This window comes from Rattus norvegicus, chromosome 6 (genome assembly GCF_036323735.1).
Source record: "Rattus norvegicus strain BN/NHsdMcwi chromosome 6, GRCr8, whole genome shotgun sequence".
NCBI classification, from domain to species: Eukaryota; Metazoa; Chordata; class Mammalia; order Rodentia; family Muridae; genus Rattus; species Rattus norvegicus.
In genome coordinates this window covers 102,135,748-102,207,836 of record NC_086024.1, presented here as the reverse complement: position 1 = coordinate 102,207,836, position 72,089 = coordinate 102,135,748, and positions in this window count along the sequence as shown.

The window sequence follows — 72,089 nt, the reverse complement described above, 5'->3', positions numbered from 1 at the left end:
GGGGATTTAGCTCAGTGGTAGAGCGCTTACCTAGGAAGCGCAAGGCCCTGGGTTCAGTCCCCAGCTCCGGAAAAAAAAAAAAAAAAAAAAGAAAAAAAAAAAAAGAAAAATCCTGCTGGAGGGACAGGGTATAGGTGGGTTGGGAGAGTTTGTGACCAGTATGTTTGATCCTTGGCATTGGACTCCACCCCACCCTGAACCCCCAAAAACCACCTGCCACGGATATACATTTTCTACCATTCTCTGCCGTTGGTTTCTCAGAGTCCCTTCCCCCAGGCTTACAGAAATGTCTCATTTGCTGTAAATATTCTCCGATTCTGTCATAAACTTTGAAGGCAAGAACCTGGAAGCTCAAAGGATCAGAGGACCCAATTTGGAAGCCCACAGTAGTCTGACTGATTCATTAAGGGAAGGTTGTAGACAGTTGCCCGAGACATAAATTGCATTTATATGCTGCCCTCCCCTTCAGGGAGGGGATTGCTGTCCTGTAAGCTAAACAGGCAATAAACTGCCACTCTAAGTAGCTAAAGCCATTTAGTTCTCATCTCTCCAGCAGACATACATGACTAAGTGAGCTGCCCCTCCAGCCTCCTCCTCCTCACCTTCCACCTGCTAAGTGCAAGCAACGAAACCCAGAAACAGTGACAGGGGAGACCCCAATCTAAACATAGGGCGACCCCAATAACTGAGAGCTTTTAGACACCTCCTTTAATTAAACCCTGGGCCCTTTTTGTCCCTGAAGATCGAATCCAGACCCTGAGTGTGCATCCACTGGGCTATATCCATGGCTCTTTTTAAACTTTATTTTGAGACAAAGTCTCGCTATGTAACCCAAGCTGGCCTCAAACTTGAAGCCTTCCTGCCTCAGTCTCTCTACTGACTGAGGTCATAGCCCTGTGCCGCAATATCCAACGGCTGAGTCTTGCTCCCACAGATTGCCCTAGATTTTGTTACCTCTCCTTCCTGGCTATTCCTCTTAGTCTAGTGGACTCCTGTCCAGGCCACTTTCCACCTTGTTTTCAGCCCTTATGTACTGACATGAAAAGCCCTGACACCTCCCTGTCCCCTGATCATATACATTCTAGGACTGTTAACATCTCTGTGTCTGCATTCTGTTGCCCACTTCTGTCCAGAACTTGCTTCAAGCCCCCTGGGCCACCACCGTGCCTTCACAATGTGTTGATATTCCTGCCATCAGTGTGGCCTTCAAACCAGTGTGGCCCAGTTCTCCCACCACTTCTGTGTCGTCTGCCCTTTGGGTTTCTTGCTTTCTACTTCTAGTCTAGTGGTTCTCAAGCCTCCCAGTGCTGTGACCCTTAATACAGTTCCTCATGCTGTGGTCACCCTAATCATAAAATTATTTTCATTGCTACTTCACAACTGTCATTTGCTACCGCTATGAATTATAATGTAAATATCTGTGTTTTCTAGGTGTCTTGGGTGACCCCTGTGAAAGGGTTTTTCTACCCCAAAAGGGGTCATGACCCACAGATACCAGTCCTTAAATGCACCATCTTCTATCTCCAACCGCATCTTTCTTTTGCCTATGAAATACTCTTAAACAGGAATACCTGCTTCTACCTGGATAATTCCAAAGCGTCTCTCCGAACTCCAACAAAAACTAACTCTTTCTTCATAGGGCCCATTCCCTATCTGAGACTAGGCCATGTATCCCATTACACACTCTCCTAAGGTGGCCAGAGGTTGTAATTACACATTCAACCAAGAACCCACTAACATCTCTTTCCCTAGAATATATACTGTGTGGGGTTGGGAGTAGTGTCTGCTTTTGTGTGCCAGGCTCTGAGCCTGGCATATTTGACAACCTCAACCAAGGCCTGTGACTAAATGAACACTGTCATGCTCTTCCTGTTGAGGTACATGGACATTGATGGTGCCACCACATGAAGAAATCAAGGCTCTTGTTCTGCAAGGAAGGAGCCTTAATATTATTCAGAGTAGTCAGTGACAGGCAGAGGTTCTGTGATTTGGGATAATCTACTCTTTCTGTGGACACCTCTCCCTCCTCTAGTTCTATCTTGTGCCAGTGATGTATACATCTTCACTCCTAACACGACCTTTGACCTGGAAGAACAACCCGTCTTCCTCTAGGCTTCCTGCCCTGCTGACTCTTGGGGCAATAAGCTGGGAAATCGGGCTTCTGTTCCCAGCTGTGCCTCTGGCCAGATGCAGCCACAGAGCTTGAATGCTAGCAGTCTCCTGGGACTTCTTTCTCTCTGTTAATTATTGGCAATGCAAATGAAGCATTAAATTACAGAGAAGAAGAGATTTTATTCAGAAGCTTGAGTTTTAAGAACCATTCTATAGGAAATCAAATGGAAAAGAGAAAGCCAACCACATGGGTCTTTCTTCCACTCTATCAGGTCCTGGCCAAGGTTGCAGCTTCTGTGCTGTGGAGCCAGGGCCTGTGGAGGTTTAGTGATCAACATGGGGCTTTCCCAACCTTCCCAGGATGCAGGTCACTGTGGGGATTCTTCAGCACAGGTGTCCTAGCTCACCCGGGTCTCTTATTCCTGCTCATTTCCCAGATGCTGCTGGTCTCTGGGAGGATCTTTAGACCCTCTACTTCAGGACTCTTCGATTTCTAATGCATATTTTCTCCCTGGGGATCTTGTTAGTGCACATGGAAGGGGAGCTGGGGTCCCACATAAGCAGTTCTCTGGTGATGGGGAAGACTGACTGCTGGGAAGCCAGATGGCCAGTCAGCCATGGAGTGTGGAGTCTTGCTTTCCTCTGACCTCCTCACATCCTTTCTTTCTGCCTTCCCAGGAGGTCAGATCTTTTGGAAAACCTCTAAAAGAGGTGAGTCACTGGGAATGTTAATCAAATATATGTGTTCCAGAACCTGACTGCCTGCCTAATAGGAAGCCAGAAATCTAGCAGGGTCTCTTTTTTTTTTTTCTGTTTTGTATTATTTTTCTTCTTGAGCCAGGGTCTTATATAGCCTAAGATGGTTCCAAACTTTCTTTGTAGCCAAGAATAACCTTGAACTTCTGATCCTCCTGCCTCCCCCTCCCAAAAGCTGGGATTATAAGCATGTGTTACCACGCCCAATTTATGTGTCTTACCAAACCTAGGCCCTTGTGTACTAGACAAGCAGCTCAGCAATTCAGCTACATCCCTACTCTTTCGTCAGAGAGCGAGTTTTTCCTCGGAGCTACAGCAGGAGACTAGGCTTCCCTTTATTCTTTGCTGGGAAGCCCTTGGCCCCGGAGGCTGACCATGGTGAAGCAGATGTTCAGAGATGGTTTGGCTTTACTGGGACAATCAGAGATGCAAAGTGTCTCTCCTGGGTGCCCAGCTTCATGGAGGCTGGAGGAAGGAATTCTGTGAAAAAAAGCAAAGCTCCCCCGCCCCTTATGAAATAGCCACTGGCCTGTGGTATAGGGCTTGAGAGAATAAAGTCTGGGATTAAGAAACGAGAAATCCAAGCCTCAGGTGAAAGCGCAGAACAGTTTGCCACCACAGCATGCCAGTGTGAGCTTAGTGAGCGACAACAGTTGTCATTTTTTAGAGGAGGAAGTTATTAGTTATAGTAGAATTCACATGAAAATAAAGTGGCTCCTTGACAGACTAGAAAATGGATTAAAATTTCAACATCGGGCTTTCTTATATCCCTTAGCTAAGCGGCTGGCTCGTAAGTTGGATCGGTGGAATACGTACTGAACAAGGCCCGGAAGCTTGGCAAATGAGGGACATTATGAGTTTATGGAAATTTTCCAGAGGAAAAGGCTTGTGGAACCGCTGACTTCTTAAACTTCTTAAAACTCAGAGCCGGTGTAATTTTGCTTACTTCGTTTATTAAACTGGCAACTACTATTCTCTGTGGAAATGTTGTGCCGTGTGCCCCAGCCTACTTGGTCCACTGTATTACTCAAGTCAATGTTGTTCGTTTTAGCAAAGTTGAATGGTTACCTGTTGTTGGTTGGACTATGTCAACCTCAGGGATGAACCTGAGCATGAAAACTCTTGGGTTATACAATGGATTTATCTTGTAGCCCTGATGAGACAGGCTGACTCATGACAGCCATGACAGGCTTCAGATTGGCAGTTTAGGAGACGAGGCCTAAAATCCCAGGCTTCAGGCAGCTAGTCAGAAACTACCCTGCCACCTGGCCTGAAGCAAGAGCAATGGTCAGCAGTTTCCAGCCAGCCCCATGCCTCAGTAATGGAATGTCCTCAGAGATAGGGTAAGGCAGAGCCCGCCCACCCTGGGATTCCCCTAAGGTGCTTTAAGTCGGGCCTGCAAGCTCATTTCTGGGTCTCTTTACCTTGGTAATGGGAGACCCCAGCATGCTGGACTTCTGCAGAATAAAAACCTCTGCATTTACATACCGTTTGAGTCCGGGTGTGATGCTTCTGCGAATCATGGACCATTTGTCTGCTAAAGAGTCTCTGGGATTTTAAGTATTATTTGACAAATGGGATCTAGGCCTCATCAGAAAGCTGAGTACAGAGGGAGCCCAAGTAGAGCCTCCTGAGGAGGACTCACCTTGGCTGGCCAGACAGGGAGCCTGTGAGCTTGGCTGAAAGAGAACAAGACTCCCATCTCCCTCCCAATCTGCTCCTCCGTCTAATGCACCTCATTTATTGTTAATGCTGTTTCTGCTGGCTCATTTGCAAATAGCGTGAATAAAACATCAGAGGCGAGAGGGAGGGGTCCTCACTGCCTTCCATTACTGCCTCTGCCACATTCCTGTGCTCCACTCCCTGCTTTGCGCTGGTCCCTTCTTCCTTCATTACTCTGATTTACAGTCTTTATCTACTTGGCTCCTCTTGAAACAGAAAGGTAGGACTCCTGGGCTCTCCCAGGGATGGTGAGGAAGCAGCTCCAGTCGGCCTCACTTTTGTTCCTGTGCTTTTGTTTATATGGACAAAGGCAGGGGAAAGCAAGGGCTGACTTTGCCACTGATCTAGAGAGTAGATTCATCTCAGTAACAGGCCTCCTCCCATGGGCGGTACAGTGGGTTAGAAGAAAACCATTCAGTTCAACTGATGTTAAACCAGCTAGGAAGCAAACCTGTGCATAATCCTAAATAAAGCACCCACTCTGGGCTTAGCAAAGTGCTCTCTATGCGAGCATGAGGACCTGAGTTCAATCCCCACTAGCTGTAGAAAAATTAGACCATGGGAGCAGGCACTTATAACCCCAGCACTGGGGAGGCAGAAACAGGATCCCTGGGGCTCACTGGTCACTCTGCCGCTAACCAATAAGCTGCAAGTTCCGCTGAGGGACCCTGTCTCAAAGAAGCAAGGTGGGCAGCTCCTGAGAAACAACTCCTGAAGTTACCTTTGGCCTTACATGTGCATGCATGCACACATATGCAGCTGCACACACACATGCACACACACAACTAAAACGAAGAAAAAGCATTGCTGTAAACTCATGTGAAGAACATGCCTCTCAATTCATGTGCACCACTGCACAGGACATACAGGGTTTTTAATTCTTATCCATTTAGTGCTATTCTTGAGGTCTGATTCTTAAGCCAGTCATCGTTTTATTTCTTTCTTTGTAGATTTAATAAGTGAAGGGGTCCCAAAGACACTATGATCTAACCTTTTAAAAAAAATCTTTAAACTTTCCTAATCTACAAGTTCCATCTAGATTGCCTGTTGTCGGTTTTCTATTTGAAGAACATAGGTTCTGAACTCATGACGTTTCCTACAGTTTAGATTTTGCTGATTGCTTATTTAAAGAACAGTTTGATACTTCCCTTGGAGCCTGTATTTCCTGCAGATGGATACCTAGATTCACAGCCTTGATTAGGTTTAAATTTGATCCCTTTGGCAAGATTGTAAATGGTGTGGTATTTCATGAGGAGGAGACTCTTGCCTGCTTGTCTCCCTTTCGGTAACGTTAGCAGCTACTGATGTTCAATGCACACATTCGTTAATTCGCTGAGGGTGTTGGGCAATGGTGATACTCTGCCTCAGTCACTTATTCATTAGTGGGAACCCTTCCATAAAGAGCTGTCACCCGGCTGTGATTCTGTTATTAGGGGCTGCATCCCACCAGGGGAAGGCAGGGTAAACAGTTTTACCAGTTTTCAAAATAACAAATATGAGCTATTCATCCTTCAAAAGTGGCCAGTTGTTTTTCCACCAAATATCATTGGGAACCTGTGGATTTAAACATATTTGGATGGATTTTTTTTCTTTTACCTCTTCTAAGGATTGTAGCTAGGGCACCACACATACCAGACAAACTCTCTACCACTAAGCGATATCCCATCCACCTCTGTACTTTATATTTTGGGATTGGGTCTCACTAAATCTCCTGGCGTGGTCTTTGGCTCACTCTGTGATGCACATAGGACTTAAACTTTCAGTTTTCCGGCCTCAGCTTCCTGGGATTACAGACCTGCACTACCAAGCCCAGCCTGGATGGATTTAAAATAATTATATGCAGTTATAGAATATTGTTGGGAGGCTTGAGGAAGCCCCGAGTGTGTGAAGTGCTCGTGGATGAATGTGTGTCATTGACATAGGCATGGCCATGTTAGACACTTCAGAGTCCCAGACCTGTGGAGAGGTGACAGAACTTTCCTCCTGGGGTGAGGGTCAGAGACATGAAAAGGGGACTGAGTCTAAGATGTTTAGAGGATGTCTACCATAACTTTGTCTCCCCCTAGATATTTACAACCTGGAGACTGCTCCCCCACATAGACCACTCCTACCACCGTCTCCTCCATCCAGCTGTATACCATAAACCCTGCTTTGTGTAGTAACATGCCTCCTTGTCCAATGGGGTACAATGACTCTGCCACTCTGTTCTGTATAATAAACTTCTCCAGCAGAGAATTGAGTCGAGACCTCCTAATCCCTGAGGTTCAATGTCTCTGTTTCTATCTTTCCTTCATTCCTTCATTGTCTCTCTCAGGTCCACATCCCAGAGCCACGAAAAGGGACAGCAATGCCGACCCCACTTTTAGTACTGGGAGCATCCTTCTATTAGCCCTGCCATCTTGTCTTTTGATGCTAGCAATCTGTGATAGATTTCCTACTACCTGGAATAAGGCTACCCCTGAAAGTAGCCATGGAGACTTCATTTCTATTACTAGACTCTTGTCTTTCAGGAACTATGTTTACTACCATCCACATGTGTGGGTCCACTGCTATCAGGGTCGTTACTGCTCTCTGTTGGACACAGCTAAGGTGGGACAGGAGTCTGAACACATCCTGTTCTGTCAGAGTGCAGATTTCCAAAGTTCCAATTTGTTCAAACACAACTGACATATGAGGGAGCGAGTGTGGAACATAACACAAAGTTTTCATTTGGCTACGTACAGGATTCTGTGCAGGAGAAAGACTGGGTGTATGAGGAAGTTGGATCCAGTCAAACCAAGCCACACAAGAAGAGTGGTGGGAAAACAATATTTTTCTCAAAGCCAAAGAGGAAGCTCAGACTACTTGTAAAGTCTTTAACAGAGATGGCCAAATCCTGCAGAAATGGCACCTTTTAAAGGGCAGGGTGACTAGTTTGGTGACTTTAAACATTTGCTCAATTTCCAGAGTTTACCGGCAGGTGAGGCTTAAAGAGCAGCGGCAAAAGCAGCAGAAATTTACTGAGAGAAAAGCCTGGATGGTAGATCAGACATGGGAATCGGATGGAACAGGTCATTTGCCAAATGCATGCTTCAAAAGACTCCATCTTTCAAACTGTGACCCAGGACCCAAAACTCTTGTAAGCAAACACATTCACCCATCCATTGGTACATTACAGCTTAGAACATTGAGGACTTCAGGATGACCACGTCTATTCTCCTTCTGCATGTCTAGACCGGAGGCTCCAGGCTTGGAGGAGTGAAAGGACCCTCTCAGCAAGCTTGTCTGCAGATGATCATGACACTCTTGCGTTTAGTGTGGATGCCCAACAGATAGTAAACGACACCCATCCAGTTTCTTAAGGGTGTGTGTCTGTCGTCCATTCAATTTGTTGAGGCTCTACTCAAATCTAGCAAAAGCATTTTATGGATGGGATCAATGCTATTTCTCTTCTTGAGCTCAACCATTCCCTTTCTGTTACCTTGAAGACCAGAGCTGCCAGCATCTAGGCCTTCAGACTCTGATTTATGCTAATGTAAATGCTATGCACTACTGCTGGTTGGCTGCTTGGCATTGCCGCTGTGACATCAGGCCACGGGGACAGAACTAATAGGATTGCATGGATTACAAGTCCACGGGCTTGATCTCTCAAGGTTTCTGAAGCCAACTGCAATCACAGTCCTAAATTGGTGGTAGCAACATAATACATTTACATCCTGAATTGTTTATCTTCAAATGGCTTTCAGCCCTGACCTTGTCTAGCCCTTCCAAGACAAAACCAAAACCAATTAACATGCCCAATAAGTGGGACAGAAATACATCCTTCTTACAAATGAACTTGGAAATAATCTGGAATACCTCATAAATGGTTAGCCTCATTTGATAGTCAACAGATTTTATTTTATGTGCAGCCTGTTGTATGGGGATAAGAGTCAAATAGTAAAACCCAGCCTTCAGGAAGATGCAGCGACACTAAACGGAAGCAGTCAGCTTGTGTCTGCTGGCAGTGAATCCTCCAGGGAGCCTGGCCCATTCATCTTTCCGTGTGTGTGTGTGTGTGTGTGTGTGTGTGTGTGTGTGTGTGTGTGTGTGTGTTTAAATCAGGACCTTCAAAACTCCTTTAAGCAAACACGCTCACTGGTCCATCAGTGGATTACAGTTAAGAGCATTGAGGACTTCAGGATGACCACTTCTAGCCTTCTGTCTAGACTGGAGGCTCCAGGCTTGGAGGGGTGAAAGGACCCTCTCGGCAAACTTGTCTGCATAAAAGAATCAGAACCTTCTGGGTCATTGCTGTAAATCAGCAGCTGTGTGCAACGGGCTTCACAAACTTCTCCTTTTACAGAGGAGCCAAAAGAAGCAAATGCAGGGAGATTGTCTCGTCGAATCACAAAGGGGGGTTCTGGGAGGTCCACTAGTAGGAAAAGCGTTAAGACCAGGGAGACAGCTCAGTGGCTGAAGTGCATACCTGTTGTGGGAAGATGAGATCCTGAGTCCAGATGGCCAGCACTCATGTGAAAATAAAGCAGGGTGTGGTGGTGCCGGTGTGTGGCTGTAATCTGTGCCCAGAGGTGGATACAAGAAGATCCCAAGGGCTTCTAGCCAATCAGCAAGCTGGATTCAGTGAAAGACCCTGTCTCAAAAAATAATGGAGTTGAAACAAGGAAGAAGACATCAACCTCTGGCCTCCCATACATGCATCACATGGACATATGATCCCTCACACAAACTTGCACGTGAACACATACACATACCACACACATATACATATGGACATATGATCCCTCAAACACACTTGAACACACAACATGCATGCATACATGTGCACACACAGAGAGACACACAGAGACACATGACACACAGATACATGCATGCATGAGCGTGCGCGCATGCGCATATACACACACACAGAGAGAGAGAGAGAGAGAGAGAGAGAGAGAGAGAGAGAGATGCCATAGGCAGAAAAGAAAAAATGTAAAAAAAAAAAAAGTTGTATGGACCAGAGCTAGCATGTGGCTGCTTTTGCATAAATTACTTGCTGTGATCTCAGAGGATGCAATCCTCCAAACAGACACAATGGAACAAGTAAACGGCGTGTCTTAATTACCTAAAGAACACAACGAGGAACGATTTTAAGCTAGGAGGGCTGCCACAACACCACAAGAAAAGTCAATATCTTGCTTAATACACAAATTAATTAGTATTTAAATAATAGAAATGACTATCAATTATAAAGTGCTGCCACAAATTACTTGCTACACTCAGCTTCTCTTACTCTTATTAATAATTCCAGACACAATCTTCCTGTGGATGAAAAGTCAGGGAAGTTTACAATTCAAAGTCCTGTTCCCACCAACAGGAGTAAAGGGGTCTGGAACCCCTTTCTCTTCTGCTGTCTCTTCAGAGCTGGCTGTTCCCAGCCTCTGTTCTCTGCTGTCAGGGAAACCTGAGAGAATCAATCACTTCGTATTTGCCCATTATGGGTAGAACTAACCTTAATATTAAATTCAAACACCCAAGAAAATGCCTGAAGCGACATTTTCTGTTTCTACGCATGGCTTGCTCCAATGAAATTATTCTGCCTTGTACAACCAGCTTAGTGAAGGTGGGAGGCAGGTTGCTGGGTAGTGCATGACAGGAGTGAGGTAAGGTAATTTATTAGGACGCCTGGGCCCATGGTTTAGGTTCTAGTCTTCGGTGATCTCAATATGGGATTGTGGACAAGTCATTTAATTAACTTGAGACATTTCACAAACCAATACACAGGGGCTGCAGGGGCTCTTACTTCCCTATAGGAGAGATGATAAAAGAAAACCTTGTGCTTTATTTCCACTTCTGAAATTAAATTGTCTGTTAATTCTTGAACTGATTATGTGCAGGGTCCAGGAATGGTGGTGCAAGCCTCCAGTGTACCTCACCCTCTTGGTCCTCTCCGAAAAGCCAGGGTCAGATTCTGCCACTCCATCCGAGCTGGCATTTACATTTACAAAGCCTCTCAGTTTGTCCTTGCTTTGAGTCTTTTCATCTAGTCCCCCCAGCAGCCCTACGAGGTGAACCATGGGTGTCCTCTTTTAGAAAACTAGAAAAATGGAAATCTAAAATGTTCAGGGTTACTGAGCCAAGAAATGATAAAGCCAGTATATCAATCTAGGAGATTCTATGTTGATGGCTTATTTTAATTTTTAATTATGTGAATATGTGGTAGGTCTGTGTGTGTGGGTATACACATATGAGTGCAGGGGCCACTTCAGAGGCCAGAGGTGTTTGTCCCTTGGAAGTGGAGTGACAGGCAGTTGTGAGCTGCCTGATGTGCATACTGGGAATTGAACTCAGGTCTTCCCAAAGAGCTCCAGTATGTGCTCTTGACTGAAGAGCCGTCTAGGAGATTGTTAAACACACTATTAAACTGCCAAGTATACACCAGTCACTCTTTGACCCTAAGCATCTGCATCCTTTTTTGTCTTTTAATCTGGGCTTAAAGAGCTGGAAGACAGTTATCTCACACTGAAGGGGCCTTCCACAGAAGCAAGCCCAGACTCCACCTCCCAGGAAGCCTTCCCCGGGCTCACTCTGTCCTCAGTGATCCTCACAGGGCTGGAATCTTCTGGAACACAGAGACAATTCATTATTAGGTCCCTGATCCCATCCTAGGTAAATATTTGCTCAACAAATAAATCTCTTTCTCATACACGAACTGTTGGAGAACAGCTGTGATGACTCCCAAGAGACCTTCACTGTCAGGTCTAGATATTCCCTCGTGGAAGGGGTGGAAAAGAATGTCAGACCCTCTTCTGAGATCTCGGCCATTCGTTCCTCTCCCTCCCTGCCCCAGTCTGCACTTCTGCCCCAGCTACAGGCGGGGCACGATCTCAGCAAGCACTTGAGTATTTAGACAGCGGAATAGTAACAAAAGGTGGCTTCTTCCATACATCTATAAATTGGGTGGCTGCTTTAGAACCACCCAGTGCTCCTGTAAGTAATGCCTCCCCCATGCTCTACAAGTAATTAATACTGTTCACCAATGGACTTTGGTGGAATCCTACTTTGGTCTGTCATTGATGTCCTCTTTACGTGAGTAGATACTTGTTCGTATCTCCCTAGGAATACATGATACACATGATACATACTCACAAAGGCTGAACCATCAAGGCTCTCCTCTCTCAGAGCCCCAGAATGCATTTCCTGAGTTCTTGGATCTATGACCTCATCCCCCTCACTAAGAGCCCCTGCTATAAAAAGATGGCAGAGGGTAACTATTCCCATCTGGTACTCCTGGGTTCGTCTCTGATGTGGCCCAGAACTTCTGTTGTTTCTCTAATCACGGCCTTCTGTACCTTTCTCCTGAGGGGCTCTTGGATCCTTCCTCTAAGAGGCTGGTGAAAGCCACAGAACAGGGTCCATGTGAGCACAGATATCCTCGTCTCCACTGAACTGCATGGTTTACTGGGGCCCATGAACTGTTCCACTCTGCCAACTGTATCCCCCCCTCTATCTGAAAAGGTGACTTCAGTAAAGCAGGAAATAAAGAACAGAAAGTCCGTATTCTTTGGCTGATCAATCTTTGTAATAAATGCTGTAAGGTGGAACAGAAATAAATTTATGAACTATCTGAGCTGCAATTTCTTGATTTCAAAGTAATCCAATCGTGGGGAAGTGTCAGTTCCAATTGAAGAGGAAAGCAAACTTCCAGTCCCTGGCATTCCTCAACTTGCGCAGCCTGTGAGGTGACAAATGTGACAGTTGTTGGAGAGCTCCCGTGCTTGCCTTTGAGGACTCGTGTGTCTATGTTCATGCTGTAGCAAGCCTTGCATGGAACGGCTCATGTTCTGCCTGTGCTCCGGTCCTCCAGTATACTCCCTGCCCAGTTAGGAAGGGATGCTGGTAGGACAGCCAGAGCTGATCTTTGGAACTCAGACTCCAAAACACAGAGAACCCACCATTCTGTAGAAAACAGGTGTGGCAGGAATGCTAATGGCAGAATCAGGAGGGATGGAGCGGAGGCCACCAGGGCATTTAGAGAGTTTATTCAAACCAGGAAGAAATGAGTCAGAGCTACAGTCCCCTGGGTCCCTGGTAGATGCTGCTTCCTATGGAATCAGCAGGGGCCAGCCTCAGAGCAGAGGGACCAAGATGACATGGCTTTGATGTAGGAAAAGGAAAGGTCTATTCCCAGCCTCTGCTTCTCAGAAGAATCGGGACAGGATAGCGTTTGACAAGTGTCCAGAAATTTGCTTTTGGACATCTCAACACACATCAGTGTCTGAGCTTGTGCCTAAGACTTTGCTGACTTGTCTACGGTGGGGATTGTTTTCAGCTTCTTGAGGGAATCCTTCTCTCTTCCTTTATTGGACTGTAAATTCCCTGCCTCCTTCTTTGTAAGCTCCCTGAAGAGTTGAGCACACTTCACCTCCAGGACTCTCTTTTGTTGCCAGTCACTATGCTCCCTGGGTCTCCACCCTTCTCTCAGCAGCAATTTTTGTCGTTGAATTCTGGCTTCTTTAGCTGCTTCTCACATATTTCTGCTTTACCCAGTCTTTCTGCATATCTCTATCCAATCCTACTGCTTCCTGGTCTACATGTGTGCCCATGTATGACCCTCCTGCTTCCTGGTCTACATGTGTGCCCATGTATGACCCTGACTATGCCTGCTCTTCCTAACCCATGTCTACTGGATGCCTCTGTTTGGATGTCGTGAGGGCCTCAGACCCAACACAACAGTAGATCTCATTTCCCCATTTCAGTGACTAGGTATCCAAGGAAGACACCCACGGACATTCTTAACTCCTCAGCAAGCTTCTGTGTCCTGATGCTTCTGAGTATCTCCTGGATCTCTGTCAATCCTCCTCACTCTCTTTCTACTGTGGCTGTCTCTTCAGCGAGCCATGGCTTCAATAACGTTACATGTTGCAGAACTCCACATCACAGAGGCATACAGACCCAAGCATCTCATTCTCCCTTATGGTTTTGGGAGCAGCTGGGCCAGCTCTGCTTCAGGCTGCACAGCTGGGGTGGCTCTGTTCCATTAGTTTCCAATCTTCCTACTGTGCTCAGCATGTTGGCTGAGGCATGTTGTTCTCGTAGCAAATGGAAACACTCAAAATCCCTTAAGCTGGGCTTCGGGTGGCACATGGTCACTTCTGCACACTCGCCAATGACCAAAACAAACTGTGTGACCTGGCCCAGAGTCAAGAGCCTGATTGTGAAGCCAGGGATGCAGAGACCAACGAGGCAATCCTACACTAGTCCTGATTCTGACATCAGATGGGTCATTTCACCCTGAGGCATTGTCCCAGAGATGGAGTTTAGAAACAGCATCTGACCTCTGACCTTTCACACCAATAGTCACACCCCTGCTATACTAAAATATGTTTACTATGACAATTTGCTTGGACTGTTCTAGATTTTACAAAGCTGGTCCCCTTTCCTGGAGTACACACTTCCTCTTCCCAACCTCCTCAGTGGTTCCCATCCTGCAGATTATCTACATACTTCTGGTTCCCCTCAGCTCCCTCATTATTTCTTCTTTCCCTAAACTCTTTCTGGGCCCAAAGCAAGGCTATTGGCCCTCCTGAGAGGTGTCACCTCATTCCTGGCTCTCCCATATTCTTGACCATCCATATTGTCATCATCCAAGCAGAGGAACAACTCAGATTTGGAAATCAACTTTGCTTTCTAAATGGGACTCTATTCATGCATTAGAACATTAAAAATAAACACAAGGGCTGGAGAGATATCTCAGCTGATCAAGGGCCAGAAACAATTCTTAGTGCCCACTAATAAGCTAGACATATGGTAAAACTCGGAGGAGAAAGGAGCCTCTTCTTCATGACCTTCTTTGGGGATGATGCCTGTTAAGAGTTCTTATAACTTCAGCATCTGTTTTTACTAATTTGAAGGGGACACTGGCAGGCTGAGAAATGGTGGGGGGAGAGAGAGAGCTGGGGCATTTGCTATTCCTGGAGTTGCCACCCCCATCCTGACCTGAGCTTTGTTACAAGAAATGATTAAATGTCTTTGTTACATGAGCCACTGTTATGTGGTTACCCTGTTATTTGTAGCTGAAATAATTCCTGATACACATAGCATTTAAGTTGACCTCTCAATATCTCAAATTTCTCATTAACAAATATCAGAAACCACACCGCTGCAATCTGTTATTTAACGTAGTATGCTCTGGGACCCGAAATGTTTACATAGCTAGATTTATTGATTGCCATGGCTGATCTATTGAAGAGTAGGACTCAGTGGGCCGAGGGGCTGCCACTTGCTTTTAATCCATGTTTTAATCCCTATTCCCTTCTACATTCAGAGAAACTGGCGGAGGTGGAACGAGACCTCATCACCTGATCTTTGAGATACGTCTCAGGAAGAATTTACAGCGTGGGAGTGAAAATAATATCCCCCACGATTCTGGTCTGTTCCCTAAAAACTGGCAACATTTTACTTTTCATGGCAAAAGAGGCTTTGCTCCGTGAGTGATTGAAGGTCGTCAAGATGAAGGGTCCAGGTCATAGTCACAAGGTCCTTAGAAGTGAAAACGGCTGGGGCTTGGCAGTGCAGTGTACTGCTCTTACAAAGTGTCTAGCAACGTGGCTGGCTCACAGTCCCCTGTAACTCCAGATTCAGGGAATCCAACACCTCTGACTTCATTGGGTACCCACTGGGCACCAATAAGATATATCTGTGTCATCTGTATCTAGCTAGCTAGCTATCGCTATAATCTTATTGGTAAGGGATATGTGTCTGAAAGGACGGTCAGGGTGGACTGTGGTCGGCTTTGGAGAGGGACCAAGCAGACACAGGAGGGTTGCAGGCAGCCTCTGGAGAACAGAACAGAAGAGAGAGCAGTAGGTCAAGGCAGCAGGCGGATGGGTCGGGGGAACAGGGCCTGGAAAAGCTGGTGTCTCCTTGAAAGCTTTGGCTGACTTGACCTAATAGTTTAAGTTTCCTTTGCAAGCTTTCCATGGCAACTATATGTATCCATTTATTGCAAATAAACTAGTACAGACCACGACTCGGTCTCCCTGTTTCCAGCCTGTTGTTTCTCTAGAGAATGAATTACAGGGCGGGCAGGCCAGCAGCACACACATCACTGCGGCTGCATCTTTCTTCCTGCGCTAACTTCTTTGCTGTGACCTCCGGAGCTTTCAAAATTAGAATCATTACCTAGATGGGAAGCCTGCAATGGAAATCAAATGAGAGGCTGCAGCAGGCTAATGAAGGCCAGTGATCTGGCAATTTAATGGAAGTGAAGAACTCTGGTAGGTAAAGGAAGGCACTACTTCATAATGCATGAAGGCAAAGCTGGGTCTTTATTGTGCTTTACTGAGAAAGCACAGTTTAAATATGTGTATATGTATGTATGTATGTATGTATGTATGTATGCGTGTCTGTTTGTGCATGTGTATTTATGCACATACATACATGCTTGCATGTGTGCACATGTGCTTATATGTATGTATTCACGTGTGTTTGTGCATGTGTATTTATGCACATATATGCATGCCTGCATGTATACATGCATGCATGTGTGTGTGTATATATGTGCTTATTTATCTATTTATCTATCTATCTGCTCAAGGAAGTGACAGGAAAAATGAATACTATTTAGATGCCATGGCTAGCACTAGGCGAAGTGCTGTTCTTCTATGACCCCAGTAACTGACTTTCCTCCAACTCTCAGTCCAGCTTCAGTTGATGAGATTGGTAAAGTGACAGGACACGACTTCTAGAGACAGAGGATGATGTGTGAGCAGCCAAGCCCAGTGTCCACATTCAAACTGAGCGAGGAAGTTAGACACAAGCCAAAGAGGACAAAACTGTACAAACGTTAAAGTTTTACCATGTAAACAAATTATGTAATGCCAATTCACCAGAAATCACTTTTTGAAAATATGTTATGTGTCAGAAACTATTCTCTGAATAGAATTGTTTTATTTCTCAGTCTTAGACACTTGGAAAAGCATAGATTTTTCCTGAATTTTATCTGTCTCTAAGTTTTGTGATTGTTTCACAATGTAGGTGTCTGGTCCTCCTCAGCCTATGCTAATGGGATGTTCTGTTTATGTGGGTCCCCGTTAAGGCAGTGCAGCTCCAAAATCTCTGTCTCCTGGATTTTCATTCACCCAAGAAATACTAATAAGGGCTGGAGAGATGGCTCAGAGTACTGATTGCTCTTCCAGAGATCCCGAGTTCAATTCCCACAACCACATGGTGGTTCACAGACATCTGTAATGGGATCCATTGTCTTCTAGTGTGTCTTCAGACAGAAACAGTATACTCACATACAATAAATAAATCTATATAAAAAAGAAATAGTAATAAATCCAAGGATAAGAGGCCAGGATATTAAGGTCAAGATAGCAGTGAGACCCACAGCTATCAGTAAGCTAGCAATCACCTGGGAATCAGGGACCAATTCTTCATGTTATGCAATTCCAGGAGACTCTTGTGGCCTCAGACCCAGGGAAGCCACTGACTCCAAGGATATCAATCAAGCTTGATTTTTCTCAGCTCCTCCAGCTTTGATGGAGGCTTCTGGTGGCTCACTTTTATGAAAATTCAGTCTCTGCTTTTATTGTCAATAAGCTAATAGACTTTATTTTTATATCTTTTTATCCTGGCACATAATTATTTATGTTCACAGATCAATATTGGGGTAAATTTCTTTACCAAGTAATGATCACTGTAGTCATAATAGAAGGGCACATTTCCAAAGGTTTCCAAGGCCCCAGACGAATGACAGCAGAATCAAATGGCTCTGTAATTGTGTTGTCCAAATGTCCCACCAAATTTATTAGCCATTCTCAGGTCTTTTGTGATTGGGAACAAACTCCTAGGTAACTAAGGACAGAAAATAATCGGTTGCATTTTCAAAATGGACGACATCTCAGAGACTGCATACTTCGGTGTGCACGCTGAGGAGACTAGAGCCTGCTGACAGCTCCCACCCACAAAATCTTCTAGGTCATGGTCAGTGGCTTTACAAACTGCAAGCAGGAGTCCTGCCGAACCACGTGCTGGAGCCTTTTTCAGTTTATGTTGCTTTTTGAGAGAGCGAATACCAAAAGAAAATTTGTTTCAGGGGGTTGGGAATTTAGTTTAGTGGTAGAGCGCTTGCCTAGCAAGTGCAAGGCCCTGGGTCCAGTCCTCAGCTCTGAGAAAATTTGTTTCAGTAAGCAAAAAACTGAGACAAGAACTTAAGTCTCCCTTACAATCCTGGGCTAATCCCCATACAACCAGTAGACGATAAATAAGGAGGGCAGTAGGTCCATGGGGTTTCTTCTTCCTTTCCTGGACATTTAGGTTTTATTTTTTTTCTGTGCTTTGGTTGTTTTGTTTTGTTTTGTTTTGTTTAATCTACAGCAGGTCTCTGCTGCTTCTCTGAGCCACAGACCTAGGCCATTGGTTTATGTTTGAAAGACACTGGGTCTCTCATTCTCCCTGGGCATCTCTGGGAGAAGACTTTAATTATTTGGTCCTCTGGAAAGAGGTCAGCATTGACCTTTATCGAAAAAATGGGAAAGGATTAGACAGTTATCCAACACTATGAACTAAACACCTACCCCCCCTTATGGTATGAAATACCGACAAATAGAGTAACAAAATAGATAGTAACAAAATAAATGTGTCCCTCTAAGTTCTTGTCGAGACACAGATGTCAGCCTGAAAGTTGACAGCTAAATGTATAACACATAGGGTGTGTGATGATGGGGACTGGGTTGCTAGGAAGTACACAGGGGAAAGTGCTGGGTTAGATCTCAGGTCCAGAGACCAAGACAAGGAAGGGGTGCTTTGTGTGACTTAGAGAAGTCATGTGACCTGAAAGTCATTCCCTGGCTGACCTGCACTGCAGTCTTTCCCTTCCCATAGGCAACACTACCTCTATTGACATTCTAAGCTCTAACGGCCCTGTGAGTTGCCCTTAAAGCATTCCAGATTTCCCTCATTGGGGAGCTGTAGGAGTTAACATACACGCCTCCCCTTCAGAGAGCTACCTGGATCTCTAAAATTGGGGCCCTTTTATGCTGTGACATTTGCAGGGAGGCAGAGGGTATGAATTCAGGACCTGTGTGCCCAGATGTGGCAGTGGGCAGTATGGCTGGCAGGGGTGAGCTATCATCTGCTTCTCTGCTGCTCCACAGACTGCACATGGAGTTGCAAACTCAGATGAAGGCTTCCCAGACGAGGCCGAGGGGTCTGAACTAACAAGCTCAAGTGCTCAGAACACAAACCGTCTGAACGCAGTCAAGTCGAGCCATTCTGGCACTTGCATTCCGTTCTTACCACTCATCCTTTCTTATCTGCTGCTGTCAGCAGTGTGTCTGCAGCTGGATGCTTAATCCACAACCTCAAAGACTCTCCCATTTCCCTTTGGGACCAGAAGGATTAGACTAACTTCCAAATAGACCTGGCCAACTTGTATGAGGCTAGGCCACTTGTCAGAGCATCTGCCTGGGCTGATTAGACCCTCTGTTGTCTTAGAGCAGGTTGCAGGAAGGAATCTTGTGGACTCCTTCCTGGGGCCATGTGATCAAAAAGGTTTATTATGAACCCCATTCTGGGGCCAGCTTGTGACTAACAGCCATTAGTTCTATCCCCTACCACTTCACTTTTTTCTCCTCTCCAAGGGAGAAGATGGTGCTGAATGTTTGTCTCTGCCATTAAACAGCCCCTGTCCTTTTGAATCCCCAGCTGCTTTGTGGCCCTTTCAGCTCACGATTCTTCCTGTTAAGTAAATTAGCACAAAGATCACAGGTGCTGTGTGGAAAGACATCGGAACCCAAGAAGCCGTCCTGTCCTGTGCTAACCTACTTTCATAAAGGTCAGAACATGTGCTGAATGTGTCAAGGAATCAATCTTCAGGCTCATTTCTCCTCAGGGCCACTCTCTTTCCCTTTTTCCATACCCTCACTTCTAAAAGTATGCAGAAGTCCTTGAAGTCATTCCATTCCCCACTTTGCGCCCCCGCTCCCTGAAGCCAGCATGTGAAGAGGACTTGGCTCTCCCAAGCACTGAACCTCATGGCCTCACATCTCAAGTGTGGGTGAAGCACTTCCTGTCATTTTAGGCTTCTCCAGACACAATGCCCAACAGCAGAAGTCTAGGCAGAGCACCCAGGATGTACTGACTGGTTTTGTGTGTCAACTTGACACAAGCTTGAGTTATCACAGGTAAAGGAGCCTCAGTTGAGGAAATGCCTTCATGAGATCCAGCTGTAAGAAATTTTCTCAATTACTGATCAAGGGGGGAGGGACCTCCATTGTGGGTGGTGCTATCCCCGGGCTGGTGGTCCTGGGTTCTATAAGAGAGCAAGCTGAGCAAGCCAGGGGAAGCAAGCCAGTAAGTAACATCCCTCCATGGCCTCTGCATCAGCTCCTGCTTCCTGCCCTGCTTGAGTTCCAGTCCTGACTTCCTTTGGTGATGAGCAGCAATGTGGAAGTGTAAGCTGAATAAAGCCTTTCCTCCACAACTTGCTTCTTGGTCACGATGTTTGTGCAGGAATAGAAACCCTGACTACAACACAGGGGGAACCCTATACACTGGCATATCCTCTACAAGATTCTCAAGTCCCTCCCCCATCCCTGCTTACGCAGATGATCTTATTTCTAATACCGGGGAAAATTGAAGCAATCAGACATCTTCTGCAGTTTCTTGCCTTCACATCTGCCTACCAGCAGCTTCTATACCCCACACCTCCAAGGGTATTAGCTTTGACGAATATCCATTCTCCTTTGTCTTTCTCAAGGGCACCCTTCCAGCAGTTTATCTTTCTCTCTCCTACATCATCAATTTTCTCTCAACCGAGTCATTCCTATGAGTATACAAACAAGAAGTTATTTATCTCATCTAAAAAAAAAATTAAAGTTAAAAAAATCCAATAGTCTTTAAGAAAAAAAGCAAAAGAAAAATCAACTCCGCTTTTTTTTTTTTTTCACTGTTCCCGTCTTTTTTGCTCCAGGTTGCAACAGAACTGCTTAGAAGAGCGATGGGAACTGGCTGCCTCCAAGTCATATCCTCTTGTCTCTCCTTAATGTAACATCAAAAAAAGGGGCCTTTTAAAATAATGATCCCCATTTGATTAAATGCAAAGGTCATCCACGGTCTTCACTTTCCCTGACACAGTTGACCCTTCATGTTTCTCAGCAGCTCTTCACAGGCTTCCAACCATGTGTTAGCTCAACACTCTCTGGGCTTTCTTCCTAACCCAATGAATGCTTCTCAACCCTTTTCATTCACTCTCTTCTCTGCTCCTGCTGGAGTCTCCTGGTGCTCAGCCTGAATCTCTCTGTCTGACATCCCTGCCTTCATGGTCTCACCGTGTGTCATTTGTTTTCAGCCAGAGTTACTTTTCCTAAAGTAACTGGAAGCAACATAAAGGAGGAAGGGTTTGTTTCCGCTCACACTCCATTACGATGCATGGCGGCAGGAGGCTGACACAACTCATCACACTGTCACCACAGGATCAGTTCTGATGGTCAGCCATTTTTATTCAGGCTATGACCTCAGACCATTGAGCAGTGCCACCACGTCAGGTGGCTTTTCCTTTCTTGGGAAATATCCTTATGACCCAGAGGTGTGTCTCCTAGGTGATTCCAAATTCTGTCTAGTCGACAATGAAGACCAACTATCATTTAGAGTCTTATTATGTAGCTCAGGCTGACCTTGAACTTGAAATCCTCCTGCCTCAGCCTCCCAGGTATGAATATTGGAACTCCAAGTATGTATTGCCACCTGGCCAATTAATTATTAAATAATGTAAGTTTCTTTCCTATAGTTCTAGAAACTATAAGATGTAGAACCAGCAAACTGAGTGATCAATGCTGCTCCCTGAGTTAGAGCTGTGTCCTCATTTAAAAGACTAGGGGGAAGCAGCTGCCTTCATATTTTTGAAAGATATTAATTCCAAATTTTGTGATGACATCAGCATTCAGACCATAGAGCAGTGTTTCTCTACCATCCTAATGTTGTGACCCTTTAATATGGTTCCTCATTGTGGTAACCATATCATTATTTCATTGCCACTTTGTAACTAATTTTGATACTGTTATGAATCATAATGTAAATATCTGGGTTATCCATTGCTGTTGGGCAATCCTGGTGAAAGAGTCATTTGACTCTCAAAGGGGCCATGACCCACAGCATCAGAACTGCTGGCATAGAGCAAGACTTAACACTTGTCCTACCTCATACTTGTCCCAAATTGTCTGGTTTTCACCAGTAGCTCTGCTCAGCTCAAAAAAAATGACTACATTTTCCTAGTTATTTAAGTCCCAAGCTTCTGAGAAACTGTACTCCTGTCCCTCAACTTACTTACCAAATCTTTTTTTTTTTTATCGTGTCAAGCCAGGAGAGGAAGAGAGAGAGAGAGAGAGAGAGAGAGAGAGAGAGAGAGAGAGAGAGAGAGAGAGGAACTTACCAAATCTTTTAACAGGCACTATTAGTTTTGTCTTCAAAAACACCCAGAACTGACACTGTCTCACCGTCTCCGCTGATAGCACGCTCACCTGAGTTAAGGTGGTCTCTCACAGGGGGTTGTTAGAACAGCCTTCCCACTGGAACCTTATCTGCTGTATTTTTTCCTTGTTCTTGAAAGGATCCTTGTGTCATTTGTAAAGAAAACTAATGTCAGGTTTGCTCGGTAGCATAGGGTCTCTACCAGTGGTAGCCACGAAAAGCTGAAAAAAAGTCTGAGGGAAGATATCCAGGTTCTGATCCTAGGAACCTATCTTGACTTTTGTGTCTTGGTGGAGATAATTCAGAATCTTGATGTGAGAAGCTTGGCTCAGATAGGCCCTAAGTGTGATCACAGATATTCACATAAAAGGGAGTGGATCGACATTTATTCAGTAGAGGAAGAAGAGACAGTGGGACTGTGGAGGCAGAAACCAGAGTGGAGACAATGGGACCGTGGAATGCCTCAAACTACCAGACTCTGAAAAAGCAGAAACAGATTTCCCCCCAGAGCTTCTTAAGCACTGGTCTTACTCATACCTTCATTTCAGCCCAGCTAAACTGACCTTGGCCTACAGCTGTGAGAGAATAACTTTCTGTTTTGAGCCATGGAATCTGTGGTCATTTGTTACAGCAGCAGCAGGAAACAGAACACTTTGTTCACAATCATTGGGAGTGACCAATGACCCAGCCCTGTTAAGTCTCTGACTACATCCTTTCTCCACCAACCTTGCCTTGTCCTGTTTCTGCTCCCACACAGACCTTGACCCTACCTTCTGACATGGCCTTTCATCTAGTTGTTCCCTCAACCTGATACTCAGGTCTCTTCCTCATTTCCCTGGTCCTGGTTTGGGACCTTGTATGAGGTCTCTCTTGACCACACTGATACCACCTCACCCTGCTCTGCCCTCTGCCACATCCCTGGTCCTCTGCATCCTGATCCATCTCTGCATTTTTCTACACACACATCCCCTCTAAATGCAATGCGTTTCTCTTTCTGCTATATTATTTTTCTTGGATTGTGAGCCTCTGACCAATTAGAAGATTCTCAAGGGCAGAACTGTTCTGTATTGTTTCCTGGCCACTAAATTAGACCTGACATGTGCAAGCATTCAAGTGTTTGTAGATATGTGTGGAAAGCCTTAGAGTTCGTAGGGTGATGATAATTAAAATTAAGGACGGGCCCCTGCTCCATCCTCTGACCTCAGGCCTGACACTCACTGTACTGGCAAAGCAAATAGCAGATGAGGCAGCAGGGGGTTTCGGTCTAAAATATATGTTTCATAGTTTCTCTTTAAATACCTTGTGTCCCATTCTTTTCTTTTTTTTTTCTTTTTTTTTGTTTTTTTGTTTTTTTTTGTTTTTTTTCTTTTTTTTTCTTTTTTTTTTTTTTTTATTAACTTGAGTATTTCTTATATACATTTCGAGTGTTATTCCCTTTCCCGGTTTCCGGGCAAACATCCCCCTCCCCCCTCCCCTTCCTTATGGGTGTTCCCCTCCCAACCCTCCCCCCATTGCCGCCCTCCCCCCATAGACTAGTTCACTGGGGGTTCAGTCTTAGCAGGACCCAGGGCTTCCCCTTCCACTGGTGCTCTTACTAGGATATTCATTGCTACCTATGGGGTCAGAGTCCAGGGTCAGTCCATGTATAGTCTTTAGGTAGTGGCTTAGTCTCTGGAAGCTCTGGTTGCTTGGCATTGTTGTACTTTTGGGGTCTCGAGCCCCTTCAAGCTCTTCCAGTTCTTTCTCTGATTCCTTCAATAGGGGACCTATTCTCAGTTCAGTGGTTTGCTGCTGGCATTCGCCTCTGTATTTGCTGTATTCTGGCTGTGTCTCTCAGGAGCGATCTACATCCGGCTCCTGTCAGTCTGCACTTCTTTGCTTCATCCATCTTGTCTAATTGGGTGGCTGTATATGTATGGGCCACATGTGGGGCAGGCTCTGAATGGGTGTTCCTTCAGTCTCTGTTTTAATCTTTGCCTCTCCCTTCCCTGCCAAGGGTATTCTTTTTCCTCATTTAAAGAAGGAGTAAAGCATTCACATTTTGATCATCCGTCTTGAGTTTCATTTGTTCTAGGGATCTAGGGTAATTCAAGCATTTGGGCTAATAGCCACTTATCAATGAGTGCATACCATGTATGTCTTTCTGTGATTGGGTTAGCTCACTCAGGATGATATTTTCCAGTTCCAACCATTTGCCTACGAATTTCATAAACTCATTGTTTTTGATAGCTGAGTAATATTCCATTGTGTAGCTGTACCACATTTTCTGTATCCATTCCTCTGTTGAAGGGCATCTGGGTTCTTTCCATTTTCTGGCTATTATAAATAAGGCTGCGATGAACATAGTGGAGCACGTGTCTCTTTTATATGTTGAGGCATCTTTTGGGTATATGCCCAAGAGAGGTATAGCTGGATCCTCAGGCAGTTCAATGTCCAATTTTCTGAGGAACCTCCAGACTGATTTCCAGAATGGTTTTACCAGTCTGCAACCCCACCAACAATGGAGGAGTGTTCCTCTTTCTCCACATCCTCGCCAGCATCTGCTGTCACCTGAGTTTTTGATCTTAGCCATTCTCACTGGTGTGAGGTGAAATCTCAGGGTTGTTTTGATTTGCATTTCCCTTATGACTAAAGATGTTGAACATTTCTTTAGGTGTTTCTCAGCCATTCGGCATTCCTCAGCTGTGAATTCTTTGTTTAGCTCTGAACCCCATTTTTTAATAGGGTTATTTGTTTCCCTGCGGTCTAACTTCTTGAGTTCTTTGTATATTTTGGATATAAGGCCTCTATCTGTTGTAGGATTGGTAAAGATCTTTTCCCAATCTGTTGGTTGCCGTTTTGTCCTAACCACAATGTCCTTTGCCTTACAGAAGCTTTGCAGTTTTATGAGATCCCATTTGTCGATTCTTGATCTTAGAGCATAAGCCATTGGCGTTTTGTTCAGGAAATTTTTTCCAGTGCCCATGTGTTCCAGATGCTTCCCTAGTTTTTCTTCTATTAGTTTGAGTGTGTCTGGTTTGATGTGGAGGTCCTTGACCCACTTGGACTTAAGCTTTGTACAGGGTGATAAGCATGGATCGATCTGCATTCTTCTACATGTTGCCCTCCAGTTGAACCAGCACCATTTGCTGAAAATGCTATCTTTTTTTCCATTGGATGGTTTTGGCTCCTTTGTCAAAAATCAAGTGACCATAGGTGTGTGGGTTCATTTCTGGGTCTTCAATTCTATTCCATTGGTCTATCTGTCTGTCTCTGTACCAATACCATGCAGTTTTTATCACTATTGCTCTGTAATACTGCTTGAGTTCAGGGATAGTGATTCCCCCTGAAGTCCTTTTATTGTTGAGGATAGCTTTAGCTATCCTGGGTTTTTTGTTATTCCAGATGAATTTGCAAATTGTTCTGTCTAACTCTTTGAAGAATTGGATTGGTATTTTGATGGGGATTGCATTGAATCTGTAGATTGCTTTTGGTAAAATGGCCATTTTTACTATATTAATCCTGCCAATCCATGAGCATGGGAGATCTTTCCATCTTCTGAGGTCTTCTTCAATTTCTTTCCTCAGTGTCTTGAAGTTCTTATTGTACAGATCTTTTACTTGCTTGGTTAAAGTCACACCGAGGTACTTTATATTACTTGGGTCTATTATGAAGGGTGTCATTTCCCTAATTTCTTTCTCGGCTTGTTTCTCTTTTGTATAGAGGAAGGCAACTGATTTATTTGAGTTAATTTTATACCCAGCCACTTTGCTGAAGTTGTTTATCAGCTTTAGTAGTTCACTGGTGGAACTTTTGGGATCACTTAAATATACTATCATGTCATCTGCAAATAGTGATATTTTGACCTCTTCTTTTCCGATCTGTATCCCTTTGATCTCCTTTTGTTGTCTGATTGCTCTGGCTAGAACTTCAAGAACTATATTGAATAAGTAGGGAGAGAGTGGGCAGCCTTGTCTAGTCCCTGATTTTAGTGGTATTGCTTCAAGTTTCTCTCCATTTAGTTTAATGTTAGCAACTGGTTTGCTGTATATGGCTTTTACTATGTTTAGGTATGGGCCTTGAATTCCTATTCTTTCCAGGACTTTTATCATGAAGGGGTGTTGAATTTTGTCAAATGCTTTCTCAGCATCTAATGAAATGATCATGTGGTTCTGTTCTTTCAGTTTGTTTATATAATGGATCACGTTGATGGTTTTCCGTATATTAAACCATCCCTGCATGCCTGGGATGAAGCCTACTTGATCATGGTGGATGATTGTTTTGATGTGCTCTTGAATTTGGTTTGCCAGAATTTTATTGAGTATTTTTGCGTCGACATTCATAAGGGAAATTGGTCTGAAGTTCTCTTTCTTTGTTGTGTCTTTGTGTGGTTTAGGTATAAGAGTAATTGTGGCTTCGTAGAAGGAATTCGGTAGGGCTCCATCTGTTTCAATTTTGTGGAATAGTTTGGATAATATTGGTATGAGGTCTTCTATGAAGGTTTGATAGAATTCTGCACTAAACCCGTCTGGACCTGGGCTCTTTTTGGTTGGGAGACCTTTAATGACTGCTTCTATTTCCTTAGGAGTTATGGGGTTGTTTAACTGGTTTATCTGTTCCTGATTTAACTTCGATACCTGGTATCTGTCTAGGAAATTGTCCATTTCCTGAAGATTTTCAAATTTTGTTGAATATAGGTTTTTATAGTAAGATCTGATGATTTTTTGAATTTCCTCCAAATCTGTAGTTATGTCTCCCTTTTCATTTCTGATTTTGTTAATTTGGACACACTCTCTGTGTCCTCTCGTTAGTCTGGCTAAGGGTTTATCTATCTTGTTGATTTTCTCAAAGAACCAACTTTTGGTTCTGTTGATTCTTACTATGGTCCTTTTTGTTTCTACTTGGTTGATTTGAGCTCTGAGTTTGATTATTTCCTGCCTTCTACTCCTCCTGGGTGTATTTGCTTCTTTTTGTTCTAGAGCTTTTAGGTGTGCTGTCAAGCTGCTGACATATGCTCTTTCCTGTTTCTTTCTGCAGGCACTCAGCGCTATGAGTTTTCCTCTTAGCACAGCTTTCATTGTGTCCCATAAGTTTGAGTATGTTGTATCTTCATTTTCATTAAATTCTAAAAAGTTTTTAATTTGTTTCTTTATTTCTTCCTTGACCAGGTTATCATTGAGTAGAGCATTGTTCAATTTCCACGTATATGTGGGCATTCTTCCCTTATTGTTATTGAAGACCAGTTTTAGGCCGTGGTGGTCCGATAGCACGCATGGGATTATTTCTATCTTTCTGTACCTGTTGAGGCCCGTTTTTTGACCAATTATATGGTCAATTTTGGAGAAAGTACCATGAGGAGCTGAGAAGAAGGTATATCCTTTTGCTTTAGGATAGAATGTTCTATAAATATCCGTTAAGTCCATTTGGCTCATGACTTCTCTTAGTCTGTCGACATCACTGTTTAATTTCTGTTTCCATGATCTGTCCATTGGTGAGAGTGGGGTGTTGAAATCTCCCACTATTATTGTGTGAGGTGCAATGTGTGTTTTGAGCTTTAGTAAGGTTTCTTTTACGTATGTAGGTGCCCTTATATTTGGGGCATAGATATTTAGGATTGAGAGTTCATCTTGGTGGATTTTTCCTTTGATGAATATGAAGTGTCCTTCCTTATCTTTTTTGATGACTTTTAATTGAAAATTGATTTTATTTGATATTAGAATGGCTACTCCAGCTTGCTTCTTTTGACCATTTGCTTGGAAAGTTGTTTTCCAGCCTTTCACTCTGAGGTAGTGTCTGTCTTTGTCTCTGAGGCGTGTTTCCTGTAGGCAACAGAATGCAGGGTCCTCGTTGCGTATCCAGTTTATTAATCTATGTCTTTTTATTGGGGAGTTGAGGCCATTGATATTGAGAGATATTAAGGAATAGTGATTATTGCTTCCCGTTATATTCATATTTGGATGTGAGGTTATGTTTGTGTGCTTTCATTCTCTTTGTTTTGTTGCCAAGACGATTAGTTTCTTGCTTCTTCTAGGGTATAGCTTGCCTCCTTATGTTGGGCTTTACCATTTATTATCCTTTGTAGTGCTGGATTTGTAGAAACATATTGTGTAAATTTGGTTTTGTCATGGAATATCTTGGTTTCTCCATCAATGTTAATTGAGAGTTTTGCAGGATACAGTAACCTGGGCTGGCATTTGTGTTCTCTTAGGGTCTGTATGACATCAGTCCAGGATCTTCTAGCCTTCATAGTTTCTGGCGAGAAGTCTGGTGTGATTCTGATAGGTCTCCCTTTATATGTTACTTGACCTTTTTCCCTTACTGCTTTTAATATTCTTTCTTTATTTTGTGCGTTTGGTGTTTTGACAATTATGTGACGGGAGGTGTTTCTTTTCTGGTCCAATCTATTTGGAGTTCTGTAGGCTTCTTGTATGTCTATGGGTATCTCTTTTTTTAGGTTAGGGAAGTTTTCTTCTATGATTTTGTTGAAGATATTTACTGGTCCTTTGAGCTGGGAGTCTTCACTCTCTTCTATACCTATTATCCTTAGGTTTGATCTTCTCATTGAGTCCTGGATTTCCTGTATGTTTTGGACCAGTAGCTTTTTCCGCTTTACATTATCTTTGACAGTTGAGTCAATGATTTCTATGGAATCTTCTGCTCCTGAGATTCTCTCTTCCATCTCTTGTATTCTGTTGGTGAAGCTTGTATCTACAGCTCCTTGTCTCTTCTTTTGGTTTTCTATATCCAGGGTTGTTTCCATGTGTTCTTTCTTGATTGCTTCTATTTCCATTTTTAATTCCTTCAACTGTTTGATTGTGTTTTCCTGGAATTCTTTCAGGGATTTTTGCGATTCCTCTCTGTAGGCTTCTACTTGTTTATTAATGTTTTCCTGTGTTTCCCTAAGTGTGCTCATGTCTTTCTTGAAGTCCTCCAGCATCATGATCAAATATGATTTTGAAACTAGATCTTGCTTTTCTGGTGTGTTTGGATATTCCATGTTTGTTTTGGTGGGAGAATTGGGCTCCGATGATGGCATGTAGTCTTGGTTTCTGTTGCTTGGGTTCCTGCGCTTGCCTCTCGCCATCAGATTATCTCTAGTGTTACTTTGTTCTGCTATTTCTGACAGTGGCTAGACTGTCCTATAAGCCTGTGTGTCAGGAGTGCTGTAGACCTGTTTTCCTCTCTTTCAGTCAGTTCTGGGGACAGAGTGTTCTGCTTTCGGGCGTGTAGTTTTTCCTCTCTACAGGTCTTCAGCTGTTCCTGTGGGCCTGTGTCTTGAGTTCACCAGGCAGCTTTCTTGCAGCAGAAAATTTGGTCTTACCTGTGGTCCCGAGGCTCAGGTTCGCTCGTGGGGTGCTGCCCAGGGGCTCTCTGCAGCGGCAGCAAACAGGAAGACCTGTGCCGCCCCTTCCGGGAGCTTCAGTGCACCAGGGTTCCAGATGGTCTTTGGCTTTTTCCTCTGGCGTCCGAGATGTGTGTGCAGGGAGCAGTCTCTTCTGGTTTCCCAGGCTTGTCTGCCTCTCTGAAGGTTTAGCTCTCCCTCCCACGGGATTTGGGTGCAGAGAACTGTTTATCCGGTCTGTTTCCTTCAGGGTCCGGCGGTGTCTCAGGCAGGGGTCCTGCCGCTCCTGGGCCCTCTCCCACGGGAGCCCAGAGGCCTTATACAGTTTCCTCTTGGGCCAGGGATGTGGGCAGGGGTGAGCAGTGTTGGTGGTCTCTTCTGCTCTGCAGCCTCAGGAGTGCCCACCTGACCAGGCGGTTGGGTCTCTCTCTCACCGGGTCTGGGAGCAGAGAGCTGCTGCGGGCCGGGATCCGCGGGTGTGGGACTTCCGGTAAACACAGAACGTGCCCGGTCCTAGAGAAATTCTGCTTCCGTGTGTCCCAAGCTCACCAGGCAGCTTTCTTGCAGCAGAAAATTTGGTCTTACCTGTGGTCCCGAGGCTCAGGTTCGCTCGTGGGGTGCTGCCCAGGGGCTTTCTGCAGCGGCAGCAACCAGGAAGACCTGTGCCGCCCCTTCCGGGAGCTTCAGTGCACCAGGGTTCCAGATGGTCTTTGGCTTTTTCCTCTGGCGTCCGAGATGTGTGTGCAGGGAGCAGTCTCTTCTGGTTTCCCAGGCTTGTCTGCCTCTCTGAAGGTTTAGCTCTCCCTCCCACGGGATTTGGGTGCAGAGAACTGTTTATCCGGTCTGTTTCCTTCAGGGTCCGGCGGTGTCTCTGGCAGGGGTCCTGCCGCTCCTGGGCCCTTTCCCACGGGAGCCCAGAGGCCTTATACAGTTTCCTCTTGGGCCAGGGATGTGGGCAGGGGTGAGCAGTGTTGGTGGTCCTTTCCGATCTGCAGCCTCAGGAGTGCCCACCTGACCAGGCGGTTGGGTCTCTCTCTCACCGGGTCTGCTCTTTTCTTTTTTGACTTTCTTTCTTGACTTCCTTCCTTCCTTCCTCCCTCCCTCTTTCTTTCTTTCTTTCTTTCTTTCTTTCTTTCTTTCTTTCTTTCTTCCTTTCTTTCTTTCTTTCTTCCTTTCTTTCTTTCTTTCTTTCTTTGTAAAATTTATGTAGTGTAGCCAGCCTTGAACTCCTGGTTCTCTAGTCTTGAACTCCTGATCTTGCCTCTACTTCCAGAGCACTGGGATTACAAGCATGTGCCACCACTGTTGACTTTCCTCTGTTCCATTTTCATGGGGTCAGAGAACACCTTGGATCATCTGATGCATTTAACGTTATTTTCCTTCCTCCCTTCTCCGGCCTGGGATCTTGCCTAACTGGGCTAACATGGTGCTGTGGAAGGGCCTGACCAAAGAACCTACCTGTCTTTTCCTTTGACATTAACTCTCCAGAGATTGTAGTTGTATAAGTTCCAATGAACACTATCTTCTTTCCTCTGTTAAGAGACCAAATCCAAATACAATATCTGTTCATATTTGAGCCACACTTGGGCTGCCTCTGCTTAGCTGCCTGAGTTGTTAGGAAATTTGAAAAATTTTAAGAAGCACCACTAAGTCCCAGGCTCTGGGAAGTTTGGGAGCCAAGACTGTCGTCCCTATGACTTTACACTCTGGAGAAAAATCCAAGTCATAGATATAGACACAAGCAAATGTAGAGGGTGAGGTAGGCTACTGTGAGGGGAACCAGAGTAAGAGGAAGGGCCTTCTAAAGACAGAGTGGTGGTGCTGAAAAGGATGAGGAAGCAACCATGCAAAAAATCTGGAGAAACAGACTTCTAAGGGGAAGAGACAGAAGTTGCGGAAGAGACAGGGACAAGTTTGTCCTACAGCCTGGGTTGGAAGGTGACTGCATAGGGGAGTGTAAAGAAAGGAGTGTATCCAGAACTGCTACTGGGGTACAGCCAGGTCACTCAGGATCTTCCTGCCTGATGATTTGTATGCAAAGATCCTAGGAAGCCTCTCTGCCCACCTCTGCATCTGCTTATGGTCTAAACCCCATCCCCACTACCCTTCGAGGATTGCCCAACTGTTGTCTGTCTTTCAAGTCCCCAAAGCCTCTGGTGTTTATTTTGCCCACCATTGTGTTTAGCAGGGGATAGGGTGGAATGGAAAGTTCTCCCTTAAGGACATAATACAACTTTTTACCTGATTGGGAAAGCTCGTTAAAGACTTAGGGAAGGGGAAGGTCCTAGTAAGAAAGCCCTTCGAGATCTTCTTAATGCACTACCAAACTATTTACAACCCTGCCAAGATAGAGAATTCTAGTTCTCAGCCAAGTGACTCTTACCCATAGAAACTCAAACCCTGCTTAGGAAAAGAAAGTTGATAGTTTTATATTTATATATACATGTGCATACATATCAGCATTCTTATGATCTGTATACATGCATTAAAAAAAACTCTTCCTTTGAACTAGTTGTAATGTCTTACTGTTCTCCTCATTATTAAGCACATACATGCATTTTCTCTTTGTGTGAAAGTTGAGATTTTACGTTTTATGAGAAATCTTCTCAGCGGCTTTCCTGGCCATCCTCTGTTTTTCTCTGCTCCCTCTTCCGCTTATCCCCTTGTTTTGAACAAGCATAAAACCGGGAGGGAAGGTGGGACAGACTGCACCCTCTGCTGTGTGCACAGGGAGACAGGGAGGTGGAGTCACCCCTAGATTCCTGGCTCCCGTTCTAGAGACACCTACCATGCAGGAGGGAGCAATGTCTGGGATACTTGAGAAAAGAGGGGTCTGTTCCCAGGAAAGTAAATGTCCTGTGGTGCCCAACTCAGTTCTATAAAACAAAGACCATTCAAATGCTAGAAGCAGCCAAGGGAGAAAACAACTTCAGTCTAAAGAATCTTGCTCTTGGGTACTTTATTGACAATTCCTCCAGAATCCTGCTGGGACCACACAAACATCCCATTCATTCACCGCATCCCCAAACTACACTTAGTTTCATGCCCTTATCCATAACACCCTTACTGGAGACAACAAAGGAAAATAAATAAATAAATAAATAAATAAATAAATAAATAGGCAAATGAAGGCCTGCAGCCTTCAGTAAACACTTTCAATTGAAAGGCTTTTCTACTGAGAACGCAGTCAGGTATATATTGTTTTTGAGCTCCAACGTCCTCTAGAAAGATTTATATTCTTGTTTTGCTTAAGATTCACATTTTAATGTGGTAATAAAAACAAGTGAGACGGTCTCATTGTGAAAGATCCTATTTAGTTAATTATAAGACCCCATGCTGCAAATCACTGCACTGAGCTTCTCAGACACAAAGTTGCTGTTGTTTCCCCCTCCCCTTCACATGGGTCCCAGGAGCCTGAGAGCCATGTTGAACCCCAGGAGCCTGAGAGCCACGCTGAAGGAGAAGAGATCAGCCAGAGGCGGTGGGTGAGAGAGAGAGAGAGCAGGGTCAAGGTACCTACCATGTGCTATGGAACCCTAAATGCAAGCACCAGCCCAGGGGCACGGTGAGTGGAAAGGGTCCAGAGTCTGGGGTCAGACCTTGAGCCCTCATCATTGTTGTCTACCAGCTCTGTGACCCTGGTCTTGGGTACATCATTTAACAACTCTGAAGTTCTCATTTCCCCATATTGATAATGGTGCTCTTTCAACCTCCTAGGTTTGTTTTGAAAATTAAGCTAGATAATAGATTTAAAGATGTGGACAGACACGTACACAGCACCAAATATATGCTGGATCTTTCCCAGACAGAGGCTAGCCACCTTGAGAAACATCTAGCACAATGCACCTGACTTGCTGTCAGCCATTGGGACTATAGGCAAATAGTCGGAGACCTGCAAGCAGGCAGTGAAGCAGGGGGAGGGGCCACGCAGGGGGAGGAGCTATGGAGAGGGCGGGGCTCTGGACTCAACAGACCCTGATGTTTGTGGTGTTTGGCCCCCATAGACTCATGTGTTTGAACAAGCCTATGGGGGGACAGGGAGTGGAATGTGGTGGTTTGAATATGCTTGGCCCATGGGAAATGACACTGTCAGGAGGTGCGGCCTTGTTGGAGGAAGTACATCACTATGTAGGTGAGCTTTGAGGCCTCCTATGGTCAGGCTCCACCCAGTGGAGAAGAGAGCCTCCTTCTGTCTCCTCCTGGCTACCTTCAGATCAAGATGTAAAACGGTTGGCTCCTCCAGCGCCATGTCTGCCTTCCAGATGCCATGCTTCCTGCCATGACAATAATGGATTGAACCTCTGAAACTGTAAGCTAGCCCCAGTTAAATGCTTTCCTTTATAAAAATTGCTTTGGTCATAGTATCTCTTCACAGCAATGAAATCCTAAGACAACGATCCACAGTAAGACCCAAGTGGAGAAAAACCAACTGAAGTCAGAAGAAGCTAAGTGAAATGATGTTAGCATATTTCTAAGGCAGGTCTAGGGATCCAGAGACCACAGTAAGAATAGGCCTTGTCACCTGAGAAGAACAACAATGTGGATGAGGTTGGGGATTACCAGACAGAAAAGAGTGAAATAAAACCCTCTACAGCACCGTTCAGTATGGAGACAGTGTGGCCTGTCTTTAAAGAGACCTTGGTTTTGGACTGTTTTCCCACTCCTGTTCAGGTGGATAATGCTAGGGGCAGGGTAGACCCAACAATCCAAGGTGGCGGCTATCGTGCGTTCATGACTTAAACATCAGCTCAAGGGAGCATTTATGCCTTAACAATTATTTAGAAACCCTTGAGGGCTTTATGCCTGGTGTAAATGCTAAACAATTGATAGTGGCTGCCTGGAACCTTGCCTTACGAGATATTTTGAAGGTCACATTGTAGATGAATGCTGTGATTGATTATTCATGTCTGCCAAGGGTCCAGGAATGATGAGCAAAGACATACTTACTATCTTTTTATCTTGAGGCACTGCATCCAGTTCCTTCTAGTTAATAGGCGTTTGGGGCATGCCTATAAGGTGCTTGAGTTTGAGTTTATTCATTGATGTTTTCCTTCATTGGGTAACACGGGCATACTGTGCACCATTATCAATACTGTGCTGGCAGAAGTAAAACTGTCCTATGGGACAAAGTTCTAAGGACCCAGAGCGCCTCTCCAGACTCCTTTGTACTTCATGTAGATTCAACATCAATGAGTAATCCTCTAAAGAAGAAACTGTCAGCTGAGCTGTTGTAGGCAAGGAAACTAAGTTTCATCTGAATTTTGGAAGCCATGAGTAAAATAATTCCTATTATCATTTCAAGTGTACACATTTGGATCTTTAACTGAAGGCACTGAGAAGAAAGGGACCATGCTAGTGGGAAGCCATCTGCCCTCTTTGTCATTTAAGAGAAACCTTCCTGACATTGTCCTCCCCTCAGCCAAGCTCTGAGCATTACCAAAAATAGGGGAATGTGTCTGCAGTGAATTGGCCCATATTTTACCTCTCTGCAAAATAGCTATTTAAATATCCACCGAGTCTGCACTTTCTGAATCATTAAGGCTTCAGGGTGCATCAATTACACTAATTTGGGAAAGTGATCAAATTCATGCAAGGTTGTTATTTTTAAAGAAAAGACATTTCAGCATATTGATGGGGAATTGGTGTCCGGAGTACATAGATTTCCAGTTATGTCCTGTCATGGCAAGAGTCCATCGGTTTCCTTTAAAAGATGGAGAACACATTATGCCTGGTATTAACAAAGATCAATTTCAGTAAAGGAAGCCATTCAACACAAGGGAATTGAGCTGAGCTGGGAATAAATGACGTAATTCTTGGAGCGATAAGGGATAAGTCATACGGGACTGCACGTTCTTGTGTAAATGATGATTGAATGGAATTTTTGTCCTGGCTTTTCTACAGGAGGTGATTTTTCTTTACTGTAAAGTATAATATATCTATTTGGCATTGCCCATGAAGTGTGCAGTTCATAATTAGTCTTCTTAAGGATTTCGGGTTTCTTTGGTCCTAACGTGAAGGGAGGGTCTTATCTTGCCCACCGACTCATCTCCACTCTTCAAACCCCAGTGATAGCTCTTTATAGGAATTTTGCTTCTGCTGTTATCTTTCAAGAAAACTGCATTCTAAACTTCAATGCAGTGAATAGTTACAAAGACACTATGGGGATAATATGAAAGATGTTGGAAATGGAGTCTAGATAAGCTTGCTGCTGAGATGTGAGATGAAATGAAAAAGAAAAAGAAAAATGAGACGAATGGGGCAGCTCAGGTGTAGAGTTCCTGTCAGTGTCTCTAAGAAAGAATCGAATAAAACCAGGATTTTTCTGTTGGCGGTAGTGGTGATTGGGGGGTTGTTTGTTTGTTGTTGTTGTTGCTTCTCTGTGAATGAATTTTCTTTAGGTTCTATAAAAGCTACTAAGCTATTTGATTATATTCATATTAATGTTTACAATGGGAGACTGACTCATGGAAGCCCCTCCTTCCTTCTGCCTTATCTGAATTCTCAGCAGCTAATTTAGAAAATTTTAATTTTTTAAAAAGTAACATTATTTCAATTATCTCTGTTTTGATTTTCAGAAACATGCGCGTGCGCGAGCACACACACACACACACACACACACACACACACACATATATATATATATATATATATATATATATTTTCCCCCCTGTGTTAAGAGGAAAACTAGCAATACAATTAGATGCTGAAAAGTGCCTACCTGGTGTGATTTGGACAATTTATGTCAGTAGGGCTGTGATTCGGAGCCCATGCTTGTTGGAGATGGCACAGCAGGGTTACAGAGAGTTCATTTTCACACAGTAACTTGTGGAGGCCAGACAAGTGAAAACCCATACATAAAGGTTGGTTTGAGTTCAACAAATAATGGCTCTTTCTTTACCGTCTCCCTCCCTAGTCAGAGAAAAGAAGGTTGCATTACCTAAATGCTGGGATCTGTGACCTTTCCAGCTCAGGGACAGAAGGCATCAGATCCTCTAGAACTGAAGTTACAGATAGTTGTGAACCGCCATGTATGTACTGCAAACTGAACTCAGGTCCTGTGCAAGAGCAATGAGTGTTCTTAACCACTGAGCCATCTCTCCAGCTCCTACTATGTATTCTTCATAGTCACGCATTCCAGTGACACCCTTTCCAATGTTCCAAAGGACCCTCTGAGCTGACCTTCACTGGCAACGCACACTGGCCATCCAGAGTCCAAGTGGATCCAAGTATCCTCGGCCTTGGGGCTCATGAATGAGTGTGGCCCGTGGAAACCACCACAGTGCAGTCCTAACAAATTAGAGCTGCCAACCCTTGGCCCTTTCTTCACAATTCTTTTTTGCCTTCACATAACCACCTTAGCCTTCAGTGCTCTCCTCAAGCCTTCTAATCTACTTCCTGCTCCCCAAGCTGGAGATTAGAAGGATGAGAATTTCATTGAATTTGAATATCTTGAACTGGGAGACTAGAGATCAAGCCTGACCAGAACATGAGCCAGAGAGGCCATAGCAGATAAGTTACTCTCTGAGCAGTCCAGGAGCCCCTGCAGCAGAGAAGAGGGGGTCCTTTCGATACTCTTCCACAGGGAGACCTTATTGGATTTCTAGGTTTGTTTGTTTCTTTGCTTGCTTTTGGTTTTTCAAACCTCAACTAAAAATGTTTAGTTTCATCTCTCCTTGAAACATACATTGTCCAAATCACAAACGAATTTACTTCGGGAGGCAATTTGTGATAAAGAGTGAGGGACTCTAAATAATAGGATTTCGAGGGGTCGTTGCTGTTATTGCTGTTGTTGTTATTGTTTTTGTTGAACATTAAGTTAGGCTAAAGGAGCCTTTCAGAAAGTTTGCAATTCAATAGAACACTAGTCTAGTTATTTCCCCTTCAGTTTCCATCACCTAATTTCTCAGCAGGTATGTAATTCCAGCCTGAAGAAAGGTTCTTGGTCAAGGAGCACATTGGACAGTAGAGTTCCAAAGAATGGCTGTGTTTAGCTTCTGCACCTCAGCTGGCTTTTACACAGCTTGTGTGTGTGTGTGTGTGTGTGTGTGTGTGTGTGTGTGTGTGTGTGTGTGTGTGATATTCACAAGATTTAAGTGAGGTGGAAGAAAGGAATGACCCAGAGCAAAGAATATCCAGTTATTTTACTTCTTTTTCTTCTAATATTGTAATGTTTATGGGCCTTGCCCTATGAGAGAAGATAATCAATAGAAAGAGTTTTTATTTGCTTTGTGTATGTATGTGTGTGTGCATGTGTGTGCGTGTGTGTATGCAATTCTTATGAATCAATGCCTTATTAGAAAAGTCAGTAGATCTTTGTGGTCAAGCAGAACACAAAGATCCCACAGTCAATGAGACAGGGTTTATAGTTTATTCAAAGTGCAACTATGGAGTCTTCTTTCTTAAATCGAATAATCTCAGAAGGGGAATAGACCTTGAGCAATGGTCAATGGGCAGACGGGTCCCTGAATCCTAGAGCTGTTGGCCAATGGGAAAGCTGTGGCTAGGATATCTCTTCAGACATAGTTACTGAACTCTGCAGATATTGAAGTTGGATACAGTAAAAGGATGGATGAGTTAATTCTTTAAACGTGTTTCGATTCTTTGAAGAGCCAGCGTTGTTGAGGTTTGCTCTGTTGCTATGCATTGTAATGCTAAATGCAGGTCCCCAAGACCTGGTTGCCTCAGAGACAAAGTCTGGAGTAGACCTCCAAGTGACACTATATGGCCTTGCCCACAAGATATTTCTGATTGCTGAATAAAGATGCCAACAGCCAATGGCTGGTAAGAAGAGGCATAGGCGGGGTTTAGGGTTCTAGGGTTTAGGATTAGGGAGAACCAAGAGGGGGAAGAAGGTGAATGAAGGAGGAAGGCACTGTGGGTTAGGTGAGTCATAAAATTATGGCCATATGGGTAGGCTAGTTGGAGTTAAGAGCAGTCTAAACAAAACATGGCAAAATATATAATGGGATCATTGGCTGGGAAATAGACATAACAACATAGAGGATAGACATCTGCCCAGTTCTTGTGAAGATTAAGGCTTATAAATATAAGGGTTGCATGTGACTTTTATCCAGAAACTGAATGGTTAAAGCAGGGTTAAAAAAAATCCCCAGATTGGGATTAAACAATTTCAGCAACACAGAATGCTTATTTTTAAAAGCCTGACAAATTATTCTGAAGTAAAAATTACTGACATTTGTTTTGTTAGTAGCAGTTTAGTCACTGGATTATTTATGATAAATATCTATTTCCAAAAGGGGAATTAAGGGACTAAGAAGTGAGCAGCCTGTGCTTAGCAAAGGGCAAGAGCTCTCATTCAGTCATTGCAATTCTTCCCTCTCCTATGCTTTGCCTCTGTCTCCGTTTCTCCCTTACTTTCTACATCCTTCCCTTTCACAGACCTTGCATCGGTGCCCAGAAACTATTAACTGTGCAAAACCATGGCCACCCCTGCCCCTGCCCAGTTCCACTTATCTTCATGAGGCAGGGTCCTTTAGCCATAGGATGGCACTGAAGCGAGGACCCCTGATTCCTGGGTTTGTTTCTCCAACCCCTACTCCTTCTATTTTCTGATCTCTGATAGTATTTTCCATTGGCACAAACCAACTACAGGCCAGAGGGCAAGGGGGTCTTGATGCCATCTCCAGGAGGCTGCTTTGGGAAGAAATGACCATTTCATGGAGGTTAGAAGATGAGAGAAAGCAGTGTTGAGGAAAGGAAACGATACAGACTTATCAGAGAAATGACCCCACTTACGACCATCGTAAGACTGGTCAGCAGAACAAATGGCAAATGTTTTAGCCCTTTTACTTCAGCCTTTCTCTCACCTCCAAATGGCCAAGGAGATTCCTTTTATGTTGACGTGTAGAGAGCAGGGCCCAGTGTGATGCTGAAGGCTCTCCCTTTTCTCATTCTCTTCTCCTTTGTGCGTGCTTTGTTGTCCAGAGCAGTCAACAGATGCTTCTCCTCCCCTGCCTGTCCAATCGACACCTCCATCTCATGCCTCCTCCCGTCTTCTCCTCGTCCAAATGCTAAAAAGGAGTAATAGTTTCCATGAGTGACCTTCCAAATGAACAATGGCAGAGGTCTACCTACCCAGATTGCAGCAGGGCAAGACAGAGCAGAGGGTCCTTCATCTTGTATTCTTGCTGAGGCCATTTTTTTTTTATTTAAGTAGGATTTGATCTCTTTGATGATGAATCTCATGGAAAAGTACCAAACTCTGCTCTTGGTACCCAAGGTCAGGATGTCTTAGCTGGCTTAGCTTCTGTTAAATTGCCTGATTCTATGGAGTCCTGTGATGGTTTGGATATGCTTGGCCCAGGGAGTGGCACTATTAGAAGGCGTGTCCCTGTTGGAGTAGGTGTGTCACTGTGGGAATGGGCTTAAGACCCTTACGCTAGCTGCCTGGAAGTCAGTCTTCCAGTAGCAGCCTTCAGATGAAGATGTAGAACTCTCAGCTCTGCCTGCACCATGCCTGCCTGGATGCTGCCATGTTCCTGCCTTGATGATACTGGACTGAACCTCTGAACCTGTAAGCCAGCCTCAATTAAATGTTGTCCTTTATAAGACTCACCTTGGTCATGGTGTCTGTTCACAGCAGTAAAACCCTAAGACAAGTCCCCCTGCAGCTGCCAACTGCTATACCAGGATGTGGTTTTTGCCTTAAAAACAAACAAGCAAACAAACAAACAAACCTGTTTTCTGGACAGCAGGAGCCACGCACCAGTCCCTGAATATCTGGGTGTGGTCCCAGCAGCTGGAGTAAGGATTTTCAATTGGTTATAACCTATGTCTGAATGGCAATCTCTAACAAAATGGCATCTATATCTGGGAAGTTCTTCTTCCACATATCTGCATGTCACCAAGTGCAAGTGACACAGAGCCGATGAAGTTGATCTTCTGCATCTCCTGCCTCATTCACAAGGGCTCTAACAACAGCCCAGAAATGCTGCTTTCAACACCTTTTAATGTTTTTCTTATGGAGGGTCCCTCAAAACAGTGTGACCTACAGAGCCCCATCTTGTTTTCGCTGTGTCTTTGTCCACAATGACACTGTTCCTGCCTCTGAATGACTGGGCGCGTTTACAGTAACTCAAAGGAGAGTTCAATCATTCAGGATAGATCTATTGGCTGAGACTTCTCATTCATACTGTCTAGTCAATGGGCCCAAACCAAGAACAATTGCAGGGCATTACAGATCCTAGTAAGGCTGTGACAGAGAGCACAGTGGGTGACTGATGACAGAGATAGACTCGGAGTCTGGCCAGTCACAAACACAGCTCTGTGCTCCCAAGTTTAATAAACCTCTCATGTGACCTGTGAAATAGTCATCTCAGAGGCTGGCAGGCCAACATGCACACCTGCTTTTTGTGGGAGGTGTGGTGTAGAAACTTCTGAACAGACCCTTCCATTATGGAATTTTCCAGACTGTGGACAATGAAGCCAAAACCTTTGCACCTGGATGTATTTAGAGATGGCAGACTTAGGACAGCCCTAGATGAGTCTCCAAGAGTTGGGTCACAAAGAGGAAGTGATGGCTCATTAATTCCAGCCCTAAGTCACACTGCCAGGTATCCTGTCATCTGTAGCAATGCCTGCTGTGTCTCATGTCATTAGCTTCAAGAACAAATGCTTTAACCGGAATCTTCCTTCCTAAAAAAGCAAGCCAGAAAGACCCTACCTAGACTAAGAAACCACTACATGCATGCACTGGGGATCAAGGGCACATCACTTATCACTGAAAACATTTGCCTACATTTTAGGACCTGCCAGGCCCTTGTTTAGAGAGGAGAGGAGTAAAAAGGAAAGGAGGCATGGAGGAGAGAAGAAAGGACAAAAGGAAATACAGAAGAGATTAAAGGCAAAGGCTCCGAAAGATGTGTGATCTGTGACAAGAAACTCTCCCTGTCAAAGTGCTAGTTTCCAATCTGTAGAACGGAAATAAGAAAACACACATTCATTCACTAGGGCTTCTGTGAGGGTTGGGTGTGCTAACAAGTGTGAACCCTTGAGCACCATCCCCTGGCTCACAAGGAGAGTTCAACAGGTCTGAGCCAATGTTTTCCTGCATTTTCCTGGGTTGCCTCTCAGGCTGTCTTTGAATGAAAAGGGCTCGGGAGCCTGAGCCTTGGAGTTGTGGGTCTCCAGTTGCTTAGTTGCTCCCTCCCCTCCATGTCCCCATCTGTAGAATGGGGATGCCGACAATCTCCACTTTATCAAGTATATTCTGTGTAACAAATGAGGCTGACTCTATACATGGACTTCCATTCTCTGTGAAGGACAACGGAAGGGTTGTATTGTTTAAAAATTATGAATTACATGCCTTAGGGTTGCCTGTGTGCTTGCTCATATTTGAACCTCTACCATCCTGAGATAAAGGTTTACTATCATAGATGGTGTCTTAGTCAGGGTTTCTATCCCTGCACAAACATCATGACCAGGAAGTAAGTAGGGGAGGAAAGGAAAACTTACACTTCCACATGCTGTTCATCACCACAGGAACAGCAGGACTGGAACTCAGGCAGGGCAGGAAGCAGGAGCTGATGCAGAGGCCATGGAGGGATGTTACTTACTGGCTTGCTCAGCTTTCTTTCTTATAGAACCCAAGACTAGCAGCCCAGGGATGATACGGCCCACAAGGGGCCTTCCCGGCTTAATCACTAATTGAGAAAATGCCTTACAGCTGGGTCTCATGGAGGCATTTCCTCAAGGGAGGCTCCTTTCTCCGTGATAACTCCAGCTTGTGTCAAGTTAAGACGCAAAACCAGCCAGTACAGATGTTTAAGACCCTGAAGAAAAGACAACCCACCCTCCATAGCCCACATGATGCTACAAAGATTCCCTTCTGGAACATTCACTGCAGGGCTGGCACTCCTATGTGGGAAGAGGGGCTCTGAGGAGTCCCAGAGCTCTTGCTTCATTGGAACACTTGACATATTGGTCCCCCAGGGCCACGAGGAAGAGAAGAAAGAATGACTATGTTCCAGGCCTGGAGGACAGCCCACTCTGGCATACACTCTCCGGCTCCTTCCCAGCTGGTGGGTCTGCTTAATGAACTGTGCTGAAGCCACAATGGGAGGGGCTTTTTGATGGGCAGAGTTATTAACACTTCATTTTAATTATGCCTCCTGGTGTTTCCCCCATTGCTCTTCTTTCACTTTACCTGACAGTGCTATTAGTGGCTTCCAAATACCAAATGGTAACAAGTAAATTGAACTACTGTAAATGGGATGAATTATTAGGCCGGTTGGAAAACAAAGGACATTAATCTCATTCTCATGTCAAGTGAACAGGCCCTGCCTCCTTGGAGCCCAGGAAGAGCCGTACTAGCTGAGAGTCACTTGTGTAGGAATAGAATCGAATTTTTCACATCAGGTGAAGACAGCCAACTCTAAAAGTACAGAGAACTCCTCCATAGCTTCTCCATGCAGCTTCCACACGAGGTAGGAGAAGGCAGTGAGCACCACACCTACCCGGTCCAGGGAACCCTGAGAACACAGAACTAGCAATCCAGAAGAGCTGGGAGTGGCGGAGAGAGAAGGCTGTCTATTTATGGAGAAATTCTACCTTGTGCATCTCATGGCCGGTGTCCTGCCTGAGACCTATTCTCTGGGGAGAAGGATTCACAGAAGAGATTATTTAGAAAGTTCTGCTGGCAGCAAGCTCTCCTGACATTTCTTTGAAAGATACTTTTCCCTTTTCTGTTTCCCCAAAATATGGTTTCACAGCTACACTAAGCTTCAGGTCTCTTAGTTTCTTTCAGCCCTTTAGAGACAGTCTCATGCTGCTGGCTTCCGCTTTAGCTGCCAAGGAAGTGATGTCAGTCCATTACTATGACTAAGATCTGAGTTTCTCCTCCAGCTACTTTTGAGATCTTCTCTTTGCCTTTAGTGTTAAAGATGTTTCACTACAATGTGGCAAAGTGTGGATTTCTTCTTATTATCCTGCTTAGAATTTGTTAGAGTTGCAACTCCAGAAACTTCTCAGCATATATTCTTCTCATGGGATCTCTCCTATCTGTCTTCTCTGTTGTTTCTCTCTGGAACTGTGTTTAGACTTGTATCAGGTTTGGTTTCTCTGTATCTTTCTTAAGACTTTATCTGTGGGAATCCCTGGAGAGGAGAGGAGAGGAGAGGAGAGGAGAGAGAGATAGAGAGAGAGAGAGAGAGAGAGAGAGAGAGAGAGAGAGAGAGAGAGAGAGAGAGAATTTCTTCAGAGATGGTTTGCATTAGCCTCTGCTTTCAATGCTGGGCTGCTTTAACTAACTGCTCGCTAATATTAGTCCTTTTGTTTGGAGCGTACATACAAGCAATGTAAAATCAAATCCCAAACTTCCATGGGACTAAGGCCTTAGCCACAAACCTTCATCCTCCTTATTTGTGCATTTTCCCCTGGTCTACCCCTTCGCTGAGGGTAGTGAATGCAGAGACACCTGTCCTTCTATCTCCTTACTCTGTGGGGACCTAGTGCCTGCACACACCTGCCCCAGCGTGGTCATGAAAACCCAAGGCTCTAGAAGGGAGAGCAGCTGCAGGCTTCCATGGCTGTGTTATTTTCAAAGCCCTTCTGTGCCATCTCAGGTTTATGAGTTTTAAGAACATTTTATTCCGTCTTTAAAGGTTATTTCTTGTTTGGTTTGGAAAGGAAGGAGATTACTAGAAACAAGAAGTCCCAAGTAAATTTCCTCTCCTAACCATTTTCTAGCTTCTGACCTTTCCCCTGCTCTGTATGCCTACACACAAGTCCTTAAAGAAGTTTCTCTTGGCTGTGACCCACCTCCATAACAGCAAAAATTGGGAAGTCGAAAGAAAATACTGTTTGATTGTCTGTCTCCTATTGCTTAAGCTTCTGTTTTCATACATGCTTCATATGTATGCTATGCATATGAAGGACATGTTTATAATGTGTCTATATTATTAATAAGTACATATACACATACATATATACGGACATAAATATATACGTGGAGTTATTTAGTAATCACAAGTTTCAGGACTCCACTGCCTTGCAAAACCATTAGAATTATGCTCTTGTGATTTTTTTCTCCAACAGTTGGAAGGAGAATCTCCAGAATAGTATACATATTAAACTCTATTTCTTCCCATGCAAACCAAAGATCTGGCAGGGTTATGAAAGCAGGTTCTGCATCTGAGGGCGAAGGAGGACCAGTAATGCTCTTGCAGATCAGAGGTGGGCAGGCTGGCTGACCCTCTGTCGTACATACCGTTTCTCTAAGACTCATTTCTGCTTCTCCATTGCCGCCCGCACGCACTTCCTCATCTCAGCATCTCTCTTCGCTGTGTAATATACTTCTTCATATTTTTCGATTCACCCTATTGACACTGCAATAGCGTAGTTTCTCGGTTTAAAGAAAAACAATCCAACTGCTGTGAAAAAATATCAGAACCTGCAAGAACAACTGACAGCTCATGGCCCCTGTCACTAATAGCAGCTTCCCTGGCTTATCTGACCTCTGGGCATCTTGCCTGGTTTTCTAGTCAGCGCTGTCTGTTGTCATTTTCCTCTCTGTGTCTGTCCAGGCTATGTGTTTAAACTTCTGAGAATACATTCCATTCTGGTGCTGAACAGAAAGACCAGAGATCAAGAAAACCAGCTCCCCGGGGCTGGAGAGATGCTCGATGGTTAAGAGAACTTGCTGCTCTTGCAGAAGACCCGGGTTCAGTTCCCATAACTCACACGGAAGCACACATCCCCTTTAATTCCAGTTTCAGGGAATCTGGTGCCCTCTGACCTCTGTGCGTACTTGCAACATGCAGTGCATATAGACTCATGTAGGCACACATGTGTGCACATACGTGCATACCTACATACATATATACATACTACATAAATGAATAAATAAATATAGAAAGCAAGCCAACTGACTTTGTGAGCACACAAGAAGTCTGCACATAGAATTCAGAGCTTTCTTCTCCATTTTGGAACAGAACTCCAGCTTGGTTACTCTTTCTTTATTATAATTTCAGGACCCTCACTTCCAGCATTGAAAGGTAGGACCGCAAGTGGACGTTAGAAAAGTGCTCAGTCTGTGGCTGTTTTCTATTTGAGATCTTAGAAGATAGTAAATAGAAGTCCCAGAATGAAGTGTGTGTGTGTGTGTGTGTGTGTGTGTGTGTGTGTGTGTGTGTGTGTGTGAACATTGGTATAATCCTGCTGATAGCAGCAAGATCAAACTTCACAAAGTGACAAGTGTTTAGGTATGCAACTGTGTGAAACTCCAGTTTACCAGTTCTGAGAACACAAACAAGACTCTTTGTTTTTGTCCCACAATGCTGTGTGCACTGCTGCTCTATCACACAGAAGCATGAATCGTGCCCGGCGTGCCCGAGTCACTCCCAAAGACATGCAAAGCTGAAGCCAGAGTTGTTTGTCCTCCAAATCTTTCAGAACCCTGAGCCCATTAGCGTAGACAGACACAGACTCTGCTCACACTGTGCCAATGGGCACTATTACCTCCTGTTCAGTCAAGTGAGACATGCTGGGTCTCCAAATAGGCCGTGTTTTCTGAGGAAACAGCCCTCTCTGTCTATATTTCCTCCTTGAGGGAGACATTTTTAAAAAGCCTATTGCACACAATCAATTTTAGTGGGCCCTTTAAAATGGGAGGTGATCTGGAGGTAGCTCAGTTTGTTTTAACAATAACTTTGGCTTATTGAAGCGAGCATTAGTGCATCATGCCCCCATATGGCAGTCATTATAAACAGAAAACTTGGAATGCTTATTGCTCTGACATAGGTAGTAAAGAGAATTGAGGACATTTTTATAGGACCTAAAGATTGTGCCAATAAAGCGAGAAAAATCAATTTGTGCATGATAGGCAAGAAGAAGAAATCTGTGAGGAGCTAAAAGACCCTAGCTTGGCAGTATATAGGTAGAGAAAAATTGACCTTGAACCCTCGGTTCACTGTTTACTGAGCAGCTATGTGTTCCCACATGTGGTGACTTCCGATGACATAGTGACTAACAGGACATCATCACTGCCTGTGGGAATGTCCACCCAGACCTTGGACTAGGAACAAGGCCATTTGGGTGTAAAGTGAGTGCTAAGTAAGAAGAGGGGTTTGGAGGACACAGGAAGGCCTCTCCCTGGCCTGCCAGGACAGGACTTGGATATTTTCATTTCAGGCTAGGACCAGAGGTATGAAAGATTCAAGAAGAAAGAAAATAAGGTCTCTCTGAGAAACTTCCAAGAAGTTCTTTCCATTTCTACTAACTCAATAAAGGAACCATGAGGAGGGAACTCAGAAGAAACAAGCTAGTCGAGATCACAAATGGCCTTCCATGATTCTAGCCAAAAGGAAACCAAGCAGGAGACAAAGCAGCACTCATACTTCCCTTTTGAAAGATGTTGTCCTGGTTTGTTTTCTGTCAACTTGACCCAAGAAAGAGTCATTTGGGAAAAGAGAAACTTAACTGAGAAAATCCCTTCATAAGACCAGTCTGTAGGCAAATGTTTAGTAGCATTATCTTGATTAATGATTGATGTGAGAGAGCCCAGCTCACAAGGATGTGGGGGTGAGGGGTACCACCTCTATGCAGGTTGTTCTGGATGGTATAAGAAGGTAGGCTGATGCTCGATGACCCACTGTAGGGGAATGTCAGGACAGGGAGGCAGGAGTGGGTGGGTAGGTGGGTGGGAGAGCACTCTCATAGAAGCAGAGGGAGGGAGGATGGGATAGGGGCTTTCCAGATGGGAAACTGGGAAAGGGGATAACATTTGAGATGTAAATAAATAAAATATCCAATTTTTTAAAAAAAGAAGGTAGGCTGACTATATTCAACAAAACTTGAAAATCTGCAGGAAATGGACAATTTCCTAGACAGATACCAGGTACCAAAGTTAAATCAGGAACAGATAAACCAGTTAAACAACCCCATAACTCCTAAGGAAATAGAAGCAGTCATTAAAGGTCTCCCAACCAAAAAGAGCCCAGGTCCAGACAGGTTTAGTGCAGAATTCTATCAGACCTTCATAGAAGACCTCATGCCAATATTATCCAAACTATTCCACAAAATTGAAACAGATGGAGCACTACCGAATACCTTCTATGAAGCCACAATTACTCTTATACCTAAACCACACAAAGACCCAACAAAGAAAGAGAACTTCAGACCAACTTCCCTTATGAATATCGACGCAAAAATACTCAATAAAATTCTGGCAAACTGAATCCAAGAGCACATCAAAACAATCATCCACCATGATCAAGTAGGCTTCATCCCAGGCATGCAGGGATGGTTTAATATACGGAAAACCATCAACGTGATCCATTATATAAACAAACTGAAAGAACAAAACCACATGATCATTTCATTAGATGTTGAGAAAGCATTTGACAAAATTCAACACCCCTTCATGATAAAAGTCCTGGAAAGAATAGGAATTCAAGGCCCATACCTAAACATAGTAAAAGCCATATACAGCAAACCAGTTGCTAACATTAAACTAAATGGAGAGAAACTTGAAGCAATCCCACTAAAATCAGGGACTAGACAAGGCTGCCCACTCTCTCCCTACTTATTCAATATAGTTCTTGAAGTTCTAGCCAGAGCAATCAGACAACAAAAGGAGGTCAAGGGGATACAGATCGGAAAAGAAGAAGTCAAAATATCACTATTTGCAGATGATATGATAGTATATTTAAGTGATCCCAAAAGTTCCACCAGAGAACTACTAAAGCTGATAAACAACTTCAGCAAAGTGGCTGGGTATAAAATTAACTCAAATACATCAGTAGCCTTCCTCTACACAAAAGAGAAACAAGCCAAGAATGAAATTAGGGAAACGACACCCTTCATAATAGACCCAAATAATATAAAGTACCTCGGTGTGACTTTAACCAAGCAAGTAAAAGATGTGTACAATAAGAACTTCAAGACTCTGAAGAAAGAAATTGAAGAAGACCTCAGAAGATGGAAAGATCTCCCAAGCTCATGGATTGGCAGGATTAATATAGTAAAAATGGCCATTTTACCAAAAGCAATCTACAGATTCAATGCAATCCCCATCAAAATACCAATCCAATTCTTCAAAGAGTTAGACAGAACAATTTGCAAATTCATCTGGAATAACAAAAAACCCAGGATAGCTAAAACTATCCTCAACAATAAAAGGACTTCAGGGGGAATCACTATCCCTGAACTCAAGCAGTATTACAGAGCAATAGTGATAAAAACTGCATGGTATTGGTACAGAGACAGACAGATAGACCAATGGAATAGAATTGAAGACCCAGAAATGAACCCACACACCTATGGTCACTTGATTTTTGACAATGGAGCCAAAACCATCCAATGGAAAAAAGATAGCATTTTCAGCAAATGGAGCTGGTTCAACTGGAGGTCAATATGTAGAAGAATGCAGATCGATCCATGCTTATCACCCTGTACAAAGCTTAAGTCCAAGTGGATCAAGGACCTCCACATCAAACCAGACACACTCAAACTAATAGAAGAAAAACTAGGGAAGCATCTGGAACACATGGGCACTGGAAAAAATTTCCTGAACAAAACACCAATGGCTTATGCTCTAAGAACAAGAATTGACAAATGGGATCTCATAAAACTGCAAAGCTTCTGTAAGGCAAAGGACACTGTGGTTAGGACAAAACGGCAACCAACAGATTGGGAAAAGATCTTTACCAATCCTACAACAGATAGAGGCCTTATATCCAAAATATACAAAGAACTCAAGAAGTTAGACCGCAGGGAGACAAATAACCCTATTAAAATGGGGTTCAGAGCTAAACAAAAAATTCACAGCTGAGGAATATCGAATGGCTAAGAAACACCTAAAGAAATGTTCAACATCTTTAGTCATAAGGGAAATGCAAATCAAAACAACCCTGAGATTTCACCTCACACCAGTGAGAATGGCTAAGATCAAAAACTCAGGTGACAGCAGATGCTGGCGAGGATTCGGAGAAAGAGGACCACTCCTCCATTGTTGGTGGGATTGCAGACTGGTACAACCATTCTGGAAATCAGTCTGGAGGTTCCTCAGAAAATTGGACATTGAACTGCCTGAGGATCCAGCTATACCTCTCTTGGGCATATACCCAAAAGATGCCCCAACATATAAAAAAGACACGTGCTCCACTATGTTCATCGCAGCCTTATTTATAATAGCCAGAAGCTGGAAAGAACCCAGATGCCCTTCAACAGAGGAATGGATACAGAAAATGTGGTACATCTACACAATGGAATATTACTCAGCTATCAAAAACAATGAGTTTATGAAATTCGTAGGCAAATGGTTGGAACTGGAAAATATCGTCCTGAGTGAGGTAACCCAATCACAGAAAGACACACATGGTATGCACTCATTGATAAGTGGCTATTAGCCCAAATGCTTGAATTACCCTAGATGCCTAGAACAAATGAAACTCCAGTCGGATGATCAAAATGTGAATGCTTCACTCCTTCTTTAAAAGAGGAACAAGAATACCCTTGGCAGGGAAGAGAGAGGCAAAGATTAAAACAGAGACTGAAGGAACACCCATTCAGAGCCTGCCCCACATGTGGCCCATACATATACAGCCACCCAATTAGACAAGATGGATGAAGCAAAGAAGTGCAGACCAACAGGAGCCGGATGTAGATTGCTCCTGAGAGACACAGCCAGAATACAGCAAACACAGAGGCGAATGCCAGCAGGAAACCACTGAACTGAGAATAGGACCCCCGTTGAAGGAATCAGAGAAAGAACTGGAAGAGCTTGAAGGGGCTCGAGACCCCATATGTACAACAATGTCAAGCAACCAGAGCTTCCAGGGACTAAGCCACTACCTAAAGACTATACATGGACTGACCCTGGACTCTGACCTCATAGGTAGCAATGAATATCCTAGTAAGATCACCAGTGTAAGGGGAAGCCCTGGGTCCTGCTAAGACTGAACCCCCAGTGAACTAGATTGTTGGGGGGAGGGCGGCAATGGGGGGAGGATGGGGAGGGGAACACCCATAACGAAGGGGAGGGGGAGGGGGATGTTTGCCTGGAAACCAGGAAAGGGAATAACACTCGAAATGTATATAAGAAATACTCAAGTTAATAAAAAAAAAAAAGAAGAAGGTAGGCTGAGCTAGCCATGAAAAGCAAGCCAGTAAGCAGCACCCCTCAAAGCCTCTGCTTCAGTTCCTGCCTCTTGCCTTAAGTTCTCAGTGATGGACTGTGATCTGGAACCGTAAGTTCAAATAAACGCATTCTTCCCCCAGATTGCTTTTGGCCATAACCTATTATCATAGCAAGGAGGACCCTAACTAAGACAAACGGTTTTGGCTGCAACATGGGAAATGCACTGTGGACGGAGGCAGCAGAGGTGTGGGTGGGAAATCAGTCCGGAGCCTGGTGAGGTAAAGATGACAGGAATGACTGTGGTAGCCTGGACTCCATCAACTGACACAGGATAGAGAGATGGAAACAGGCTGAAGATAGCCCGGGGAGCGAAGATTAACAGGACGTGGAACTAGGTTGGAATGGAAAAGGAGGCAAGAGAGAAATTAAGAGGACTCTGGCTTCAGCCACTGGAAGGAGATGGTACCGTTCACTGAGAAGGTGAATCAAGAAGGAAGACCATCCAAAAGAGGCAAACGGTGAGTTAGATGCTAGACCTCTCCATTCTGCTCATGGCATATCCAATAGACTCCATGTGTGTCTGGAGCACAGGGGAGGGGCAGACGAAACTTAGAGACTGGGAGTCTTTGCTCTTTGCCCTGTTCTTGTGAACAAGGCGATGAGATAGGGATGAGTTTACTCTGCGTACAGGAATAAGAGAAGAATACTCCCAGGAAACAAAGTAACGCCTAAGAGAAAAAATGAGAATGCCCAGGAGGCAGCATGAGGGTCAGCAGAGGAGACCCAGGTGGGGATCGTGTCAAAGGCAGTGAGTAGATTGTCAAAATGCCAGAACCTGCAAAGATAGTGTGCATGAAGTACAAGAAAAGAAACTGAAGGTTTTACTCACTGTACTCAACAACTCAGAAACCATGATTAGCCCAGAATGAGCAGGTCCAGTGGTGTGTTGGAGGGGAAGACAAAGCTGTCTTCTGTCCCAGAGTTGATAGGGTGGTAAAAAGTAACATTTGTGGGTAGGAAAGTCTCTCTCATGGAGGGAGTGAGACAAGGTGCTTAAAGGAAAAAGACTTGGGATAGAGGGCAATTATTTAGGAACTGGAGAGCTACAGGAAAGCAGAGCTGCTTCAAATGCTGCTGAGAATCAGTGATAGGGAAGGAGTGATCCTCAAGATGGGAGGCAAGATGGGGTGGTGGTGGTGGTGGTGGTGGTGGTGGTGTGTGTGTGTGTGTGTGTGTGTGTGTGTGTGTGTGTGTGTGTGTGTGTGTGTGTCTGGGGAAAGTAAGAATGTCTGTATCAATGAACTGTGGGTTTCATTCATATCACACCTAGAAGGGCATGAAATGCACTCCTGTATCAGAGAAGTCTGGATCCCTGGGCTCAAACAAAGGGGCAGTAGAGGAGCTGAGAAGTGATTCTGTGGCAGTGTGTGCTCTCTCTACCTGCTTCCAATGCCCCTAAAATGATCATCACCCACCTCTGGACCCCTCCATGTTGTCAGGCAGAATGGTTCTGTTCCTATTTTCCCTCTGCTTCAGGCAGATCGCTGTGAGTTCAGAAATTCTGTGATGAATGCCCCAACAGAGGCACTGAGTACCATCAATGTCTAATTTCAACTGAGCTGTAAGAAAGCTGGGTAGACAAAGGGGGAAAGTTGAAAATGAAGACAATATTCAAAGTGCATATTTACGTCTACTGTGGCTGACTCTTATTGCTGGGTATATCATACCTAATGTCATGTTTACATGAGGAACAAGTCAGCAGGACCAGGAAGTTGTCCGGCCAAATCTTAAGAATTAAGAGGGTAAAGTCCCTATTAAAAAATGGGGTTCAGAGCTAAACAAAGAATTCACAGCTGAGGAATGCCGAATGGCTGAGAAACACCTAAAGAAATGTTCAACATCTTTAGTCATAAGGGAAATGCAAATCAAAACAACCCTGAGATTTCACCTCACACCAGTGAGAATGGCTAAGATCAAAAACTCAGGTGACAGCAGATGCTGGCGAGGATGTGGAGAAAGAGGAACACTCCTCCATTGTTGGTGGGGTTGCAGACTGGTACAACCATTCTGGAAATCAGTCTGGAGGTTCCTCAGAAAATTGGACATTGAACTGCCTGAGGATCCAGCTATACCTCTCTTGGGCATATACCCAAAAGATGCCCCAACATATAAAAAAGACACGTGCTCCACTATGTTCATCGCAGCCTTATTTATAATAGCCAGAAGCTGGAAAGAACCCAGATGCCCTTCAACAGAGGAATGGATACAGAAAATGTGGTACATCTACACAATGGAATATTACTCAGCTATCAAAAACAATGACTTTATGAAATTCGTAGGCAAATGGTTGAAACTGGAAAATATCATCCTGAGTGAGGTAACCCAATCACAGAAAGACATACATGGTATGCACTCACTGATAAGTGGCTATTAGCCCAAATGCTTGAATTACCCTAGATGCCTAGAACAAATGAAACTCAAGACGGATGATCAAAATGTGAATGCTTCACTCCTTCTTTAAAAGGGTAACAAGAATACCCTTGGCAGGGAATAGAGAGGCAAAGATTAAAACAGACACAGAAGGAACACCCATTCAGAGCCTGCCCCACATGTGGCCCATACATATACATCCATCCAATTAGACAAGGTGGATGAAGCAAAGAAGTGCAGGCTGACAGGAGCCGGATGTAGATCGCTCCTGAGAGACACAGCCAGAATACAGCAAATACAGAGGTGAATGCCAGCAGCAAACCACTGAACTGAGAATAGGACCCCCGTTGAAGGAATCAGAGAAAGAACTAGAAGAGCTTGAAGGGGCTCGAGACCCCATATGTACAACAATGCCAAGCAACCAGAGCTTCCAGGGACTAAGCCACTACCTAAAGACTATACATGGACTGACCCTGGACTCTGACCTCATAGGTAGCAATGAATATCCTAGTAAGAGCACCAGTGGAAGGGGAAGCCCTGGGTCCTGCTAAGACTGAACCCCCAGTGAACTAGATTGTTGGGGGGAAGGTGGCAATGGGGGGAGGGTGGGGAGGGGAACACCCATAAAGAAGGGGAGGGGGAGGGATTAGGGGGATGTTTGCCCGGAAACCGGGAAAGGGAATAACACTCGAAATGTATATAAGAAATACTCAAGTTAATAAAAAAAAAAAAAGAGGGTAAAGTCAGCTCAGTGTGGTGGTCCATCTAATCCCAGCACTCAGAGGCAGAAACAGGGGGTCCATTGGAGCAACTGGCTAGCCAGCCAGCCCAGCTAAGTCAGTGAGGTTTCGTTCAAGTGAAAGACATCGTCTCAATATACAGGTTGAAGAACAATTGAGAATGACACCCCAACATCAGTCTTAGGTCTGCACATGCTCACATGTGTACCCATATACATGTAAACACACAGAGAGAGACACCATATACACAGAATACATGAAAGTATTAAAACAAAGACACACATGTGTTCATTTAACTCAGCAATATTATAGGTCTTTGAGTCAAGATTCAGTATTTTAAAAACGTCTCCCCTCAAAAAAAAATACAGCAAAAATAGAATCCAAACCTTTAGAGTTAGTATGTGTATGCACATGCATACACTGGCACATGCACATTAAGGATAATGCATAAGCCTTAAAGTGCCTTAAAGTGAAGTGTGAGCTTTGTCTATATACCTACAAGAACCTGTGCAGTCGGGGCTGGGGATTTAGCTCAGTGGTAGAGCGCTTGCCTAGCAAGCGCAAGGCCCTGGGTTCGGTCCCCAGCTCCTAAAAAAAAAAAAAAAAAAAAAAAAAATAAAGAAGTCTAACGATTTGAGTTTAACCCCTGGAGCCTATGTGGTAGTAGAGAATAGATTTAAAAAAAAAAAAAAAAAAAGAACCTGTGCAGTCTCTATGTTCTTTCTCATGTAGTAAAAATGGCTGAAGTCAGATGTGGAAAATAATTATGATTGCAAACTGAAATGCATTATTTTGTCACAGAGTAACATTTAAAGGTGCATATATGACACTGGTGATGGTTAGAAGAAATGCAGAAGGCTAGAAGAAATCCATTACATGGCACGAGAACGCACAGACTGACCATCAGTGGCATTGCTAGCTTCTGCTTCAACAACAAAGTGAGAGAGAGCCAATTCTGTGTCACCTGCGAAAACAGGCACCAAGGAAGACAAAGACTGCCTAGAAAGTGACTTTTTATAAAGCCGTGTTATCACCAGTGAAGCAAGTAGTTTGATTTGAAGGAAAATGAAGAATTTGAAATGAGGCTATAGTTGTCCCATGTGTGAAATTCATTAACTTCATTTTCTCCTACAACAGGTTGCAGAAGTCAGAATTTCCTATGGCGAACTGTCAAACCTGAGTGCGTTCATGGCTCATGGAGATCTTATTAAAATATACATTTAGAAGGGCTGGCTCATCCCTAGAGTCTATATTTCTGAGCACTTCCGAGTGAGACCCAATGCCCCTGGTCAACGAACCACATTTTGAGTACTGAAGACGTAAAGAACTATACAGAAGGGGGCTGAAGAAATGGCCCAGCTGTACAGGGCACTGGCTGCTTTTCCAGAGGACCAGGTTAGAGTCCCAGCATCAGCATGGAGGCTCACAGCTATCTGCAAGTTCAGTTTATGGGATCCATTTTTCTCTCTGGCCTCCTCGGCCATTGCATGCATGGTACATACATACCAACAAAACGTCCATATACATAAAAATGAAGATAAATGATCTAATACAGAATATATATTATATACCTAGAGTTAGTGTGGGGTCCATTTTGTAAGATCAGGTCATCTAGAATCTGATGAATACGCTTCGATTATTAAGAATGGATCATGTAAATGATATGTACCGGGGAAAGGTACATTGCCTATGTGTGGCAGCCTCCTTAAGAGCTGTGGTATGTGGAGCTGGGGTGTGGCTCAAGGCCCTTGGCTCAGATCCTGAGCACTGAAAAATAAAGTTGTCATATGAGAATGAAAGTTTTACTTTTAACATATATACGCATACACATACAAATACATATACATATATATTCTCTGACTTCTGCCCTTTTAGATAGTAACAAATAGTTGTTATTAAAATCCCATCAGCAGAAAATAAGTATTCATAATCTACTCACTAAGCTTAAAGTGGGGCCTGCCGGTTGGACGAGATGGTAGCTATGCTGTGGAGAGGCGGTATGAAGTCAGATCTTCACCTTGACTCACTGTTGATATGTCTTGTATTAATTTTTACACTGTAGAATAAAGAATGGATTTCATTGTGACATTTGTGTGTGCGCACATCATGGTGCTTAGCTCGTGGTCATGCCCCAGTCACCGTCTCTTGCTATCTTTCCTTTCTCTTCCCCCCCTTCCCCTCCCACGAGTGCTGTCCTTTCTACTTCATATATAATTATTTAATTATATTCTTTATTTAGTTTAGGTTCTACGTCTGAAAGAAACTATGTGACATTTGTCTTCTCTGAGCCTGGATTATTTCACTCAACATATTAATGTCCAGCTCCATCCATTTTCCCAGAAAGTGAATTGTCTATCACAATGATCATTTGCATGATACATTTTGAACATACTTGCTAAAAAATATAGAAAACATAGCCACTTCTCTTTTATTCATTAAAATGTTGGACTGCTGTCTGAGGATATAGAAAATACCAGCTGACTCCCATAAAAAATCTTTTGATAAGTAGGATTCAATAATGTAAAAAATGTTTTTTTAAAAAAAGATCAAAGAATGGATACCAGGGTGGACAATGATGTATCTCGCATGGGATCTATGGAAACAAGCCCGACTTTGAAGAAAATAATCAAGTTTAAGAAAATACATAATCAGTTGCATTATTCTTCCTAGAAATATCAATAATGTATAAAAATGATTTTAGTAAAAATTAAAATTCCATCAATAACAAAATAATTACTAAAAAGCACTATGGTTCATTTTACCCATTTTAACTTATATTGTGGGTATATTTTCACATACATAAAGTGTAACCGTGGTATATTTAAATATCTTACATGAATAAGTACATATACAAATTAAGGTGTTGCAGGTTTGTCTTTTGTTGAGATAGGGTTTCTCTGTGTACCCCTGGCTTTCCTGGAACTCTGGAGACCAGGCTGGCTTTGAATCAGAGATCCAGCTGCTTCTGCCTCCCAAATGCTGGGATCAAAGGCGTGATCCACCATGCCTGGCTAAGAGTTGTTTATTTCTTAATACGTTGTACAATCCAATAAGACCAGAAGCCTAATGTGAATGAACACATTTATAGACTATAAACTCTAAATGGTCATTTTCTTTCATTCAATGAATACACATAATACACAAATACAGTTTTAATGAGTACTGCTAACATGTATATTTTAAAATACATTTAACCTAATGGTGATTGGATTTTTGTTAGCAATATACAAACACCATAATTTATCCATGTCTCCAGAAAGAAAAGTCATCATTGGGCTAGGTGAGCTATCTGTGGTATGCCCTGTGTTTGGATGGTTCCTGTACAACATCTTTTCTTGAGTCCAGGAGGGTGAGATCCTCACCTCACTGGACCTCTGCTCATGGCCCTTTGGAAATGGTGTGCTCAGAGCTGTGGTGCACAAAGGCTCAAACGCCCAGGCAGGTGCTAGGCAGTGACACCACCTTTCTGTGTTGAGGGGCTCCAACTCTTTCTCTTGGAAAAGAGTTTCTGGGGAAATTCTTATCACGGAAACGGTTTTTTTATAAATTGCCTCTTGTCAAATCATTGCTATTGGCTCTGATAAGCTAAGTCTTACTGTACATAATCAGTGCTTTAAAGAACTCCCCGTGGGAAAACAGAGCAGAGGCGTTTGACTACTGCTTAAAGAGAAGTCGAAATTACTTTCTTTGTTAGAGAGGAGTGAACACAGACCCGTGCTTTCAGGATAATGGAATGGGAATTCTTTCTCTCTCTGTAATTGTGTTGTAGGGAAGGGAAGTAGAAGGGTGGGTTCCGGTGGAGAGGATGTCCAGGCAGCTGGGGAACTAAGTCATCAACAGTCTGTAAGGAAGGACAGGGCTCGACTCGACGCCAAGAGCAGTTACTCCAGACTTCATGAGTCTAGCCTAAACGTCTGCCTCATCATGCCAGCCCTGAAGCCAGGAAACTCAAGTGGAACCCATAAGCATAAATGGGGATTATTTATAAGTAATAATGATTAATAACAAATAAAAACAATGTTCTTGGCTCATCTTTTCAAGTTGCTACATTTGAGATATATCACACAATTCGTAATGAATTATAAAGTTGTTTGCATAGACACTGGCAAAGAACTTTCTGACATCCACCCCCCTGCCCCAGTTCTGGGGTTCATCCTGGGGTTCACTCCTGCATACTATTGAAATACTGCCCCAATGTGGCTAATCTCTAGCCCAAAAGACATAATTAGAATCTCAGGAAAGGCACTTGTACCTAATACGGCACATACAACCAATTCAGCATGCCTACCACTTGGTGGTCATACTTAATGATTGCAGAAAAAAGATCCTACAGGTTTTTAAAAATAAATAAATAAATAAATAAATAAATCCATTGATTTATCTGTTTGTTCACTTTTGTCCAATTTCATGAAGTGGTGGGGGATATTAAAGGTTCAAGGCTACTTACTTTAGACCACTATTGAGCATCTATTTGGTAACAGGCACTAGTAGAGGACAGGTAGGGATGTGAATGGGTTCACCAGTATTGTGGTTCATTTTTATTGTCAACTTGACCCAACCTTGAATAAGGAAGGGGTAAGTATTCATGCTTACTTACCTGGCCAAGGGCACTGGATATGGTTGTGAGGGATTAAATTAGGCCAGTCAGATGGGTCACAGCGAAACTTAAGCTGTGGCAATTTTATTAAAAGCAATCAGACTTTTTTATATCCTTATCAGAAACAAAATATAACAGCAGTTGCCAAGATCAATACAGTTGTAGTTGCCAGGTTACAATGACGTTTGCAAGCTATACAGGGTACACAAGATTAATGTCTAAGACCAACTGTCCTGTAAAGCTTCCATGCTTCCTTGACTACTAAGGGAACATACAGAGAAACACAAAGTGACCTGAATTTGTCACCGCCTGAGGAAGTGCACTGGTCTCTCAGGAACTGGAAGACACGTTTTGCTCCAGAAGCCATGGACTCTAACCTGAAAAACCTATGATGCTTGTCTCTCAAGGCACCTGCACTGTATCAACTTTACGGTACCTAGCAACGTGGGAGGAAGGAACCTTAACTGAAGAGTCACCTTGATCATAGTGGCCTTTAGCGGCGTCTGTAAATGGTTGTCTTGACTGATGATTGCGGTAGGAGCTACACCATCCCTAGACAAGTTGCTCTGAACTGGTTAAGAAAGGGAGCTGAGCTTGAGAGCCAGTAAACAACGTCCTGCCTTGACTTCCCTCAATGATGGATGGTGACCTGGAAGTGTAAGCCGAAATAAACACTGTCCTTCCCAAGTTGCTTTAGGTCACTGAGTTTATTGCAACAACAAAACACGGATTAGAACACTCAGTGACTGTGCTTTCACGGTGCTCAAACTCTGGGTGAGAAGTTAGGTAATAAGACTCACCTGATATTTCTAAATGCCACAAGAAAATCAAACAGGACAAGATGGTATGGAGTTACTGGAAGAAGCATTCAGGGGTGTCTCTTTCAGAAGCTGCTGTTTGTATTAAGAGAGAAAAAAACAGAATTCTGTTTCACACAGAAATGAGAAAAGAACATTCCGTATAGAGGGAACACCAAACACAAAATCCCTAAAGTGAGATCAACCACTTATTGCAAGCTAAGGAGACATGGGTGACAGATTAATTCAGAGGGAGAAGTGGGTGATAGAATATGCAGGGTTTTTTTACTTTACTTTTAATATGAGAATTTGTTTTTAATAAATGTCTAATTTAAACTTTATTCTAAGTACAATGGAAAACTGTGAATAATAAAAAACAAGCAAACCAAGAAGCACAATATTTTGCAATTCTCTCCTAGCACTGAGGACTCTTTTCTCATCTGTGTCATCTATGCTAACCTTAGAACTTGACCTCAGAACGTGGCAAATATGATTCTTTAATTCCAAAGCCTCACTCTCAAGGGTCACCGAATGTTCCACCTTTACCTTACTGGCACACTTCTGCCACATGCAAGAAACCTCAAAGTGGATTACTAAATAGAAATCGACCGTGTGGTCAAGCCCTGACCAATGGTCTAACCAAGTACTAAACCCATGAGTGTGTGAACTGGGAGACTGGGACAAGTGAGACTGCACAGTGTTCCTCAGGACCAAGGCCACATGTGAGAACACAAGCAAGACCGGTGGAGGAACTGCCAGCCACCACCTATAGTAGTGACCTGCAGAATTATAATGGTTTGAAGACATTAAATTTCGGGGTGCTTTGTTACATAGTTGGTTCCTGAAATAAAAACCACAGGAGAATTTTAATCCTAGAAGTGATATGATATAATCTACATTTTAAAAGATGACTTTGGCAGGCTGTACTCAGTGAAGCATTGAAAATACACGGTGGCAAGAAATATCAGGATTTAACCAAAACACTTTTCTGAAGAGCTATGCTGTACCGGGGCTGGATGGAATGTTCTCTCTCAGCAGAGAGTTTTGCCATAGGAGAACGTGCAACCCCACAGGAAGGGGTGTCTCAATAGCAAAGGTGAACTGATAGAATTGGACACTTCTGAGTAGACATGAGTTTCCTAAGGCCTAAGAAAGCTTTGCTTCACTCACTCAAATGCCCTCTGCAAACCAAAGGCATTTCTGCTGCAGCTGGTGCTCTAAGGGCACAGTGTAAGCATGAAGAAGTATGATTGGTTCCTGACTCCATCCATACAGAACAACAGTTACTGATCCTACCTGTCTGCCATATACATGGAACATTTGATACAGAATTGCTCAGATCTATAGTAAAGAAGACCTAACTGAGGAGAGAAATACAGAGCTTGGAATTGGAAAACAATGCTGTTACAAGCTACTCTTCCTCCAACAGAACTCTGTATTCTCTGAAATGCCTGTCAAAATTATTTGTTTGGAAATTGATGTGCTTCCAAAATGCACATGGAAATGCATTCAGGATACAACAGTAATCTCCAAAAGCAATGTTGGAGAATTTTATGTATTTATATTTCAGGATACAGTTATAACAGTAATTCAATTATGTTGAGTTTGGATAAGGATAAGTAAATATATCCTTGGAGCACAAAAAAGTAGGCAGGAAATTGCATTTAACAAAGGCAATTGTCTTTAACAAAGATGTCAAAACTAATCAATCGTGGGGGGGGTTGTCATTAACAAGCAATGCTCTAACAACTGAACTTTAATAAAGAATAATGCATCTTGGCCTCTACCTCACATTATGTACCAAAAATACATTCCAAGTGAGTCATAAACCTAAGCAGAAAACCTCAGGCCACAAAACTTCCAGGAGACAATGTTCTTGACCTGAGAAAAGTATATATTTAGGCACAAAAGTCAATAACCATAAAAATTGACATATATAAATGTATTCATATAAGATACCATTTATATACATTATATATATATATGCAAGGCACAGTTTACTTAATAAAAACATAAAGAATTCCTAAAACTAACTCAACAACTTAAAATAAACACAGTTTTTCTTAAAATGGGTGGTGGTGGCTACAAGTAGATATTTTACAAAAGAAAATATTCCAAACAGCAGAAGAACTAGTCAACCTCCTTAGCTATCAGGATAACAGTGAAAACCCCAAGAAGACTTAACTCCCCACAAACAAGATTGGCTAAAATCAAGAAGTCTGAGTAAATGACAGAACAACCCTTAAAGGTTTGGTGTGGGTTTGACATGTTTGAACCACTTCGGACGTCTACCAGTTTCCAAGTAAGGGGAATGCTTTTCTTTATAAGAGTTGCTGTGATCATGGTGTCTCTTCACAGCAACCAAAACCCTAACTACGACACCCTCTGATAGGCCAGCTGTGGTACTCTGCTTTACAACGCCTTAGACCCTTTGCCCATTTATACTATGACTTCTTCATATTATGTTTGGCTTCTTCTCCTTGTCCTAATACCTAGTTCATAGTGGCACTATTAGGAGGTGTGGCCTTGTTGGAGGAAGTGTGTCACTTCCGGGGTAGACATTGAGGTCTCAGAGGCTCAAGCCAGGCCCAACGTGGCACTCCCTTCCTGTGGGTCCAGATGTAGAACTCTCCAGCTACCTCTCCAGCACCACGTCTGCCTGCCTGCCACCATGCTTCCTACCAAGGCAACAGTGACCTAAACCTCTGAACTGTAAGCCAGCTCCAGCGAGATGTTTTCCTTTATTACAGTTGCCATGCCTATACCATCTAATCACAGCAATAAAACCCAAACTAAGATACCCAGTACCCCATTCCCCTTAACTCCGAGAACAGGAACCACAGCACAGGTCAGAGGAAATTGGATCACTGACAGGCAGAAGCAAGGGCAGAAGAAGGAAGGAGCATGCTGGAGAGAAAGGGGTTGCAAAGCTGGTTCTTAAAGGAGCTGAGGAACATCTTTAAGAGCAGCTCCACAAAGTGAATAGGAGGCAGGTGCTAATGAATGAAGAGCTGGAGATGGGCAGAGAAAAGAAACGACCTAGTGGTGGCAGGACCCTGAGGAAGCATCACAGTCTTCCAAAGGCTCCATCCCAGGCTAAGAAAAGTGGCCCGCCTCCCTGTCTGCAGAGCATTGATCTTATGGGAACCTGGCTAGGTCATTGGGGCTTCTGGGGAGCTCAGGATCTGAAGGAATTGAATATAGAGTTTTAGGCTATAGAAAGCGATATTTTTAGAAACACTTATCCACCTATAAAACTTACACAGATTTGACCCAGTCCAGGATCATTCAGAGTAGAGAGTCACTGGACTCGCCACTTTTGGAGATCAAGTCCTGCTTTGTCCCTTGATGCTTAGAGCTGCCTTCTCTCTTTAGTTAGTTGATCCTTAATTATCAGTGTCAAAGGCATAAATCTTTTCCCCAGTTGATAATTAGTCTGTTGAAGTCTAGGTTCTAAAGAGCTGATCATGTGATGCTGGATATTGGAAAAGAACCTGGAAACCCAGATGCACGGTGAAGCCCAACTTCTTATGTGTATGTTTGAGAGTGGTCATGAGATGCCAATGACCTTCCTGAAGAAACACCTCTGAGAATGAGGGGAAAAGCCTCTAGCTAACTTCTCCCATCTGCCCTGATAAACTTCCATCTTCCCATCACACAGGACAGTGGACAGTGAAGGCAGGACTTGCCTTCCAGTTCCGAGAGCCTACTCATGTCTCTTCTGGAGTAGTATGAGAAAAACTCGATATCCTAGATCTTTGTTCCTTCAAAAATCCTTCTTAAAACAGATTGGATCTCATTGTAAGCTGCCTCTGCACTCCCAAAAAAGGACGGCGCTGCTAAAAGGCAAGTTTTAGTATCACACTACAGCTGGTTGCCCAGCCTAGCCCAGAAGCATTGCTCAACTGGTATGATGGTTTGTATATGCTTGGCCCAGGGAGCGGCACTATTAGGAGGTGTGGCCTTGTTGGAATAGGTGTGACACTGTGGTTGTGGACTTAAGACCCTCACCCTAGCTGCCTGGAAGCTGGTCTTCTTCTAGCAGCCTTCAGATGAGGATGTAGAACTTTCAGCAACTCCTGCATCATGCCTTCCTGGATGCTGCCATACTCCTGCCTTGATGATGACAGACTGAACCTCTGAACCTGTAAGCCAGCCCCAATGAAACGTCGTCCTTATAAGAGTTGCCTTGGTCATGGTGTCTGTTCATGGCAGTAAAACCCTAACTAAGACACCTGGACCAGTTTGTGCCTGGGCCAGAATATACCAATCCTTTGTTGCCTCTACCCCTGTTCCCACTCACCATCTCTCTCAGTTGTATCTGCAGCTGATACAATCTCAGCTGTAGCTGCAGGTGATACAGTCTCAGCTGTAGCTGCAGGTGATACAATCTCAGCTGTAGCTGCAGGTGATACAGTCTCAGCTGTAGCTGCAGGAAATAGTGACCTTCTCTTTTCTATATGGAAAATATGAGGAACAGCCCTCACTGAAGCCTGGCCTTGAAGCCTCTAAGTTTGATACCACCTCTTTCTCCTCTCTCTAAACATATCTGTCCTGCCTCCCCCTGGTTCCCCTTGAGTGGGTTCCAGCCTCCTCTTGGCAGCTGGTTTATATTTAGATTTTGCTACAAAGGAACAGACTTTCTAGCAGCAGGTCTCCTCCTCTGAGGTGCACCTACTTTGTCTTCCTGACAGTCCCTCTAGGAGGGGAAGCTGGTTTGTGTGGGGGGAGGGTTGTCTCTATCACTTAGAAAGGAGAGAATCAGGGTAAGGTGTGTGGGAAGTTGATTCATAGTTAAAGCCAAAGGTAGTGAGATTAAATACAGAAATGTGAGGAGAGACACATAGAGGTCTCCCGAGCATTCACTGCACCAACTGGGGACCAAGTGTTCAAACAGATGAGCCTAATGGAGTACTCTCATCCAAACCACCACACTGCCCATGTCAAACACGTTTTTAAAAAATCCCCGTACCTCTAATTATTGAGAAGTTGGGTTGCAATATATTACAGACCAACCATCCATACTTAATTGAATACCCGCGATGTATCTAATGCAAGCCTTTTGGCCTTAAGAGCAGATTTTCAGAAATAGAAACACACCACATTAAAAAAAAATGACACAGGAGAAAACAGAGTTTGTGTGAACTCTTCTTGGAGCCCAGCACCAACCCAAGGAGGCAAAAAGGAAGCCTGACATTGATGCTGGGTCTATGGGATTTGCATCATTAAGAAAATGTGGGGGGAAAATGAAGTAACTGGTGTGAGGGAAGTGTGGAGGCTGCAGTGAGGAGATGGGTGTCTGACTGGAGTCTGTCAGAGTTGGTGGAAGACTAGAAAGCAGAAGGGAGTCCAAGTAGGAAAGGCCATGTGTACTGCTCTGAAATGGTTAGACTATCTTCAGGGGATGACGTGCTCACAGTGGGAGGGGTGACCATGAATAAGATGAATCCTAGATACATCTCTAACAGTGTGGCCTGGAGGGCTCTAAGATAGGGAAGTGTGTACTACCATTTCATCGAAGTACATTCTCATCCTAAACCAAGACAGGGAGGGAACCCACCCTTAAAATTCTATCATGGGGAGGGCTGGAGAGATGGGACCAGGCTTAAGAGCACTGGATGCTCTTCTAGAGAACCTGGATTTGATTCCCAGCACCAACTGTGGCTACTAACAACTGTCTGTAATTCCTATTGCAGGGAATCATATGTGCCCTTCTGTGTACATGTGGTACAGGTAAACAAAACACTCACATACATAAATATATATTTACTTATTAATAAGTCTTTGGATTGTATTGGGGATCTAGATCAATAGGACTTATTGCACAAATGGATATGTGAGTTGTCAGGGGAGAAGGGTAAGCACAAGGCTGTAACTTCTGGTACTTAGACGCTTTATCCCACGAATTATCTAAAGCAGATAAAGAGGAATAGAATGTTAGAGAATCGTAAGCTCACTTCTGTCCACAAGAAGCTGTTGCTCCTGAGATTTATAAGAGGAAAAACCAGTAATTTTGAGCCAAATTTGAAACAATCTTTAGTTAAATACAGACCAGGATGGACTTTGAGTAGAACCATTCCCTAGAATTTCCAGGGAGTAGTCCCAAGACATATGTTGTAGGGGCTTTTAAGGACAAAACCATAAGGCCACCATATCTCCCCATTTGGCTTCATTATTTTCTAAGAACTACAACTCCCAGCAGCCCAGGAAGTTACCCGGTCCTTGGGCAGGTGGGGAATACAGGTTAACATTAACTTTGGGTCTTCTAAGCCAGCACAGGATTTCCTGAGTTATAATGCATTCCATGATTGGTGGATGATTCTAAGTTCCCTTTTCACTTCTGTCCCACTTCCCTCCAGCTTCTAGCCAAGACCAACCTGAAGACTAGGCAAACGAGGATGATCATTCTATGGAAAGCATTCAATCATCTAGTATCTGGGGAGACAGATATAGTCTTACAAGCTTTCTGAAGCATCACTGTCCCCAAGATGAAGGAAGCTTCAGCAAGGTTTGCGACTGTGTGCTGATCAGTAATGACAGCATCTTGTCACTTAGTGGATATCCCCAGTCCCACTAATGCCAAGCAAGCAGCAAATGCTGGCTCTTGGGGTCAAAGAAAGAGTGAATTTTATCCTATAAATGATTTAATCTAATACTTTTGAAATATTAACGGGTCATCTTTCTCCCGTCTCCTGTCACGCAAGGCCCTCTACCCATCCTGCCCTTGGGCAGCAGAGCAGTCAACATGGCAAGAAGTAGAGAAGTAGGAACCAAGAGAGGAGGAGAGGAAACAGATAGATGACAACAAAGGTAGTCAAGGACGAGTGCAGACTTTCAAGATTTAAAAAAAACGAGGCTTTGGGAAACACGATAGGGACCATATCTTGGAGGAAAATTGTATTAATAAATTAAAGTTCCCTGAGCTCGAAGGTGGCATTCAAGAAACCAAGGGAGTAAAGTATGAGTATCTTTTTTTATTAGCAGGTTTCTGTGAGGGGGAGAAAATCAATTTGAGATCTTATTTAAGAATTTTTCCACTTCAGTTCCTGCACCCAGCAAATGTGACCCCTCCTCCTCAGCCTCTCCAATCTGAGATCATCTTATTCCTACAACAGACAGGAATCCCCAAATAAGGCAGCAGGACTCCACACCTGAGATCTCTGTTCTTTTCTCCCTTTCTCTCTTCATAACCAGTTACCCTGTGCTGTCCACCTGGCTGCTAACCCATACAGGTATTTCTGCCTATACTCTTCAGGTGTTCTTACAGGTACTCTGACCAAAACTGACCCAACCCCTCTTCCCCCACTGAACCAACTATGCTGGGTTGGACTAGTGATTTCCTTGTCCCTGAAGGGGATCCTGGAATATTCTAAGAGCTGTTAAGTTTTTAAATGCTGGAAAGTTGAGCTCCTAAACTCTAAACTATTCCCCAATTAGAAATTCCTCACTCTTGACCTATGAGAAGGCAGAATTAGCAGGTGAGGTGTGCTGGTGCCAACATGTCTCTGGTAGATGGAAGGTTGATGGAGATCTGTTTTTTCCTTTTTTTTTTAACTTGAAGCAAATAGTTATTCAGATGGACTAGCAGGACAATTCTTTAAGAGATTAATCCATGAACCAGTAGAAGCTTTGAAGCTGGATTCCCATGCTAGCTCTACTCTTTGTTAACTTGGTAATTTACATCCCAGCCTCCATCCCCACTACCTTAAATAAGAACAGTTAATACTGTGTTCCAGGTTGGAGTGAAGATTAAACAAGATAGCGCTCCTGGTGTGTTCACCTCTGTAGCTAATGTCTTGCCCACTTTTAAGAAGTTGACCTTAATGCTTGCTTCAACCCACACATAATTCTCCTCTCTCCTTCAAAGCTATGTAGTTTCTTTGCATTGCTCAGTTTTCCCCATATGACCTGTCGAACCCTGTACCTGTCTTCATGATGGTCCAGTGTACCCTCTTGCAAAACTGAGGTATGCTCTAAGAGTATGCACTCGGGTATGCTCTAAGAGTAACATGCAGTGAACAAACAGAGTGGGATTGATCCCTTACCAGGTAGCTTTGCCCAAATGGAAACTAACAAGACTCTGGAAGAAAATGAGAAGCGTCTGTCAGCAGCCACAGTTGATGTCCAAGGTCCGGTAATCACGTGTTTGTGAGCTAAATGTCCCCATGTTTGATTGGTTTCATGGCTCTGAAACCAGAGATTAATTCAAATCCTAGATCTACTAATTAGGCGTCGGAAAAGGTCAACAGTTGTGAAGTTCAGTCTCTTACATTTAAACTTAGATAATGGAGTAGATAAAGACTAAGAATACTATCCTCACCCCATAGGAGCTCCTTAAAAACTTAGGCTATTACTACTCCTGAATACTCCAGGCTCCCCCAGCCTTCTCGGGATGCTAATCGTCAGCAGCACAATTACACAATTGTAAATAAGCTTGCTTCCCTAATCACTGAGCCAGCAAGTTCATGCAGCCAGGAGAAAGCCAGCAGACAGCTGTGTCTCTCAGCCCTGACTGCACATTAGACTCACAGAGGGAGCTCTTCAACCTTCAGTGCCCTCCCCAGACCCTGGACCAATTAGGCCAGGCTCTGGAGGAGGGGCTCTGGGTCCAGCCTCAGGATCTGTGGTGCTTCCCCGGTGATACCAATATGCCCTCAGGGTGGGGGAAGCTCTGGGCTGCTTCTCCAACATTAATGTGCATATTTAACACCTAGGAGACTTATTAAAATGCAAAGCCTGATTGGGAAGGCCTGGGATGGGGCCCCGATTCTGAATTTCTAATGAGCCTCTAGGTGATGTAAGGGCTAAAGAAGACTTACTCTTGTTATCAAGATAAAACAACCAGGAGCCTGGTACTTGGGGAATGAACAGAAAAGTTATAAAATGAAGCCTTGAGCTCCAAAAGCAACGTGGCCTGGGACCATTTTAAAAAGAGGGGAGTCGCCCTCTGGGACCATCTCTACACAACGCCAGGGCTAATGGTCAGTTATGAACCCAAGTCTCTGAGAAAAATTATACTTCCACAGCGTAGTCTGTCTTCCTCAGTTTGGTTTACTGCAAGGAAGTACTGCAGGCGGAGTGGCTTGTTAACACCAAGTGTATCTGTGGTGGCTCTGAGGGCTGAAGGCTGAGATGAGAGGGGGTAGTCAGGCTCTGACAAACCTTCTAGTTCCCAGGCTGATGTCCTCACAGTGGAACAGGATGAGGATGTTTTCTAAGCTTCCCTTCATAAGGGGACACAAACCGTGTAAGAAGTGGCTCCTTCCATGACCTGATTATCCCCCATGAGTCAAAATGTCCTTGTACATTCACGAACATTTATCCCATTGCAGTATTAAACATGGCGGGGACTAGTGGGAAAGTTTATCTCTAAGTGTAAGAGATAAGTAACAGGCAGCTCTCTCTGTGACAGAAAAAAATCGATCTCTGTTTATGCCGATGACTGTGTTTCTTCATTCATCACCCAGACACACGGTTCTTTAAGTCCCCAACCCCACAAGACAGTGATTTTTTCCCCTTATCCACTCTCCTCCTTCATAAAAGAGTCACACCTTTAACTTCATTAACACTGGGACTGGGGGTGATAATTTTTTGTTCAATAGTTTGAGTGGGTACAATATGCCACAGGCCATTTCCAACCAGACTTCTCCGAGGGGACAGCTGTCACATGACTTTTACCTTGCTCCTTTTCTCAGACTCAAGTAGAAGTGGATTTCTCGTTCTCCAAAGAAAGAGGCCTAAGCTGTTTACATCTGACAGGTGACACGTGTGATTGTTGGTAACCTTCCTTCTTGGATCCGCCCCTGGCAATAGCCAGGTGTGCACGACTCACTATAAAAGGGGCTGTTTGCCCCCTCCTCTCTCTCTTACCCCCTTACCCTCCCTTCCCTTCTTTACCCATTCCCCTCCCCTCATCTCTCTCCACATGTTCCTGGTCAGCCTTCTCTCTCTCTCTCTCTCTCTCTCTCTCTCGCTCTCGCTCTCGCTCTCGCTCTCGCTCTCGCTCTCGCTCTCGCTCTCTCTCTCCCCCCCCACCTCTCTCTGCCTTTCTCTGTCTCTACTCCTTCCTTAACTCCCTCCCCATACCCTAAATAAACTCTATTCCATACTATATCCGTTGTATGGCTGGTACCTCAGGGGAAAGGGATGTCTCAGCATGCTACCACAGAAGCACCCCCTTCTACCTCATCTTACTGAGCGCCTCTATTAAACATATCCTGGTTCTTCCTTTTTTATAAAACACAACTATTGTTACCTGGATTGACTTGAGAAGGGCCTAATTGATAGGCAAGGCAAAAGAGTGTGCCATGATGCCATTTTTCAGAGGGATTAACAGAAACCGAAAGGTCAATCCTCAATGTGGACAACATGTCCCAAGGCTGGAGGAGGACACACATAGGAAAAAGCATCCAGAGCTGGGGTGCACTTGTACAATTTTAATCCAAGCACTTGGGAAGCAGGGGCAGGCAAATGTTAGAGTGTTTGATCTGCATAGTGAGTTCCAAGACAGCCTGGGATACAGAGCAAGACTCTGTTAAAAAAAAAAAACAAACAAACAAAAAAAAACAAAAACAAAAAAAAGGAAAGATGCAATGTTCTCCTTCCCTCCCTTCCCTCCTTCCTCCTCCTCTGAAAGACCCCCGGAGTGGGGAGACCCTCACTCAAGTCTCGGGATGATGCGACCCCCCAAGAACTCACGTGAGACCGCCCTTGCTGTAATAAACATGAAGTTTATTGATAGGAACCAGTGCACTGGAGTTGAGACTCATATCCCATGCAGGGGCACAGGAGTTTGACCCCGAGAGGCTGGGAGAAAGGGTATTTAAAGGGAGAAACCACAACCCAAGGGGGCAGGGATAGCGTCATTGGAAAGTGTCGAGAATACCAGTGAAATATCACAAGGAAGAGCTTCCTGTTTCTCAAGATTGTTCTCTAAGGGCCTTATCCTTTTATCTAGTTCCTGGGAGAGCAGGCTCAAGAAATGTGACCTTTTACTTACAGGTAGAGGGCAGGTTCTGGAATTGAGGTATTTAGGGCTTTTTTAAACTTCTGACTTCTTAGCTGCATTTTTTATTCTTTCACCTCCCCTCCCCTCTCTCCATTTTCCCCCATCCCTTCCCTCTTCTCCCTCTAGATATCATGGTTTCCATGAGATAAAGGGCTCTGTCACGATGGTCATAAATCATGGAGACGGTGTGTTATGACATGTAATGTGGCAAGGGGGTCTCTTTGGCAGGCCCATGTGAAGTTATACCCCTGAGAAACTGTACCATGCAAAGATCTGATGCAAAAGGGGTTTATTGGGAGAAGGATAGAGCCAGGCATGCAGTCATGTAGACACACATACAGATGAAAGACCCCCAAAGAAGGGAGACCCTCACTCAAGTCTCCGGATGATGTGACCCCCCCCCAAGAACTCACGTAAGACCATCCTTGCTGTAAAAACACGAGGTTTATTGATAGGAACCAGTGCACTGGAGTCGAGACTCATATCCCACGCAGGGCCAGAGGAGTTCAACCAAGAGTAGCTGGGAGAAGAGGTATTTAAAGGAAGAAACCACAACCCAACCCAAGGGGGTAGGGAGGACGTCATTGGAAAATGTCAAGAATATCAGTGAAAAATCACAAGAAGAAGTTTCCTGTTTCTCAAGATTGTTTAACTTTTATGTTCAACTAGTTCCTGGGAGAAGCTTCCTGTTTCTCAAGATTGTTCTTTAAGATTTTAATCTAACTTTATGATCAGCTAGTTCCTGGGAGAGAGTTGTTGAACTGGCTGGTGTAATAATCAGTTCTGTGGTCAGTCAAGTTCCTGGAACAGAGTCACTGAACTGGCTAACCTACATTTTTGGCTCTACTCTGTTTGCTAGGGCATCTGAATTTTTCCTGATCCTTCACAGACAGGGAACAGCAAAAAAGCCATAGGGCAGAGAGTAGGCAGAGAGGGAAAGAAAGGAGGTAAGCACAGAGAACAGATGGCTGAGCTGGGGTGGCTGGAGGTCCATTTTATCCCAGCATGCACCTGGACCACCTGCCCGTGACAGCAGGTGTTAGAGGCAGGTGATGACCAGGCAATTGCTAGGTCCCTGAGAACAGGCCAGTGGAATTGCCTGTACACTAACACAATGAGCAATAAATGTCCTTCCCTTAAGCCACTTTGGTCACAACAGCAAAAAGTCTAACACATTTGTAAGGAAGTGAGAATTGAGGAGGGTTGCTATAGAAAATGTTGTCTTTGAACTGAAGGGAGAACATAGCAGGACAATCTGAAAAAAGAATGCAGGTAGTTGTGGAAGCAACTAGTGAATTATCCTAAGAGATGTGAAACCTGAAGACCAAGTTTGGAGTTAATGTAGAGGAGGCCAAAAGGGCATAAGAAATGACTACCATCTCCGATGCACTGAACACTTGTTTCCTTGGCCACCATGTTTGTGAGGTACTTCTTATCTGGTCTCCACAGAGAAGGCACTTGAGGCCACTTCCATTCTTTCTCTAGTCCCTCCCTGCTTTAGAAACTTCCTTAGTCCCTGAGGAGCACAGGTTCACAACTGACCAGAACCCAAGGTACAGATTTCATTATTTCTTGTTTCTCTAGTTCCATTCTTGATGGTGTTGATGGATATAGTTTAAGGGTGTAATATTCCAGCTTAGAAAAAACAAGATATCCTAGAACCCAACGAGGCTCACTCAAAGTCTGCTCTTGATGAGCAAACGCTCCAGGTGTCATGAAGTCTGACTGCTTAGGTCAGCATTGCCTAAGTTCCTATTTCCTTCAGAGAGTTCACTTGCAAGGATAAGTAATTATTGGAGTTTCAAGTATTCGTAGGTCCTCTGGCCAAGTCTTTATCAGTAACAAAGACCACTTCAACACTAAATGTCTCTGATTCCTAGCACTTCCTGTCTCGCACTTGCTGTCTCTGTAACTATCTATTGATACAGATATTTTCAGCCCCAGTAGAGTCTTGAATAAAGAACTGCACTTGAGTCTTTTCAAGCACTCTAATTAGGCCCATGGAGGAGTTATTCTCTGAGAGTTCCTAGTCAGTTTATCAGCATCCAAATGGGAACAAAAGATACAAAAACA